This window comes from Pristis pectinata, chromosome 20, assembly GCF_009764475.1.
Source record: "Pristis pectinata isolate sPriPec2 chromosome 20, sPriPec2.1.pri, whole genome shotgun sequence".
NCBI classification, from domain to species: Eukaryota; Metazoa; Chordata; class Chondrichthyes; order Rhinopristiformes; family Pristidae; genus Pristis; species Pristis pectinata.
This window is the reverse complement of record NC_067424.1, coordinates 24,263,047-24,335,135: the sequence shown is the minus strand read 5'-3', so window position 1 is coordinate 24,335,135 and position 72,089 is coordinate 24,263,047. Positions and strand designations below refer to the sequence as shown.

The 72,089-nt window shown below is 39.1% G+C and overlaps 2 protein-coding genes across 3 annotated transcripts in view; one reads left to right on the top strand and one right to left on the bottom strand.

Annotated features, from left to right (window-relative positions):
- The window catches only part of ube2t (ubiquitin-conjugating enzyme E2T (putative)), a 10,572-nt gene extending 8,141 nt beyond the window's left edge, over positions 1-2,431 (bottom strand). The window contains exons 1-2 of one of the 2 annotated variants that reach the window (XM_052034697.1): positions 2,343-2,431; positions 745-868 (exon numbers count right to left, since the gene is read on the bottom strand). In XM_052034697.1, the coding sequence (XP_051890657.1) occupies positions 745-853 (109 nt within the window). In that variant the 5' untranslated portion in view covers positions 854-868; positions 2,343-2,431. Of the gene's footprint in view, positions 1-744; positions 869-2,275 lie in introns of both variants that reach the window. The other variant, XM_052034698.1, reaches the window with a different exon arrangement.
- A 10,013-nt stretch (positions 2,432-12,444) lies between these two features.
- On the top strand, positions 12,445-66,749 carry LOC127580860 (ADP-ribosylation factor-like protein 8A). The gene is made up of 7 exons (XM_052034815.1): positions 12,445-12,912; positions 26,676-26,756; positions 28,105-28,178; positions 29,159-29,252; positions 55,825-55,892; positions 59,993-60,063; positions 64,716-66,749. The coding sequence occupies exons 1-7, from the start codon at positions 12,790-12,792 to the stop codon at positions 64,763-64,765; spliced, it is 561 nt and encodes a 186-aa protein (XP_051890775.1). The 5' UTR covers positions 12,445-12,789; the 3' UTR covers positions 64,766-66,749.
- The last annotated feature ends 5,340 nt before the right edge of the window (positions 66,750-72,089 follow it).

Here is a 72,089-nt window from a genome sequence, read left to right as displayed (position 1 = left end):
GCAGGAACAGAACCCTCGTGTAACCCGAGGACTGCTTGTACACCAAATGCCTCCAACTTGAGCACTCCATTGCCCATATAACCACGTGCAGGTTTACAACACAGTCAATTGTAGGTGCACTTTAAATTACTATTTACATGAACACACAGGGAGAACACCCCCCATACTAAATGGTGACTGCATTACATCAGAAGCAGAATGATGGTACTAACATTTCTTGATTTTACCTGTTAAGTTCCAACCTTGAGCCAAAGCACACAGAATCATGTAGTTGAAACTTTCGGCCAAATTTAAAAGCATTGCTTTCTAACAAAAATAAATTGCCTCTCTCTGCACTGCAGTGCTAAAGAGGCTTGCGCTGAGGGCGTCTTTGTCCCTTATAAATCAGGTTGTTTTAGGGGTAGGCAGCAAGAACTTGTATTTACAATGCAAAAATTATCTGCAGGGGTATACAAGAAAAAGTTTTGCCATCAGTGTACAATGGATTCAAGGCAGTTGCAGAGATGGACATTTATTATTTAAGCCAATATCACATCAGGAAATTTGCTGCTCTATCTTCTATTTTTAATTTGAGTTTTGGGAAGACCACAGAATACAATTGACAGTCACTTTGCATTCAAATATAGTCCTAATACCATGTTAAGCAGAATATGTTTGAATTTCAAGACAAATTTAGTACAGCCAACTCCATTTTACACCAAGAATAAAAAAGCCTGCTATTCCTGCAAGTAATTAAAAACGTACGTGCTCGTAATTCATCCATTTGATCACATTTCTGCCAGCAAGAAATACCAGGTGGAGGCTGGTTCGCCAACAGCTGTAGTTCTTTTTTTAACCTTGAAACTCTTTGCATTGCCTTGCTGTTAATCTGAAGTGCACAAAAACATAGAAGCAGAAGAACTTGCATAATTTAACAACTTTAACAAGGAAAACACTCAAAGGCGCCCTGCAGAAACACCAAAATTTGGCACTGAAATATACAAGGAAATTATAGACATGAAATCAAGTGGGTCAAGTGAGTACTCACAAAAGAAAATATGTCACCTTACTGGAACACCATGGAGAGATTTATAACAGGGAACCACAGAGTTTGGGGCTAAGGCAGCTGAAATCACAGCTATGACTAGTGGAATAGTTAATTTAAAGGATGATTAAGGAACCAAAATTGGAGGTACTTGGATGCCTCAAAGAGTCATGGTGATGCAGGAGAGACATGCAAAGTGTGTAGTTCTTGTGTTGCTTCTTGCATAAGCGGCAGTCATACAGCATGGAAACAAGCCCTTCAGCCTAACTCACCCACACCAACCAATATGCCCATCTAAGCTAGTCCCATTGCCCAGATCCCTCCAAGTTTTTTCTATTCATGTACCTGTCCAAATGTCATTTAAATGATGTTGTACTTGCCTCAACTACCACCTCTGGCAGAGGTACATCTTAACACAACTTCCTGGCACAGCAGTATATCACAATACCCTCATAACTATATACACAAAATTGCTTCCCCATTCAAATAATCAACACAAAGTTAGACAGTGAGTTTACATTGTATGCAGTTATCAATTAACAAATTAGAAATTCAATCAATCAGCCTTCTTAACCCCAGACCTCAATTACAAGGACATCTGCTATCCATGCAACAAACAAATTACTGGACCAGGCAACATCTGTGGGGGGAATGGACAGACGACGTTTGTTATCCATGAACGGTCCATGACGAGCGCATTCAATTCCTATGGATCAGCTCCTCCTCTGGCTACACGTCAATGTCTCCCACCCAGTTTCAGGTCTCCTGCACCTCCCACCCCACGTCCAGCAATGGCTGCATCAAAGAACCCATCCTAGGACTGGGATCAGCCCCCTCCCCCTCCATGGGCTCCAGCTCGGAGGAGCCCCCTCCCCCTCCCCTCCATGGGCTCCAGCTCGGAGGAGCCCCCTCCCCCTCCCCTCCATGGGCTCCAGCTCGGAGGAGCCCCCTCCCCCTCCCCTCCATGGGCTCCAGCTCGGAGGAGCCCCCTCCCCCTCCCCTCCATGGGCTCCAGCTCGGAGGAGCCCCCTCCCCCTCCCCTCCATGGGCTCCAGCTCGGAGGAGCCCCCTCCCCCTCCCCTCCATGGGCTCCAGCTCGGAGGAGCCCCCTCCCCCTCCCCTCCATGGGCTCCAGCTCGGAGGAGGCCCCTCACCCTCCCCCTCCATGGGCTCCAACTCGGAGGAACACGCCCTCCTCCCCGCTCGTTTACGTTCCGCGGCTCTCTCCCTCTCTCCCGCCCGCTTACTTACCGCAGAGCGGTGCGCCCTCCTCCTAGCTCGTTCAATCACCGACCGATTGGAACACTCTCTCACTTACCGCGGAACGGCGCACCCGACCCCTCAACTGGCAGCCGCACCCCGCCCGCCGGCCGCTTTCAAACCGCCCGCGAGACCCGCCTCCTACAACGGCTGTTTCCGGTCCCGCCGCCGAGGAGGCAAAGCCCGGAGTGGATCGGACGCTGCGGGACTGGAGTAGGTCAGCATGTCGCTCTAATACCCACCCGTGACCAACCATAAAGTCAAGAGACTGTGCAGGGACTAGTCTAAATAAAATACTCCGAATTTTGTTGCGCGCACTAAACTAGTTGACCTTATCCCTTCCCAGATTGGATTCCAGCTGCCAGGTTTCGCTAACTCACGTTGCTTGTCTGTATCCCTTCACATCCTCTTCCCTACTAGTTTTTCATCTTTAGCAAACTTGGAAATGTGACATTTCGTCCCTTCAGCCAAATTGTAAATACTTGGGACCCAACTATCCACCCCTGTATTGACCCACTAGTCACACTGTGCGAATATAGGACCTTTTAATTCCTAAAACAAGAAATGAATCGCGGTACAGGCTCGAGAGGATGACTGGCTTATTCCTGCTTCTTAGGTTATGTCACTGTTTGTATGCATTTAGAGCAGCTGAAGAAAGCACTTGAGGAAGCAGCTGCAGTTTGTTGTGCAAATTGTGTGGTTGTGAGGTGAAAGCAAGAAGGGATAAAGAGCCTTAAATGATTCAGTAGCTGCTGACCTCTGGAGTGGAGAATCCCAGATTTACAATCCTTCCGAGCAGAAATTTCCCTTCATTTCAGCCTTAAGTAGGTTTGTCATTATCCTGAGACTGTCCCTTGTATGTTTCAATATAAACATCTCTCACTCTTCTAAATTACATGGGGCATGGATTCAACTCACTCAGTCATTCTTTAGAAGACAACCCCTTCATCTTAGGAATCAATTTTTTTTCTGTACTTCTGTACTTTCCCAAAATAAAGGGACTAAAAATTTACACAATACTCCAGGTTTGGTCTCACCAAAACCCTTTATTCTGTTTGCTTTCCTAATTACTTTCTGTACCTGCATGTTAAATTTCAGTATTTCTTGTATAAAAACACCTAGGTATTTCATACTATCAGGATTTAATGATGTCACTTTATTAAATAATATTCTGTATTTTTATTCTTCCTACCAAATGAGGTGATCTCACATTTCCCCACAGAATACTCCATTTACTACCATTCTTCCTAGTAACTTAATATATCTCTATCCCTTTTAAGTCTTTTGCATCCTCCTAACAACTTCAAAGTCAAAGTTGAGTTTATTGTCATATGCACATGTAGGCACAGGTGCAATGAAAAACTTGCAGAGCATCACAGGCACATAGCATCATATACATAATTTTTACAAGAAAGAACACAATTAGAATTTTAAAAAAACAAAGTCCATTTTAGTGCAAAGTGATCAAAGTGGTCATAGTGTTGCTAAACTGTAGTGTTTAGGGTTTTGCCAGATGGTTCAAGAACCAAATGGTTGAAAAGAAGTAGCTGATGATGATGATATCTTTAAGATGATATCTTTATTAGTCACATGTACATTGAAACACACAGTGAAATGCATCTTTTGTGTAGGTGTTCTGGGGGCAGCCCACAAGTGTCGCCACGCTTCCGGCGCCAACATAGCATGCTCACAACTTCCTAACCCGTACATCTTTGAAATGTGGGAGGAAACCGGAACACCCGGGGGAAACCCACGCAGACACGGGGAGAACATACAAACTCCTTACAGACAGCGGCCAGAATTGAACTTGGGTCACTGGCACTGTAAAGCGTTATGCTAACCGCTACACTACCGTGCCTGCTCATACACTACTGTGCTGATCTTGAACCTGGTGGTGTGGGACTTAAGGTTTCTGTACCTCTGCCTCATGGTAGCTGTGAATAGATGGTATGGCCCGGATGATGGAGATCTTTGATTTTTCTGCCAATGTTCTTACTGATAGCTAACTTGAACATGATACACTTGATTAGTGCATCTAAATCACTTATATAAAGTCATTAATTTAAACTATAAGTAGGTGAGATCCAACAAATCCAGCAGTCCTATCAAGAGATGAACTTACAGCCCTAAAATCCTGCAATTGATCCTGCTATTCATTGAACTATCAACTGTTCAGATATGATTATGTTAAATTTCGGTTTATATCACGTACAAAATGCTTTTGGGACCTTATGGTGCAGATTGCATAATGCAGCTTACGATCATCTTCTTTTGTGCATGCAACATGCAGATGTACACAGCATACTGAGATGATGTCTATGTTTAACATCTAGTTGACAGCTCACCAATGGGTCATACTTTGGAAATTAGACAAATCAACATGAAAAGCCACATACCTATAAGTGTATGAGGATCAATAATAGCTTGTATTTTTGCACAAGTGTCATTTGGAATTCATTTGAGTTAGGCATAAGCAAAAGATTAGAGCAGCTAAAATTTAAAATGTTCTGACCTTTGAAAAGCTGAAGCTAACTTAAAAACAATGAAGGATATAATTCTAGTTGTGTTGAGCCTGCAGCACCATCGAAGAGCCAAAATTATGTGTTCCCTCACAAGCAAGGCTGAAGGAGGAGGGTTGAAACAGCTTTGGCCAGTGCTGATTCTTGTAAATGAATGTCAATCATCTGAGGCAGCTGTAGTTGATTTATATCACATTTTCATGGTTTGTAAATCATGGCTGCATTCAGGTCATCATGGGTATTCTCTACTCAGTGGGATTCATCACTTTGAGTAAAAAGCAGCAACAGTCTTGAATACTCAATTATGCCCAGAGTGCTCCCTTTTCAAAAGTTCTTGGTGATAGATTGCATGATTCTGGAGCTCCTCATGAACTCCAAAGGGTGGTATACATGGAACTGCCACACAGTGTTAAACCATCACAAAATATCTTCATGGTCATTGTCTTGGGTGGTCTGAGGTAATCTGTTGTTCCCATTATGGTTCATCCACAATTGACAGACAAATGGTTCTTGGCAGGCAATGTTATCACCTCTATCCCCTTGCTTCCTCAATCAGTTCCTTGTTATGCTGGAGAGCTCAGTAACAATCACAGCAAGAGAACTGCATGGAGCTCAGAGGGATGATCTCATTGGGATCCTCAATATTCTATTTCATTGTCTGGATTGGGCAAGAAATATCCTGCAGTACTTTCCAGAAAAGAAATCTCACTTCATCATCATCTTCTAAATGCTATATACACTGCTCTTGTCCACTGCATAACAGCAGGAGGGAGATGAAGAGGACGGCAGGAGGTAGCGAGGCCCTCTTAGGTGCACTTTGACAGGGTAAATTAGTAAACTGGTTTATTATTGTCACATGTACCGAGGCACGGTGAAAAACTTATCTTGCATACTGTTCATACAGATCAATTCATTACAATAGTGCATTGAGGTAGTACAAGGTAAAGTAATAACAGAGTTCAGAATAAAGTGTTACAGTTACAGAGGAAGTGTAATTCAGCTCGACAATAAGGTGCAAGGTCATAACGAGATTAGTAGATTGTGAGGTCAAGAGTCCATTTTATTGTCCAAGGGAATCATTCAAAACAGCAGGATAGAAACCGTGAATGTCAGGCTTTTGTATCTTCTGTCTGATGGGAAGGGGGAGAAGAGAGAATGTCCGGGGTGGGTGGGGTCTTTGATTATGTTTCCTGTTTTACTGAGACAGCAGAGTCCATGGAGGGGAGGCTTGTTTCTGTGATGTGCTGAGCTGCATCCACAACTCTCTGCAGTTTTTTGCGGTCATGGGCAGAGCAGTTGCCATACCAAGCTGTGATGCATCCGGATAGGATGCTTTCTATGGTGCACTGATAAAAGTTAATGAGGGTCAAAGGGGACATGCAAATTTCTTTAGCCTCCTGAGGAAGAAGAGGCACAGGTGAGCTTTCTTGGCCATGGCATCTACGTGGTTGGGCCAGGGCAGGCTATTGGTAATGTTGACCTAGGAACTTGAAGCTCTCAATCCTCTCCAGCACAAAGCTCTGAGATTCACTTCAAAATCCTACTACACTAATTCAGGACATAAGCTAGGAAGCAGTCTTTACCTGAATGCAGCTGTAGCAAGATACTGCTATCCTTTGGGCTTGGAATACAAAGCAGTAGTTTACTATTAAGCCTGGCAATGTCTGCATCTAGTAGATGTTTTTTCCCCATGACAATCAATGGCATTACCATTGCTTATTCCCCTAACAGCAATACCCTTTGGATATTACCTGATCTAGGTGCTTCATTATGGTGTCTGCAAGCATCTGTGCTACAGTAAATGTCTCATCCCTTTATTTCACAAGCCCATGCACCATCTGCATGGCTCCAGTCATGATTGGGAGAAATGTTTTTACACCTCCAAGGATAGTAAAGAATATTTACATGGCTGAATATGCTTGTTTCACTCTTTGACTGGCAGGAGCCTGATTGGGTAACCTTATTGTACTGACGTAATTTTGTTGATATTGATGTTGCTAAGCAATGATACCAAACAGACTGAAGCTGCTTTGACAGCTGTTTATCTTTCCTGGGTTCATAGTTATACTAGAATCAGATCTTCCTTTGACATTGCCTTTTCTGTTGGCATATCATCTGAATTCATTCCCTATTTATAGGAAGTTTTAATGAAAATTTATATTTGTCATGTGATGGTCTGCAGCCTTTAACACAGTAAAACACACTGACTTTTTCCATGTCTCTCACCATCTAACAATCTGATTCTCGTCTTATATAAACAGTCCCAGCCAATCACTTGGATTTGCTCCTCTTCCATCTTCTTCACAGTTTTGTTTTGATATTCCCAAGGACCACTCATTGGCCCCTCCAATTTCTCATTAACATGTTGAGTTTCAGCAACATCATCTGAAAACACAACTTCCAATAATTTGCTGACACCCAGCCTCACCTCACCCCAGCCTCCCTTTGATCCCTCTACTGCTCTTATATTGTAAGATTACTTTTCTAACAACCAGTACAGGTAAGCAGATATTTCTTCCAACTAAATATTGAGAAATCCAAAGTCTTGATTCTGGTTCCACACTATCTCTACACACACTAACTCTGTTTTCCACCACTATCACTTTCATCTTCTTGGCGTGTGCCTGAGACTGACCAAGACATTTCTCAACATTGATGTCCTATTTGACTCCAAGGTGTTCAGTGGTCTGCATACTTGCATCTTCACAGAGCTACCTGTTTCAGCTTATCAATTGCTAAAAGCTCATGTGATATAACTGCATGCAAATATGTAAATACCTTGTCTCTTTGTGTGTGTGTGTGTGTGTGTGTGTGTGTGTGTGTGTGTGTGTGTGTGTGTGTGTGTGTGTGTGTGTGTGTGTGAGAGATGAAAACACATAGTGGTTGTTAGTCCTCAATATAGAGTGAACACATGTTCCGGAGCTTCTGGTGCGTCCTACAGTTTGCCTAATGCAATATTAATACGCTCTGCAGTAATGGTTCACGGACCTGACTACCTCCCAGTGCACTGTACCTCATCCATGCCTTTGTTACTTCCAGACTTCACTATTTTAACATGCTCCTTACTGAGTTCATCCAAAAATCTGATAACCATAACCTAATTTGTGCCAAGTCCTGCTTACCCATGACCTTTGTGCTCCCTCTCTTACACGGGCACCCAGGTAAGCAATATCTTAAATTTAAAATTATTATTCCCATTTTCAGTAATGTCTTCTAACGTTATGCCCTTTCATGATACTTGCTACCCTCCAAGTCCAGCCTCTTGAAAATCTTTGAATTTAATTGCATAACCATCACAGCAGTGGCTTAATTTGCCCTCACCACTGGAATTCCCTCCATAAATCTTTTTGCCTGTCTGGCTTTCTTCTCTTCCTTAAGATGCTCTTTAAAACCTATCCCTCTGAACAGGCTTATATGAATAAAAGTTATTTGTGACACCTACTTTGTCTTTACACCTTTTATTACCTGCACTTACAGTTTCAAGGAATTATACTTTGTCACGTTTACAATGAATATATATATAGTCCTATTTATTGCCCACCTTCTCCTTTCACTCCAAAAGAAAGTCTCAGAATTCTCAATATCAAACTAACTTTGTCATCTTTTTGTCCTTACTGCTAAATATGTTAATGCCCATCAAAAACCTTCTAACTCAGAGGCATGTCCTCTTGCAGAGCCAAATGATGGTCACAACTAAATTTTGCAGTCATTTTCGCTGTTTGCCAAGCTCCTTAGTTATATATAAATTTCACTATCTGGTGCTTCGAATGACCAAACTCAAATCATCTGTCTGAGTTGAATACAAAAATGCACCCAGCATTGATCCCCAGATTAGCCCGAGCTAATTTTCTCACTGCGGTTTTATCAACCTGTTTGTCAACCTTTATGCCTTTTACTTTGGACTAGACTTTTGGAAAAAAGCATAACATCCCAAAAGGAATTGATGTTGGCCTACCAGGAAATAAAGATGAAAAACAACAAAGCTTGTTGGAACCTATCCACTTTCAGTTTTAATGGGGTGAGTGATGGGAAGAAGAGTATGGATGGTCATTTTAGTCGTTGGAGATGGATTCCTCATTAAATATCTTAAGGAGGTTGCATGTCTCACATTTTGCCATACCAACTTTAACAGTGGTTGGTCAGGTTTGCCAGGCCTTGGAAATCTTATAACTAAAGAGGGATGAGTTCTGCTGCATGGAGAGATAAATGCCTTCCCAGAATTGTCTGGGGGCCAGGAAGAATGGTGGTACTTCCCCAGCCTACCAAGGAAATCTGTGATCTTCCACAGAAATCAGACAATCTGTAATCTTCCACAGTAATCCCATGTTGATGATCAGAAGCCCTCCCAAACTCATTAGCTCCCACAGTCTCCCATTCTCCAATCTCTCTGGGTCTCCCATTAATGTGCTAACGTCAAATATCTCTGGTAACCACTGGGTACCCAGTCTTATCCAAAACCCTCAATGATGTGTCCTTCATACCCCAACTCTCTCTCCTTTCTGTACTCTTCCGAGCTGCAGCCTACGGCTGCATAGGTCCAACAGCCTAAGAGTCCACTTCTCAGTCTGGTTGGCTATGATGTTAATTGGGTTCTACCATTAAATCTGGCATCATCCACTGAGAAAACTCCTGCTTCTAGCTTTCTAGCCACAAATTGTTCCCCAATCTTTCCTTGAAAATTTTGGGCCCTTATTTCCTTGAACCTTTTATTATTCTAACCAGAACTTTAACTCCTCATTATACTTTCCTGTTTCTATGTTGAACCCAGTTATGTTATATTCATTTTTTCCCAATTGTTATTCTGCTTGCCCTTCGATTATTTGTCCAGTTTAGTTTTCCACAATTGATTCAAATGAGGCTACTTTAATTTTGGATTGAAAGCATACAGCTAGACACATCAAAAAGGAGCTTTTCCAGCACAAATTGCAGATATTCTTTGTTGGAGTTTATAGTTGCATAGTTAAAATCACTCAAGGATAATGTCCTATTCTTGCCTCCACCAATTGGAATTTAGTACAGCTGGCCTAGAAAAACCTCTAACTGTAGGATTCAAACCATTCTAGAATGTGAGTATCCGGGCACTTCATTTATCTGTCTTTCTAGGAAAAGGTATTTTAAATAAACAATGAGAACACTTGAATTAACTAACTACATTTGTTTATAGAAAATGAACTAAACAATTAAAGAAGAACAATACTTATTTTGAATAATAGCAGAACAGTAAGATGATCATCTAATACATAAACAATTCAGTTCCAACCTTATAAGATAGGTAAATACTTGAAGTATTCAGAAGGATGGCAACATCTGTGGAGAGAGATTCAATTTTTCAGTTCAATGACTTTTCAGAATTGAAGTAAGTTAGAGATCCAAAATTGTTGAATTAAATGCTGAGACTGAAAGGCTTAACATTGTCTCTTCTGCGCATCCAGATGACACCTTCCTGGTCCAACAAAGATAATGGTTGGAAATAAAAGTTTCTAGATGGTACAATCTAGACATAGAACTGATACAGAAATGACTCTGTAGCCTTTTCTTAGTGTCAACTTTGACATTATCATAGGATACAAATATATTAATTCATTTATTCACAAAAAAAACAAAAAAAACTGCTGTCAGTAAGAGGGATAATAAAGATGTCAAATTGTCATACAACTACTTAAGGAAACCTGCTTTCTTTACCCAGTCTGTCTAAAACTTGACTCTAGTCCCATCTAATATGGTAGATAATTACCTTCCTTCTGAAATAGCCTTGCAAGCAACTCAGTTGAATCAAAGCACTATAAAGAATAACCAGCACTGTAGATTACCTTCACTACCTGGTGGAAATGGACAATAAATGCCAGTTTTTGTATCTCACATTTCCAACATTGACATTTTCTTTTTCCTTTTCTGATAGCTTCAGATTTCACTCATCTTCTTCTACTTACACCTACCCAGACATACTAGATAAAGACTAGTGGATTAAAAGCATACAAATTTGACACATCTAAAAGGAGCTTTTCCAGCACTGGAGGCATATATTCTTTGTGGAGTTTATTGTTGCAAAGTGGACTAAAATCAAATGAGCAATAAATGTCAATCTTGCCAACAATACCCTCATCCCAAAAATGAATTAAAAGATTCATTTGGAAGATGGTGAAAGGACAGATTTCCCATTTCCAAACTACATTTTATTTATGAGTGCACTGGCTGTTGTTTCTTGATGCTCCACCTTTTCAGAAAAGTTGGTATTTTTTCCTTACATACTGGTTAATCTGAGTTTGGATTGCAGATATTTTTCTCTATGCTATTGTTTCCCTCCCTTCTATCCCATCTCAGTTAATTTTTATTTCCTATCTAACTTTGTTTCCTTCTTTTTTTCTGCTTTGTCTACCACTCTGTATTCTTTTTACTTTTGGGGGGAAATGGTGAGTGATAAAGAAAGGCATGGCAGAGAAAAGAGCCACCAATAGCTGTAGGGTATACTTGAAGTGGATTCTTGAAGGAAGATGTGGCTCTCAGCATCTCCTTGTATATAGCTTCTCCAACCTGTTCAGTCCTTTTGTCAAGTTTGCATCTTTAATTTTCTGGTGCTCCTTCCTCAACAGGGATAATTGATATGCATCAGGCTCCCAAAAGATTGGAGCTTGATAATGACCATATAATTTGTTATAAAATATGAATTGAGGGATAATTATTGACTCAGAACATCCGCTTTACCTACCTTGCTCGTCTTCAAAATAATCCAATGGGATTTTTCACATCTCACTGTGAGATGAGTTGAGGTTTTGTTTTCATGCCTCACTTAAAACATTGAACTTTCCAGCTAATGGTAGAAGCTAAAGAAAAATATTTCAGTTGTTTAAAAAAAATGGTTGATATACTCTACTAATGATGTTGCAACTTGAGGCCGACTATTCAAAGAAAATGAAAATAACAATTTATTTTAATGCCCAGTTGACCTTTTTCGAGGTTGCTTATTGCAGTGTTCAGGAAATTAATCTTCAATTTCTGGAGAAATGACAACTGTAAGTGGTTGTCAGTCATTTTACATTACAAATCTTTACCTGTTTACATGCCTGCCATTCATTAAAGTAAACAGAGATTTACATGTTCATCATGGAATACAACCTGCTGGTTTTCTGATCATGATTGTAATTTTTAATAGTTCCTCAAAGTTGCAATAATACCTGAAAAATGACTGTGGCGAATCAATGAACAACTTCGTCCTTGGTTAGAAACCCTTGTTCGTTTAATTTCCATTGTTTTGCCCTGCAAATTACTGGAAGATTAAAAAAAGAGGAAGCAATGGTAAGTCTCTTTAACCATTAACCAAATCACAAGTTTTCATTATAAAGTACCTTTAATGAAATAGGGCTTTCCAAGGGGCTTTACATTATCAAACAAAATTGGCATCGACCCATTGGGTTGAAAGGTCCTCTGTACTTTGTTTAATTTCATACTGAGGTACACAAACAGATCTCAGGATAGTTTTCCAAAAGCTTGGTCGAAGGAAGGTTTTAAGCAGGTAGAGAGGTTTAGGAGGAGGATTACAGAGCTCATAGCATCTCAAATTTGTTAGCTTAATCACTTGCATTTTGAGAACTGATCTGAAAGAAATTGGTCCTAATAAGGCTTCAGTAGTTGCTTTGCTCTGGTGATCGATGGGCCGCTGTAACTCCTTCAGGTAGGGGGCGCGCCAGGGATTTGTCGGAGGAATTGGGGTGGTGTGCTGGTCGGATCCCGGGCCTACAGCTACGTTCGCTGTGTCTGCGGAGAAGGAGAAGGCATTCTTTTAAATTCCCCCCCCCCCCCCCCCCGCTTGACAGTCACGCTTCTCGTTAACGCCGGATTAAAGGAAGGATCCAGCGACGGCGAAAGTAGGGGGCGGGAAAAGCCCGTTCCTGAGAGGAGCCCAGACACACACCCAGCTTGGCAGCCGTCAGATAGCGGCTTCTGCTCTGCTCCCCTCCCAGTAACAACAACAACAACGCAGCCGGCGTGATGTTGGCCCTCTTCAATAAACTGCTGGACTGGTTCAAGTCTCTGTTCTGGAAGGAGGAGATGGAGCTGACACTGGTGGGGTTGCAGTACTCGGGGAAGACGACGTTTGTCAATGTGATAGCGGTAGAGTATCAGCAGTGATAATGCACAGGGGGCGAGGGAGGTGGTGGTGCACGCACAGAGCAGGGCCGTCGGCCGCTACACCAACTGTGTTCAAAGAATTTCTCATTAGACTGGTTGCGTCTTTTCAGGAGTTAAAAATGAGTGTCATTCTTTGGTGTTGGCTGTGCTTGTATTGTTTTATTCTCATTGAAAAATTGTGCGTCTTCATGTAGTTTTTTTTTAACATGGTGTTTTTAATAACCCAGACCCATTTGCGCATGATCCTCGCTTTCAGTTTGAACTTCCTGATCTAGTTTCTTAACCTGTTACTGCCCGTCAGTACAGTCAGTGTTGTATAGTTTCATTTGGTTTGTTCACTTTTTGTGGGTGGATGTAATGATGTTTGTGGGCTGGACACATTCAGTCGGTCCTTATTGTTTCTAAAATCGGTCAACACCGAAAACAGTATATTTTATTATTTTTAATGAAAATTTTGAGGGAGTTGGACTATTAACTGTGGTGTAACCTTCATGCATATAGACTGACTAAGACTGTGCTATCCTGACCAACTTTTATATCAAGCTTTTTCATAAAATGGTATGAGGTATTTCACAGGACTGTTATCAGTTAAAAATGAAGCTTAGTCCCGTGAAATACTAGCCTTGCCAAAACAGATTGGTCTATGAAATATAAACGTTGCAAAGGAAGAAAGAGTTTGAGGAGTTTGGAAAGCCGGTTGTCAGGGAATGTAAGAACAAAGATAGGCAATTTAGACCCTTGAGCATGCCTCCTTCTAGGTCAGCTGTGACCTAATTCCCTATTAATGCGTGTCTTTGCTCCACATGTCTTGGTTAACAGTAGATCGATCTCAGTTAAGATCAGGGTTTTAAATCTGACTGAAGCAAATCACAAAGTGGTGTGCGTTGATTATTGTAGATATTAAAGGAAAGGACTGTAAACAAACAATGACTACAATTTAAATAAGTTATACAAAGTTTAAAACTAATATTCCTTTTAAGGCCAAAAAATGGGTAAAGTGGTCCAGCCACAGCTATCAGGAGAAGTTAAAAGGAATATTTGTATTTAGATGCCAAAATATAATAAGCTTGAGGATTGGGAAAATATCAATATCTCAGTCCTCTTTGAATACCGATAAGAAAAGGATACAAGAGTAATTCAGTGAGAAACATGAGAACAGATTGTAAAAAAAAATTCTATTGATGTTTGTTTTAAGTACTACGTGCATTCAAAAGCAGAACTTTTGGTTTCTTCCTTTTTGGTTATTTTTGTAAATTCTGATTTTATCTGCTAATTTATTCTGAGATTTGTACTCTCTTCCTCTCACAATCTGTTCATCATTTCCCATATTAATACCTTTCTTGCAAGCCTTGTATCTACTTTTCCATTTATCACATCTTCCCAACCTTGATTCCTTTATTCCCACTTTAAAATTCTCTATACTCCCTAAATTACGCATCATGGTTCAATTGTAGACGGTCCCACCAATAGTGCCCACTTTCCCCAGGACTAGTGCTTGTGTCCCACATATCAGAAGCCACTTATTCCACACAAGTCTTCGAGCCACTCATTCATTTCTCTAATCTTATTTGCCCTATGTCAGTTTCCACATTGCCCAGGGAGTAACTTAGAGGTTATTTTCTGAGGTTCTGTTTAATTTGGTGCCTAGCCAAAGTATTGACTCTACAGAACCTCTCTCTCCTGCCTATGTTGTTGCTGCTTGCATGTACAGCAATGACAGCATCCTCTCCCTCTCACTATAAATTCATCTGCAGCCCTGAGGAGATGTCCTAAAACTTGGCAAGCAACACAAACTGGAAAGTAAGAGTATGGTGTGGGAATAGATGATTGGTGAGCTAGTAGGAAACAGAGGAAGCATAAATAGTTCTTTTTCTGGTTGGTAATATGTAAAAACTGATGTTGCAGCCTCGTTGTTTTGCAATTTATATAAATGGCTTGGATGAAGGGACCAAAGACATGGTTGCTAAATTTGCTGATGGTACAAAGATTAGTAGGAAACTGAGTTGTGAAAAACATGTAGGAAGGCAACAAAAGCATATGAATGAGTTAAGTAAATGCAAAGATCTGGCAAATGAAATGTAATAATGATAAAGTGCTTTTTAGAAAAGCATGTTAACTAAATGGTGAGAGGCTTCAAAGCTGTAAGATGCAGATGAATAGGGGTATCCAAAAGTATTATTTAAATTAGGCTAGTGTGTGGGTACAGTAGCTAATTAGAAAAATGAACAATGCTTTTATTTATTGCTGAGAGAATTGAATAGGAAAAGTAGGAAGGTTATACTTTAGTTCTGCAAAGCATTGGTGAGACCAGATCTGGAGAACTCTATATATTGTTGGTCTCCTTATTTAAGGAAGGATGTAAATGTGTTGGAAGCAGGATGGGAAAAGTTAACTAGACATAACTGGAGGGCTGGTATCTGCTGGAGATTAGAAGAGTGAGGTATTGGATGGTATAGCAAGCTACACTGATTTTATGAAGAAAATTCGAGCACATGGAAATGGGGAATATACTAGTTTGGCCTGACTATTAGTTATTGAACAGAAAATGGAGTAGGAACAAATGGGTCATTTCCAGTTTGGGAGGATGTGACTGCTCCCAAACTGTTGTGCCACAGAGACCAGTGCAGGGCGAGGTGTTGTTCACACTGTATATTTTTTGAATGAGGGGATCAAATGTATCCAAGTTTTGTGATATAAAGCTGGATGACAATGTGGGCTGTGAGAAGAATGCAGAAATTCCATCAGATCATAAGACATCGGAGCAGAATTAGGCCATTTGGCCCATTGAGTCTACTCCACCATTTGATCATGGCTGATTTATTTTCTCCTCTCAATGCCATTCTCCTGCCTTCTCCCCATAACCTTTGACACTCTTACTAATCAAGGACCTATCAACCACTTTAAATAAACCCAATGACTTGGCCTCCATAGCTGCCTGTGGCAATGAATTCCACAGATTCACCACGCTCTGGCTCAAGAAATTCCTCTTCATCTCTGTTCTAAAGGGACATCCTTCTATTCTGAGGCTGTGCCCTCTTGTCTGAGACTCTCCCATTACTGGAAACATCCTCTCCACATCCACTCTATTCAAGCCTTTCAATATTTGGTAGGAAATTCAGAGGGTTATAGACAGGTTAATTGAGTAGATGAATAGAATATGTGTGGTCTTTCACTTCAGTAAAGGTAGAAATATGGAGTGTTTTTTAAATGATGGAAGGTTGAAAGACCTATCTGGGTGTCCTTGTTCATGAATTACAGGAAGTTAGCATGCAGGTACTGTGGTGAAGTGCTTTGAGAGGTTGGTCATTGCTAGAATTAACTCCTGCCTAAGGACCTGGACCCACTGCAATTTGCCTACCGCCACAACAGGTCTACAGCGGACACAATCTCACTGGCTCCCCACTCTGCACCTAGACAACAGCAAAGCATACATCAGGCCGCTGTTTATTGATTACAGCTCAGTGTTCAACACCATCATCCCCTCAGTACTAATCAACAAGCTTCAAAACCTGGGCCTCCATACCTCCCTCTGCAACTGGATCCTTGACTTCCTTATCGGGAGACCACAGTCAGTGCAGATCGGTAGTAACATCTCCTCCTCGCTGACAGTCAAGACAGGCGCACCTCAAGGATGCGTGCTTAGACCACTGCTCTACTCTCTCTACACTCATGACTGTGTGGCTAGGAACAGCTCAAATGCCATCTATAAATTCGCCGATTACACCACTGTTGTTGGCAGAATCTCAGATGGCGATGAGAAGGTGTACAGCAGTTAGGTAGATCGGCTGGCTGAGTGGTGTCACAACAACAACCTTGGACTCAATGTCAGCAAGACCAAGGAATTGATGGACTTCAGGAAGGGAAGTTGGGAGAACATACACCAGTCTTCATTGAGGGATCAGCTGTGGAAAGGGCGAACAGCTTCAAGTTCCTGGGCGTCAACATCTCAGAGGATCTATCTTGGGCCCAACATATTGATGCAATCACGAAGAGAGCACACCAGCGGCTCTACTTCATTAGGAGTCTGTGGAGATTTGGTATGTCACCAAAGACTCTTGCAAATTTCTACAGATGTACAGTGGAGAGCATTCTGACTGGTGGCTTCACCACCTGGTATGGAGTCTCCAATATGAAGATCAAGAGGCTGCAGAGGGTTGTAGACTCAGCCAGCTCCATCATGGACACAACCCTCCCCTCCATCAAAGACATCTTCAACAGGTGGTGCCTCAAGTGGTATCCATCATTAAGGACCTCACCACCCAGGACATGCCCTCTTCACGTTACTGCCATCGGGGAGAAGGTACAGGAGCTTGAAGACCCACACTCAAAGTTTCAGGAACAGCTTCTTTCCCTCTGCCATCAGACTTCTGAACCCCTGAACGCTACCTCATTATTTCTCTTTTGCTAATACATGGGATAAGTCCAGTTCTGTGGAGTGCTCCTTTGTCAGAGTGCTAAGTGTGAAATGTATTGAATGGGAGAATTAGATGAAGCAGAAGTGTTGTGGGGGGGGGGGGGGGGTGGGTGGGTACTGCCTTTGGGCTTCAAAGCAAAATTAGCGTTGAGTTTTTGAGCAAGGACAACCAACTCAAATCTGATAAAACAGAAATGATGGAAGTATGACGCCATAGGAAAGCAATTGATGGTGATTATTGTGTTTTTCCCTTTCAAATGGTGTCACTCTGTTATGATGCAGTGGAAAAAGGTGTAATTAAAATATCAATAATTAGACTAAGTTATAATAAAAATTTTGAAAGAGCGATTTGAAAAATATAATTAAGTTATGGCAGGGCAGATGGTGTGTTGTGATTGAAGCTGGTGGAGACTTCTGTAATCTCAAGTGGAGTAGTGCAGTAGAATTTGGTAAGAGTTGATGAACTGGGATCTGATTTTTGGATACAGAGATGCATCAGGGAGGGAGGATGTTACCTCAACTGTTATGGACTCAGTGAAGGTCCCTTTAAGATAGAGAGTGTGTGTGTATGTGTGTGTGGGGCGTGCTTACGTCAATAGAAGATAAAGGACGTAGTGACGTTGTTGAAGAAGTCAGAAGAAGAAGAAGAGAGAGAGAGAAGGGAGAGAGACACCAGCCTGCTTGTTTTCTCTATCGATGGATGAGAAACAATAACTGTGTTTGCCACTGAAATCCATGTATGGAAGTTGGAAGTAATCCGGTGGAGTTCACTTTGTTGCTGACCTGTAGAAGGAAACAGGTATTTGTGTGTGGACGACCACGGTTCGGATGCTTTTCGGGGTGAGGAAGTCACTACCGAGTAAACACTGAAGTGTCGTTTGGGTTCCATCGTGGAACATTTGGATTTCGTATGTACTCTCTCTATGTTTTTCTACATCTACATCTTATCTTCAGACAACGGTGGTTGTTGAAGAAGCCCTTGCTCATGTTTCACCTTATGGCTTGCGGAACTGAACTTTAAGAACCATTCAGGAACTGGGAGTTTTGGACTTTGTCACACACACACACGACGAGTTTAGTTTTGGGGTTAACGTTCGAGGTTTAACATTCTTGAATTCTAACATACTAACATTTTTTTTTTTAACTTTTATTTTACGTATTATCATAAGTAGTGATTAATAAAATAGTTTTTAACACTGAATCATGCTCAGTGTGTTTCTTTGGTTGCTGGTTTGTGACACAACACATTCCAGGAGGAAGTCAAACCCTTTAGATTTTGTCAGTGGACAAGAGGGTGTGAATATGAGCATTCGAGGAGTGTCAGTCCTGGAGCTTACCTAATGGGCACAAGATTCTTGCAGGCTTTTTGGGCAAGCACAGAAACAGCAGGGAGGATGAACAAACTAACCAGTGTTCTGTAGTGTAGCAGTTGTTCAAGTCTGGGAAGTGGAAAACAATGCTGTAATGTTAGAGGACAGTACAATTAGCCTAACGTGTTGGAAAAATGCTGGAATTCATTATTAAAGTAGTAGTAGGGCTTTTAGAAATCCATAATTCAATAGAACAGAGTCATCATTGTCGTATGAAAAGGAAATCTTGTTTGACAAGTTTATTAGGGTTCTTTGCAGATGTAACTAGCAGGATGGATAAAGGCAAATCAGTAGATGAAGCATATTTAGATTTCCAAAAGTCATTTGGTAAGATGCCACGTAAAAGGTAAAAAGTTGTGGCATTGGGGTTTATATATAAACATAAGAGCTTGGGATAAGTGAAATTAGGAATTAGTATTGGACCCAAGGAATAAGTGCATTATTGCCAGATATGCCGAGAATAAAATAAATGACAGGAGAGCAAATTGTGGGGACTTGCAAAAAGTCTGCAAAGTGACATAGATAAGCTAAATGAGTGCGAAAAATTTTGGAAGATGAAGTATAATATGTCAAATGTGAGGTGTCTACCTTGGAGGATGGGGGAATTGAAACGTGTAATATTTTTTAAGTAAATGAGATTGCAGTGTGCTGCCTTAGAGGGATTTGGGTGGCCTTGTACATGCACTACAGAGTTACCATTCAAGTACTGCAATTAATTAGCAAGGAAAATGAAATGTTGGCATTTCTTGCAAAGGAAACAATGTGAAAGTAGGGAAGTCTCACCGCAGGTATACAGGGAGAAGGTGAAACCTCACTTTGTGTTCTGCATACAATTTCAGTTTACATATTTAAGGAGGGATCTACTCGCATTGGATGCAGTTCAGAGAAGCTTTACTAAGCAGATTTCAGGGTTGAACAGGTTATCTTTTAAGGAAGGTTGAGCAGGTTAGCCTGATGCTTATTGGATTTTGGTGATCTTAATGAATCATAAGATTCTGAGGAGCTTGTCAGGGTGGATGCCAAGGAGATATTTCTTTGTGATTGAATTTGGAAGATCTAATGGAAATAATTTCAGTATAAGGTGATAGGCCATTTAAGATAGAAATGAGGATGAATTTCTTCTCTGGGGATTGTGAATATTTGGAATTCTCAACCTTGGAGGCCAGCAGAGGTTATGCTTATTAATTGTATTCAGATCTGAGTCAGATCTTTGGTCTGCAGGGAAGTCAAAGGTTACGGCAAACAGCAGGGTAGTGAACCTGTGACAAAGATCAGGTTGGCCTTAATCTTATTGAATAGTGGAACAAGCCAAAGGCACCATGTGGCCTGATCTTGCTCCTTTTTATTTTGTTTTTTATGTTGAATTATGCAATAATTGTACAATGGAAGTATTAGACGTATTCTAGTGTAGGCTTGGTTTAATATTGTGGAATGGATTACAATTTAGTTGCAGTTAATTATTTCTTTCTTTACCCTGGGACAACCATCTCAGAAGTGTTTTATGGTTACAGACCATTTGTCTGTATTTTATGCTGACATAACGTGCAGCCAAATTATTATTAAAACAACAACAATCTTTGATCTGTTTTAGGTTTGCTCTTGCAGTAATACAATTTAATGTAATGTTCATTCCTAGTATTTGAATTTCCTGTGAAATTGATCATATTGAGCCAGATAAAGCATTACATGAATTGTGTTTGCTCTATCCTGACACTGTCTCACTACTTGAAGAATCATTGATGGTCCTATTTCACGGGCATACCCCTCCATTTGTTTTACCTCATAATTGAGTTTGCCACCTTTCTAACATTCTCCCTTCCCCCCCCCCCCCCCCCCCCAACCTATCCACTTCCCTCCATTGAATGTCTATCACTCCCCTTTACGCCCATGTTCATTGTCTTTCTTATTTCTATTCTCAATCTGTAATACATTTGAAATACTATATCTTGAGAATGCTTGTAGTCAATCGATTAAAGCTACAAAAAGTTTTTAAAAAAAAGCTTGAGAATTGAGTTAATTTTAAACTGTATGATATAGCTGTCTTTTGCTTTCTGTATCTCATATGATAAATCAGTTTTCTTTTCAAATTAATTTTGATTTTAATTCTGATTTTCATTTGCTATGTTAAGAACTGTGCAGACTGAAATTAAAAACATAAAATAGTGAAAACATTCAGCAGGTTAGGCAGCATCCATGGAAAAGCAGAGTTAATGTTTCAGATTGAAGACCCTTTTATCATGTTCTAAATGACTAACTATTTCTTCCTTGGTTATAGACTTGTGCATTATCCCAACAATACATATTAAATTAACTGGCCTAGTTCTGCTTTCTGCCCTCCTCCTTGTGGTTTTCCAATATGCTGGTTCCTTCCTAGAACCTTGGTGAGTTTTGAAAAACTTCAACAAATAGCTTTACTACCTCCTGCATTTGATTTTAAACTATTGGATGTCAGCCCTCCGGGTCATGGTGATTTGATTATAATTAGTCCCATCGTTTTTTTTTTCCCCCAATACTTTGTTCATCTTGGTATGAATACTTAGAAGTTTTTTTGCCTCCTGTTAACCTTAGGATATTTGCAGTGCCCTCCACCATCCGGTCCGATGCATGGTATCGATTTGATCTGTCTACCATTTTTTAATTTCCTATTAATTCCACAGTCTCACACTCCAGGGGACTTACACTTGCTTTGGTTACCATTTCTTACTCTTATATGTCAATAGAAGCTCTTCCTGTTTGTTTTGATGTTACTTGCCAGTTTACTATCATAAACAATTTTCTCCACCTTATTAGCTTTTTGATTTCCCTTTGCAGATTCCTGAACAATTTCTATTCCTCCCATCTACCACTAACTTTTGCTCTAGTCTTGACTTAATATTTTGCTGGACCTCTTTTGTTTGCTGTGGAAGGTTTATCTTATTGGAATAAATTTCTGCTGAGCATTATGAAATACCTGCTTAAGTATCTGCCACTGCTCATCGATTAACCTATCCTTTTGTATATTTTCCCAGTTTACTCCAGACAACCCTTCCTTCGTACTTTTGTAATTGTTCTAATTTAAGTTGACAACACCAGTTTTGGACCTGAGATGTTTGCCCTCAAACTTATTTGGAAGGTCACTGCTCCCTTAAGGATCTTTAACTACAAGATCTTTTATTAATCCTACATCTGTCATTATAATGTATATAGGGAATTTTGGAAAATGAATACCAATACATGAATTATTCCACTAGCTGCTGCTTTTAAGACTAGGGTGAGTTCTGTCAGGATTCAGAGACTTGAAAGCCTGCATTGTCAATAATTTGATCAGTGCCATTGCCCTGCTGATTGTAACGTTCCTGAGTTTCTCCCTCCTTCCAGCTCCTGATACATAATACACATTATTGAATATAGTTAGTGTATATCTGATATATTCTGAGGGAACTAAAAGAAAGCTTGGGCACGAGAGACTGCAAATGCTGGAAATCTGGAGCAACTGGCAACCCACTGAGTTCCTCCAGCATTTTGTGTGCTGCTCAGAAATAACTCTAAGTCTATGGCGTGTCGCTTTCCAGATTGCTTTTTTTTTGTCCACTGATGAACCTATGTCTCCTGTATTTATCCTTGCCCATCTGCTTATTTCTTACAACACAGGAGGCCTTTTGGGTTCATGCAGATCCAACGGTCCCATTTCCCCTCTTTTATTTCCCTGTAGTCCTGCAGCTTGTGCTGTCATGTACACATAACTCCTCTTTAATTCTTTTGCCACTTAACTACACCAAGGAATAATGACATGAAAAGTGATTATGATATTGACTGGAGAGAGTTCTAAAATGTTGGGTTGCACTTGAGTTTGTCCTTTGGTTGAGAACCATTTTGTTTTAATTTAATGTAAATTGAGGAGTGAATAGAAAATGTGCTTTTTTATTTTTAATTATCAGGAACCCTGAGTTGGCAACAAGGAATTGCAAGTTAAATAGAACACAACTAGGTTATAAGTAGATACATTCCTTTTTCTCTATCTGTGTGTAAAGAAAAAAAAGTTATGCCAATATGATATTATTTTCTATTTGCCAAAGCAGCTTTTTTTCTTAAATGCAGTTGCCAATTAAAGCACTTTGGTATTTTTTATATATGCTAAGGGTCCATTATCCTCTAGGAACTAGATAGAAACTACAGAGGACTCTTGCAGCTTGTAAACAGAAGATATTCAATCAGATCTTAAAAACTTAAACAGTTTCCTGAGTTCAAAGGCATCTTCCCCTTTGTACAACCTGGATCCCTGTTTTACTTTCTAGGTTGTGTAATATGTCAATAATGTGACTCTGATTTCAGTAAAGAAGGATTAGAAACTGCTGAGTTCAATAGGTTCCTTGAACCCAGTATGTTTATGTTAATATTAAATATTAACATAGTCTAGATAAGTGTGATATTTTCAGTTCTTTACTAAAATTGGTAGAGTATAATCTGATTTGTTTTCTTCATAGTATTATCAAATAGTTCAGCTTATGACATTAAAACAAAGATATTAATGCATTAAAGATTTGAATTTAACAGTTGTAAGAAATTCTCATGAATTTGTGTGACCATTTGCACCACATGTTTGTATGTAGTTCCCTTTGAATTAGAAACCTCTAGTATGCACCCTTTCTTCCAGACCTTCAGAGATTAGACAATTGGGTTAATTGCCACCCCTTCCACCATTCCTACTAGTCAGTTGAATGTTTACCCATCCAAGGAAAGTACACAGTTCCTTTTTCTCTTCACACCCACCACAATTTTTGTACCCCCATCTCCATCAATGTTAAGTATCAGATGGATAAAATTATTTAAACTTATGCTTTTGAGAGATGGGAAGTAGAGTCTCAATGATGGAAAATTTAAGGCATCAAATGTGCAAGAAACATATAATTCCTCTTGTGCATGCAGAGAGACTGGCTCATTCAAACATGACAAACTGGACTTTTTTTTAAAAAAAATGTATGAAACCCAATTCATTTGTACTTTGAATCTGACCTTTCCGATAATCATGATCAACTTTGAATTAAGGACTGTATGCAATAATTTATTTTTAATTCTGCAGTGAATAGTGAAAGTGGATGATAATGGCAAGAAATAAGCATTGCATTCGTCCATTTGGTGGCTTTTTTTCTCCCTCAGCAAACTGTAATTAAATAGCATTTTTTTTAATGTTGGTGTTTTGTGACATAAGGAAAAAAATAGAGGAATTGACAAATCACAACATAAGGTAAAGAATTGTTTTTCTCTTCCTAGCTTTTGTTTGAGAAAGCATTTACAGGATATCAGAGGAATATTATTGATCTTAAGTTATGAGTACCAATCATTGAGTATATAAGGAGTTAAATAGATTTTGGATACCAAGGAAATTAGAAGATATGAGGATTGGGTGACATCGTATTTGAGGCAATGTCACTTTGATCTTAGTGAACAGTGTCTATTAAATTGTAAATTTGTTTATTATTGTCGCATGTACCGAGGTACAGCAGAAACATGGGAACACTGCCACCTGGAAGTTGCCCTCTAAGCCAAGCACCTTCCTGACTTGGAAATATATCATGGTTTCTTCACCATCGCTGGGTCAAAATCCTCTTTGACAGCATTGTTGATGTACCCACACCTCAAGAACTGCAGCGGTTCATGAAGGCAGTTCACTACCACCTTCTCGAGCAATTAGGAATGGGCCATTAAATGCTGGTTCAACCTGCAAAGTCAACATCCCTTGAATGAACAAAACAAAAATGGAGAATAAGTGGCCTGCTTCTCTTTAAGGGCTAATCCCATACTACACTTCACTAATTATGTGAACAGCAGTATTGTGGAGTTGAAGTATCAGTACCACTAGCATAATTTCAGTGCAATTTTTTTGTTTTGGTTAGTGAAAAGAAAACTATCTTTGTATCCTGAACAGAGAGTGCATTGCATACAAATGTATTTAATCAGCAAAATATGTTATTTTAGAAGTTAATTTTCTATGATACTGATTTCCTAGTCTTGTGGTCATTGTCTATTTACATAGCACTCTTGTCTACATTGCTTTGGCCTTTGAGTATTTATTGTTCAACTAACGGTGGAATCTAAAAATCTTCAAGTGGCGATGATTGTTCAGGACCTTTTGACCTTCGTTATCTCAGTATATTTCCAGTATGGATAGCCACTAAATTGACTCAGTTCCTGCTACAGTAGTGATATCAGTTGACACAAGCATTCTGATTTGATTTTTGATCACCTTCATTTCCTCCCTGATCTGATTACTTTTAAAATTCCATATAACATGAGTGTTCTTGTGACGAACTGATATGTAAAATCTGTAATATAATGTTGCTATGATCCTTGTAGACTGTTAATGAAATAAAATGAAGAGGGCATGTGAAATGAAGAAAACTTTGTTGGATTTGAAATATCAATTAGTAAGTCAAGAGTTGAGCAGATATATTGCTCAGCGTACCTCAGGGTGTGTCCAGTGTCGTTGGGTTCATGGAATGGTGCAGCCTATTGAACTGAATCTGCCCAGTCAGCCCATCAGGTTTGCCATCTTGCTTTCCTACGTAAGGCAATTTCCTAAAATATCTTTATTCTTTTCACTTGTGATTGTGGCAAGACAAGTTTATATATTTTTCACTGTAACGTGAGGGGAAAAAAATGTACTTTTACCCTCCCTTTCTTTTAAATTATCTTCGTTGCCCCATGTATCTGTATAACTTTGCTGTGTTGTGAAATAAGGTGACTGTTGATTTTCTCATAGTATTGTTGAATGTTATCTTAGTATTGTTGTTAATTTCTAATCTGAGTCATTTGTTTCTACTGCACAAATCATCAAAACAATCTTAAAATTAGAAGCTCTTCATGACCTTGAAACGTCTTTGGTGTCCTCTTAAGTAGCTCATCTTGTGGGGATGGGAGGGAGGTATATAGGGAGGAACCTTCAACTGTTAATTCATTTAAAAGTGACTCTTAAGCTGTTAATTTTTTAATAGTATTCTTACAGGGAAATGTCCAGAAGTTTGCTCAGTACTTAATTAAAAAATATCGATTAGTGTATTTCCTTCCCTGTACATTAATTATCTCCATTGTTCATTTTCTACATTTGTTTCCTGGCTGTCTATCGTGCCATCCTATCCACACCCTCTTTTAGTCATTAAGGATCCTTATTGTGAGAAGTCTGTGCTGTTCCATTTCTCCTGGGGGGGGAAAAAACACATAATTTATGAGCAGAGGAGCTAGGTGTGACCACCTCACCCCCACCTCTCCCAGCATAATAGAACCGTCAGCAAAAGGGAAAAATGAAAACCTTTGAATTGCAAACAGTTAATGCTTTGCTCTTCATGTCCATATTAACTTGTCAGAATTCTGATGTATACTGGTATTGCATAATTTATGTAGTGAATATAAGATATGTGGAAAGATTCCTTCCCTCATATCCCTGCATGATTTTTATTTTGAGGGGGTGGGGAAAACAAAATCAAGCAATCTAATTGAAATTTTTGACACACAACCAGTTGTTTCCCTTGCTGATAACTCTTGATGCCTATGACTCAGCAAATCCAATGACAATCCACAATCTTATTCTGCACATTAATTCTTAGAAGTAAAATTGTGTTAAAGCATCAGGAATTTCTTCTGAAGAAAAAAGGCCCTTGATACCTTTGTCTCATTTGGAAGATTTTTATATGGCAATCCTATATGACTTTTTAATTTCTAATGTTTGTATTTTGGCTGAAAATATACAGATATTTTCCACACACTTCAATAAAGTTTCTTGGGAGTAATAGAATTCTTTGTGAAAAACAATTTCTCTTTATATTACTTTTGAAAAGTGCTATTCACCATGTTTGTAAATTATACAAGAACTAAAAATAAAGCAGTGTCTTAACTGAACACCAACATAACACAGTTGACTGATTTCTTAGAAGATATTTCTTCTATGCTGAACTGTCTTATGTTTTCATATATCTTTGTATCAACAGTCTGGACAGTTCAGTGAGGATATGATACCAACTGTTGGCTTCAACATGAGAAAAATCACCAAAGGAAATGTCACCATCAAGGTATTTGTGATTTTCCAGTGATCTGTTCTTTTAAACAGATAAAGTAACATAAGAATAAACAATATGAATTCTAGCTGATCATTACTTCAATTTACAGGTCCTTCCCAGGTTGCGACAGGGTTCTGTTCCTGTGAACTCTTTGTAACCTGAATGGTTTGCGTGTCGGCAATGCAGCCACAAACAGTTCCCACATGTGCAGCCCTGCAGCAGCTGGCAAATTCATCATGCCGGTCTTCCAAACGCTTGATCTTATGTATGGGCTGTATGTAAGATGAATGTTTGTAAGCTGGGGAGGAGCTGTATATCTGTGTTATCTTCCAGGCTGTTTAATTTGTTTTAGATTTTCAGTAGTACATCTTAATAGTTTGAGTACTGCTTTCACATTTCTCAGGTTACAGCTTTCATTTTTTCCTTTAATTTTAACAGAAAAACAAGATAAAATGTTAAGATTCTTACTGTAGGCCCTTAAGTTTAAAATTATGTAGAAAATCAGTCTGGTTGACTTGGCCAAAATTGTGTGCGTGTACTCTGTTCAAATGTTGAGTGTGGGAAAGGCAAAAACTGGTTAAAGGTTGCGACCTGCTATTCTTTTGTTTCAGGTGAATAGAGTAAGCTTCCAGTCCCCAGCTGCTTGTTTCCATGGGCATGATCTTGTTAATACTTTGAGAATTTATTTTTGTTTCCATTATCGCTACTCGTTTAAGTTAATAATGCTGTGGTATAAATATATCCCACCTGTGAAAACTGTGAAATTGTAATAGTAGCTTCTGATTTGATCTGGAAGTGTTGACAAAAAAATTATTCCTGTTAATTCATGCAACAGGTAATTTTTGACAGTTATTAGTTTTTAAAATTAACAATTTTTATTTCTGAAATTGGAGAACACCATGAATAGCAGGCTGTTGTTTTTGGATAGTTTAATTTGGCTCGGTAGCTGTGGCAGATGTTGGTATGCACTTGGTTAATTGGTGCTTTCGTTCTACATTTCCAAATGGACTTGGTAATGGTAGATATTTCACCACCTCACTGCAAAATTCACTGTACTATTTTGAATTTGAAGCTGTAGGAGCTCAATATCCTGGTTATTGAGCTTAATTGGTAGGAGTCTGTACCTTTTGTCTTAATTCTTTCACAAAATGGCTCATTAGATTTTTTGTTTATATTTGAATGTTCATCTGCCCATAAACCATTAATTTTACTAAGTTTTAATGTTTGGAATGTTACAAGATGAACATTTCCTTGGTAGTAAATTCTTCATAAAAAGTATCTGCAACCAATTTATTATACGGTACTTAGTAATTTGTAAGTTATTATGAATGCAGTGTTACACTTGTAATTTTAATTTTAGCTTTGGGACATTGGCGGGCAGCCTCGATTTAGAAGCATGTGGGAACGATACTGCAGAGGAGTCAGTGCAATTGTGTAAGTATTTTGAATTGTTTTATCAATGGGGAAAACCAATTACTGTTTAAATTTCATTTGGTTGCTGATTCTATACCTTAAGAAATTATATTCTTGGTGATATCAGAATGTAATTGTACCTAATTAAGTATTCTTTCAATTTGTGCCTCTTTCAAGAGAAGTTTGCCTTGTTATAATTTGTGAAAAAACATGTCTGCTTCAAATTTGGCCTTTTCAAACTATTTGTTTTTCTTGTGTCACTTCTCCCAAAGCATTGGGCTGGATCTTATTGGCCTGGCTCCCCATACCTGGAATAATCCTCGGCATCTTCTGATAGCCTGAATTGTGTGCCCCAGATGCAAGGGGTCACATTGTTGCCTTGAAGCATCCCAAACACATGGAGTTCAGTGGTGGAACAGATCAGTTAGTAAATCTGGACCTTTTGGTTTTGTTCACATACGTATGGAAATTCCACACACACTGCCATTTAAAATGCTAAACACCAGCAGTTTCAAACAGGGCTATTTGCATCAGAGAGATTCTGCCTGATTTCTAATTTGTGACCTTGTAGGCAGCATTGTTAAAACAGAGTTTCATTCAACCATTTAATTGCAGAATTAAAAGCAGTCAAATGTACTCTGATGATGACGGCAACATTGACCTGAAAACTTTAGTCTGTTTCACTCTTCACGAACACTGCCTGACATGCTATTTCCAGCATTTGCTGTATTGTTTCAGATTTCCAGTATCTGCAGTTTTTTTTTTACTTGAAGTGCTCCTGTACTTATCTTTATGCTTGGATCCAACGATTATACTGATGGCAATCAGAACAGAAACTTGGGCCACTTTTTCTTTTGCATGGCACCTATGTCGATTTCTGAGTGAAATTGGCTAAACCAGATATAAACTTGGCTTGTTCCTGATCAGCAGCTAATTGAAGTCATTGTGTAATGCCATTCGAACCAAATTTATAATGAGCCTTGTGCTTTTGCATTCTTCAGGTACATGGTAGATGCTGCAGACCATGAGAAGACAGAAGCTTCAAAGAATGAATTGCATAATTTATTAGATAAACCACAGTTGCAGGGCATCCCAGTAAGTCTGCTCCTTTCAATTTATCGTGAACTAAACTGAATTTTTTAAAAAAATAACTAATGGGAAATAATCTTCCATCTTATCGGAAGTTAATGTTTCTGACTTAGTGATCTAACATTGTATTCTGTAACAGTTGTATTGTTGAATTCTTAATGGAAAGAAATTGAAAACAAGTTCACACATAGTTTGAAAACATTATGTAATCTAAGTATGGATGATGCAGTTTAAAAAGCACTTTAGTGAACACATTGAATAAATAGGGAAAAAAACACTTATTAGGTGTGCAGCCAATTGGTACTCAGCCATTAAAACTGTGCCATCCTGACCTTGAGTCCATTTTGACCTCTAGACCTTAGCAATACCTTGTGCATGAGACAAAGATTCTGGTATATTTCTCAGGTGTTATTTCTGTGCATATATTGAAATTACATCAATCAGTGAACTGGAATAGATGGTTAACAACAAGGTCCTGACAAACCAGCATTAAAAGTGCAAAATCTGGCCAACTTTGAAGTATTCAGAACAGTAGCATTTACTTCTTTAGATTCTCTATGATTACATGCAAAACTAAAGTGTAATATTCCCATTTCAGTGATTACAATTCCACCAAAAACATTCCAAGTGGATAGTTGGCATTTTTTTATTTTGGGGATGTTACGGACTCAGTGAATGTCCCTTTAAGATAGAGAGTGTGTGTGTGTGTGTGTGGGGCGTGCTTACGTCAATAGAAGATAAAGGATGTAATGATGTTGTTGAAGAAGGCAGAAGAAGAAGAGAGAGAAGGGAGAGAGACACCAGCCTGCTAGTTTTCTGTATCGATGGATGAGAAACAATAACTGTCTGCCATTAGAAATCCATGTATGGAAATTGGAAGTAATTCGGTGGAGTTCATTTTGTTGCTGACCTGTAGAAGGAAACAGGTTTTTGTGTGTGGACGACCACGATTTGGATGCTTTTCGGGGTGAGGAAGTCACTACCGAGTAAACATTGAAGTGTCGCTTGGGTTCCATCGTGGAACATTTGGATTTCGTATTTACTCTCTCTATGTTTCTCTACATCTACGTCTTATCTTCAGACAACGGTGGCTGTTGAAGAAGCCCTTACTCATGTTTCACCTTATGGCTTGCGGAACTGAACTTTAAGAACCATTCCTGAACTTGGAGTTTGGGACTTTGCCACACACACACACACACACACACACACACACACACGAAGAGTTTAGTTTTGGGGTTAACGTTCAAGGTTTAACATTTTTGAATTCTAACATACTAACATTTTTACTTTTATTTTACGTATTATCATAAGTAGTGATTAATAAAATAGGTTTTAACACTGAATCATGCTCAGTGTGTTTCTTTTGTTGCTGGTTCATGACAAAATTGGGGGCTCGTCCGGGATAGTTCCCAAGGTTAACGAGATTCATCCAGGATCCAACCAAAAGATTAACGAGTGTCGTCTGGGATCGTTCCCCAGATTGACGAGATTTGTTCGAGATTCAATCCAAAGATTGTTGAGGGAGGTCTGATAAATTCTTTTTAGTTGGCTTGTGTGTGTGGAAACCAGCAGCAATGGATATTAAGGCATTTTTGGAGTCACCAACCCTAAAGGGATTGGAGGTGGCGAAAAAGGATGATTTGATAAAGATTGCTACAAAGCTAAACCTTACAGAAGTAAAGCAGTCTATGAGAAAAGCAGTTATTCATAGAATGATAGTTGACTATTATTTGGAGAAGGAAGTGTTTGAGTTGAGTGAGGTGGTTGAGTTTCCTGAGATTAAACCAGTGATTTCTGATGTGACTTTTCAATCAGTGGAGTTGGAGGATCTGGAGGAGGAAGAATTAGAACAGTTAGAGGAGTTTTCTGGGAGTGAGTCAGAGATTCCTGTTAGACAGGTGCAGATAGCAAAGATGGAGTTAGAGCAAACACGACTGAAGTTCGAGTTGGGACAAAAAAAGTTAGAGGCTGAATGAGAGCAAACCCAGTTAAAGTTAGAGGCTGAACGAGAGCAAAGGAAATTAGAGGCCGAACAAAAGAAACTAGAGGCTGAACGAGAGCTAACTCGGATGAAGATAGAGGCTGATCTAGCAATGAAGCAGATGGAATTGAAGAGGATGGAGCTGGATAGAGAGGAGAAGGAAAAACAGAGGCAGCATGAGTTAAAAATGAAGCGAATGAGTTTGGAATCTGATTCTGATGATGGTTTTTTAGCCAGCAGGGAGGTTCGATTAGTCCCTCCTTGATCAATATTTCCAACATTTTGAAAAGGTTCTGTGAGTTCAAACTGGCCAAAGGAAGGATGGGCTCTTATGTTACGGAGTGTGATTAAAGGTAAAGCTCAAAAAGCTTATTCTGCTTTGTCTGTTGAGGATGCAGCTGATTATACCAAGGTAAAACAAGCTGTGTTAAAGGCCTATGAATTGGTACCTGAAGCTTATAGACAAAAATTTAGAGACTTGAATAAATCTGCAGATCAGACTTTTATGGAATTTGCCAATGGAAAGAGAATATGTTTTGAACGATGGTGCATGGCTAAAAATGTAGATGGGGATTTTGATAAATTGAAAGAATTGATATTAGTGGAAGACTTTAAAAGATGTATTCCAGCTGAATTAACAACATATTTAAATGAAAAGGGAGTGGAAACATTATAAGAAACTGCTAGGTTGGCAGATGATTATGCTTTAACCCATAAATCCAAATGGGGACAACCTAAAACCTTTCAAAAGAGTTATAAGGACAATCCAGGTAAACCGGAGATTAAATTGGGAGGTAATCAAAAAGGGAAGGATGAAAAGACGCCAGTGCTGGAGAAACCTGTTGAGCGTACTTGTTATTACTGTAAGAAACCTGGCCATGTGATATCTAATTGTGCCCTTTTGGAAAAAAAGGAAGGAAGCTGTGCCCAATGCTTGCTTTCAGGCAATTATAAATCAAAAAGGTTTAGGAGATGCTGTTAAAGATGAGTCCTTGCAAGAGGTAAAAGCGGAAAAGTTGGAGGAGGTGAGAAAGGAATTCCGTTCTTATGTATCAGAGGGTTTTGTTTCACTGAATGATGAGTCACCCCAGGTGCCAGTGAAAATTCTTAGAGATACTGGGGCTTGTCAATCTCTCTTGCTGGACAGTGTTTTACATTTTGGTGAAGAAACTGACACTGGTGAGGTCAGTGTGAGGCATTACAGGTGACACCATATCTGTCCCTTTGCACAAGGTGATTTTAAAGTCAAAGTTCGTAGAAGGACCTGTCGAGATAGGAATAAGACCTAGGTTACCAGTGGAAGGAGTTTCTTTGTTATTGGGAAATGACCTTGCAGATGGAGAAATTGTTCCTGTGGTACGGTTAACGACCAAACCAAGGATTGATGAGTCTGAGAATGATCCAGATGTTTACCCATCATGTGCGGTGACTCGAGCTAGAGCTAAAGAATTAGCCAAGGCCGACAGTCCTATGCAGCCTGATGCGGTTCCTTGTGACAGTCCTAAACAGGAAGAAAATTTTGATGCCTTATCTGAGACTTTTCTGTCTTCACTGGAGGATCAGCATCCTTATAGTGAGCCTGAATTTAAAGATTTGTCTTTGTCGAGGAAGGAGTTTATGGTGGAACAGACAAAGGACCCTGAGTTGACAGAATTGAAAGAAAAAGCACTCTCATGTGAGGAGATTGAAAAAGTGCCAATTGGATATTATGTCAAAAATGGAGTGTTAATGAGGAAATGGAGACCTCCTCATGTTCCTGTTAATGAGGAATGGGAAGTTATTCATCAGGTTGTTGTTCCAAAAGTTTATAGGAATGAGATTTTAAATTTGGCCCATTGTATGCCTTTAGGTGGCCATTTTGGTGTGAATAAAACTGTAGGGAAGATCTTGAAACAATTCTATTGGCCTGGTTTGAGAAAAGATGTGGTGATGTTTTGTCGAACCTGTCACACATGTCTGATGGTAGGTAAAGCAAATCAAAAACCCCCTGTGGCTCCGTTGAAACCAATTCCTGCTTTTGGTGAACCCTTTTCGAAGGTGATTGTGGACTGTGTTGGTCCATTGCCAAAGTCTAAGACTGGAAATCAGTATTTGTTAACCATCATGTGTGCCACTTCTAGATTTCCAGAGGCAATACCCCTTAGAAATATTAAGGCCAAGATGGTGTCAAAGGCTCTTTTAAAATTTTTTACCTTGTTTGGTTTGCCAAAAGAAATCCAATCTGATCAAGGCAGTAATTTTATGTCAATTTTTTTTCAACAACTAGTCTATGAGCTGGGAGCAAAGCAGATTGTATCATCTGCATATCACCCAGAATCTCAAGGAGCTCTGGAGAGATTTCATTCTACTCTCAAAAATATGCTGAAGACTTATTGCTTTGAAAACACAAAGGATTGGGACGAAGGCGTTCATTTACTTTTGTTTGCAATTAGAGATTCAATCCAAGAGTCATTAGGATTTAGTCCGTTTGAGCTCGTATTTGGACATAGGGTGAGAGGACCTTTGGAGTTGTTAAGAGAGCAATGGGTTAATGAGGAAGTGCATTTGAGTCTGTTGGACTATGTCCAAAAATTTAAAACTCGTTTGGAGAGAGTCTGCCAGCTAGCGAGAGAGAATTTGAAAACCAGTCAGATAAGAATGAAGACATATATTTTGATAGACGTGCTCGGCCTAGGACATTTGCAGTGAGGCAAAAGGTGTTGGTACTTTTCCCTAGCCAAAATAATCCATTGCAATCTCGTTTTTCTGGACCCTATGTTATTGAATCTCAAGTGACTGATTTAACATATATAATCAAAACACCAGATAGACACAAGAAAACACAACTCTGTCATGTAAACATGCTAAAACCTTATTATGAGAGGGATTCAGTTGTGGCCTTGGTGGGTGACGTGAAGGTTGTTTCTAGAATGCCTGATGTTGATGTTGAGGAAGGCCAATTTAGACCAAATATTGTTCCATCGAAACTTAAAAAACCAAAATATTCTGGAGAACCTTGAAACGAAGTTGGACCATTTACAAGTTTTGCAAAAACAACAGATGAGAGAATTAATTTTAAAATTTAAAAATCTGTTCCCAGATGTTCCAAAGAGAACATCGATAATTACCCGTGATGTTGATGTTGGGGATGCAAAACCAATCAAACAACACCCATGTCGAATGAATGTGGAAAGAAGTAAACTTGTTGATCAGGAGATCAAATACATGTTGGAAAATGATATTATTAGACATTCTACTTCAAACTGGAGTTCGCCCTGTGTTATTGTACCTAAACCTGATGGAACTGTTAGATTTTGCACAGATTACAGGAAAGTGAATGCTGTAACAAAGTCAGATGCTTACCCTATTCCTAGGGTGGATGATTGCATAGACAGAGTGGGAAAGGCAAAATTTCTTACAAAGATTGACCTATTAAAAGGGTACTGGTGTGTTCCATTAACAGATAGAGGAAGGGAGATTTCAGCCTTTGTAACCCCTTCTGGATTGTATGAATACAATGTTTTACCATTTGGAATGAAAAATGCTCCGGCAACATTTCAAAGAATGATTAATTCAGTGATTCATGGGTTAAAACATACAGATGCCTACATTGACGACTTAGTGACTGGGAATGATACACAGGAGGATCACATATCTGCGTTAGAAAGGTTGTTTGAAAGACTTTCTGAGGCTAACCTTACAGTTAACTTGGCTAAAAGTGAATTTGGCCATGCCACTGTGACGTATCTTGGTTATGTTGTAGGTCAAGGCAAGCAAGCTGCTGTTCAGGCAAAAGTTCAAGCAATATCTGAGTTCCCTATTCCCACAGGTACGAGGACTGTTAGAAGATTTTTGGGAATGGTTGGATATTATCGAAAATTTTGTAAAAATTTTGCTGATATTGCTCTTCCCCTAACTAATCTTCTGAAGAAGGGAGTAAAGTTTGTTTGGACAGATTCTTGTCAAGAAGCATTTGAGAAGCTGAAAGCCATTTTATGCTACCATCCTGTGCTCAAAACACCTGACTTTGAAAAGCCATTTTCATTAGCAGTAGATGCTAGTGATGAAGCTGCAGGAGCTGTGGTGTTGCAGAAGGGTGACTTTGATGATATTGACCATCCTGTAGCTTACTTTTCAAAGAAATTTAATGAGCATCAAAAGAATTATTCCACCATAGAGAATTACTGTCGCTTGTTTTAGCCTTGCAACATTTCAGTGTATATGTTTGCACTGCTCAGAAACCATTGACTGTATATACAGATCATAACCCATTGGTGTTTCTGAGCCGAGTCAAAAACAAGAACAGAAGGCTGTTAAACTGGAGTTTAATTTTGCAAGAGTTTGATCTCATGATAACTCACATTAGAGGTAAAGATAATGTGATTGCTGATTGTCTTTCCCGATGTTAAATGGGAAACATGTATCTGTACTAATCTGATATTCTGTAGTTGTGTAGCATGATAATTATTAACATTACTAACTGTATGCGCGGTTAAATTTTTCTTGGGAAAAATTCTTTTTAGGTGGGAGGTGTTACAGACTCAGTGAATGTCCCTTTAAGATAGAGTGTGTGTGTGTGGGGCGTGCTTACGTCAATAGAAGATAAGGGACGTAATGATGTTGTTGAAGAAGGCAGAAGAAGAAGAGAGAGAGAGAAGGGAGAGAGACACTAGCCTGCTAGTTTTCTCTATCGATGGATGAGAAACAATAACTGTGTCTGCCATTAGAAATCCATGTATGGAAATTGGAAGTAATCCGGTGGAGTTCACTTTGTTGCTGACCTGTAGAAGGAAACAGGTTTTTGTGTGTGGACGACCACGATTCGGATGCTTTTCGGGGTGAGGAAGTCACTACCGAGTAAACACTGAAGTGTCGCTTGGGTTCCATCGTGGAACATTTGGATTTCGTATTTACTCTCTCTATGTTTCTCTACGTCTACGTCTTATCTTCAGACAACGGTGGTTGTTGAAGAAGCCCTTACTCATGTTTCACCTTATGGCTTGCGGAACTGAACTTTAAGAACCATTCCTGAACTTGGAGTTTGGGACTTTGCCACACACACACACACACACACACACACACACACACACACACACACACACACACACACACACACACGAAGAGTTTAGTTTTGGGGTTAACGTTCAAGGTTTAACATTTTTGAATTCTAACATACTAACATTTTTACTTTTATTTTACGTATTATCATAAGTAGTGATTAATAAAATAGGTTTTAACACTGAATCATGCTCAGTGTGTTTCTTTTGTTGCTGGTTTGTGACAGGGAAGAAAATTTTCCCATTTTAAATTTGGGATGATTTATATTCAATACAGAAATATTTTAAAGTTTCTATGCAATTTATTGTGCTTAAATTTAATTATCTTGCCAAAGAGAAGCATTTGAAATACTCAACTTAACTGTGGAAAAATTGCTAAAAAACCCCATGCATGATATAAAATTGATGCAAAAACTGTCCTCTGATTGCATGGGTTTCCTCCTGCATCCCAAAGATGTGCATGTTAGTAGGTTAATTGGCTACTGTATTGCCCCTTGTATGTAGAGTGGTAAAATCTGTGGGGAGTTGATGGGAAAGTGGGGAGAATAAAATGGAATTAGTGCAGAATTGGTGCCTGATGGTCAGCATGGATTAGGTGCCAAAGGGCCTGTTTCTGTGCTGTATATCTGTGAATTTAACGTGATTATGATTTTTAAAAAAATTTTCTGATGTCTTTCCTTGTCAAAACAAAAAGACATTTCAAGAGTGAAATACTACTGTCTGACCCTTTTTACATAATTACTGAGGTTTATTAACATAGCCTTTCATAAATTACTTTATTTCCACTACTTGCACAACACTTTAATGCCATTAGAGTAAATGCAAATCTTACAACTTTTACTCAAGAAGTTGGTTAATAGGACTATAATTGGATAGATATATCTCTAGATGTAGCTAATATTAAACTATAGAAAATTGTATTATGGTTTTTAAAGCTGTACATAGAAAGGATGCATTTCCAAATGAGAAATCTCAGTTAATCTAGATCCTTGCTGAGGAAAGTGATGAGCCAGAATTTCCTGGCTCTATCTATCCTGGGTTGAATCTAAATTCACATAACACCTGCAATCAGTTTTTCTGGATATGGAAGGCTATTCTTACTGGACATCTGCAAACTGGAGTCCAACAGTCTGGTCTGGATAATGACAGATCTGTGGCTAACACAGGGAGGAAGTCCTGTCCTTGAAGTAATCTTAACATGTTAAAGTGAGGGCTGGGTATCAAAGCATGTCATTAATTCCTGATATTCAAGAATGTTTAGAAACTATGGAAATTTAAGTAAATATAATTTGAAAAGTACTTGAGTAGGTGCAGGTTTTTGTATGTTTTTAATTAATAGTAAAGGAACTAACCTTTTCCCCCTTTTACCCTCCAATCTCCATCAGAAAAAAAGTAGTCTTGGATCGTGTGTTGGGACTGATTTATTTTTTTTGCTTCCCCAAATCCCACAAGCGTTCAGCTCTGTGTGAATTCCCCTGGTGGAGTGCTGACAGATTTTTGCCTTGAATCTGTCATTAAGTCCCAGATTGTGTGGCATAGATCATGTATGGATTTCTGGGACTTAATTCATTTTCAATGGTTAAATGTTCCTTTGGGAATTGACATCAGAATCTGTTGTATTTTTTTAATTCATTTTTCAGGAAGAGGGCATTTCTGGTAGTGGCTAGCATTTTTTTTTTTGCTGAAGAATCCAGCATCTGCAGTCTCTTGTGTCTAGCATATATTACTCTTGTTGTCTTCGGTGGGAGAGGTTTCGGGTTTAGAAGGTTCTGTTGGAGTAGCTTGGATAAGTAACTACAGTGCATTTAATAGTGCACTTGTGTTGGGGGGAATTATTCTTTGGGTTGATGGATGTGGTATTAATCAAATAGGTTGCTCTATCTTGAATTTAAGTTTAGGATGCTGATTTTGGGCACAAGCTTCTCACTCTTCAAATGAATTTTAAGTTCTATTATGTTATGTTCACTGTTACCAAGGATATCCTTGACCACGAGATCATTATTTAATCCTTCCTCACTACTCAGTACCAGATCTAAAGTAGCTGCTTCCCTGTTTTTTTAAATGTATCCTGTGAGAAACCATTGCAGATATGTGGTATGAACTCATCCTTGAGGCTACCCTTAATTTTTTCTAATTTTTATGATTAAGATTATCCATGATTATTGCAGTACCTTTCTTAGCCCCCATTATTTCCTGAGTTGTACTCTGTCCTGCAGTATAGCTACAGTTAGGGAGCCCTTGTGCTATACTTACCAGTGACTTCCTACTCTTAATGTTTCTTATTTCCACCCAATGTGATTCTGTGCATTAAGCTTCTGAGCCTGTTTTGTTCCTCACCATGGCAGTAATTTCATCCTTGTAAAGGAGGTAGGGGAGCTTTCAGCCTATCCCTGACTACCTTGCCAAAGGTATCCCTTTCCATGTCTCCGAATTGGCTGACAGAGCAAACCCATGCTGTCAAATTGTCTGTTAGGAATGCTGTATGCATTCAGATAAAGACCCAATAATTTTTATCTTATTTTTTTCTCACTCTGATCTCTCTGCTGGTGTGCTGTGTATGCTCTGCCCCCATCCTAATTTACTCTGGTTATAAAAAGCAAAAAAACTGCAGATGCTGGAAAATGGAAGCAAAAATGAGAAATGCTAGAAAATCTCAGCTAGTCGAGCCTGCCTGATGGGAAAAACTGCCTGCTAAGTTTTTACAGCACTTTCTGATTTTATTTCACACTGGTTATTGTTGCTTCTGCTTTCACTTTGCCTTCATAAACACCTCTCACTTGTCTTTTCTCTCCAATTTATCATCCCCCAGTCCCCCACCCCCACTCTACACTGAAATTCTCATATCCCTTGAAAAGTTTAAATATTCCCAATAGCAAAAGTAGAACTTAATAGGTAAACCAAAGAGAACTTAAATTTAAAAGGGGTCTTTTTAAAACAAAAAAGTTGCCCATTAAAATCAGAGGTGATGAAGACCTTTTCTGAAGGTCATGAGTCTTGGAAATCTCGTCATCAAAGGCTACTGGAAGCAGTCTTTGAAGGTTTTTAAGGCAGAAGAAGAGTTGGCTAAAGTGGACTGGGAAATATGTTAAAGGTTGAAATGGTGGAGTTTTAGCTCTAGACAGAGGGCCATGTTTAATATTTACTAGAAGCAGGATAAATGTAACAATGTAGTATACTCGGCAGGTTCAGCCTACGTTATGCGCTCCATTTCTCCAGTGCCCTGAACTCAAATTTCCATCTGAAAAACAGAATTGCTATCACCAAGTCATTCTAAGAATATTATACAACAACAACAGATGCGTCAGTCTGAATTATAGATTATGTGCATAAAAAAACATTGCATACTTTTCAGCTCCTGTTTCACCTCATGATGTCCTAGCATTTTCAGTTTTTTTATTTTGTATATTTATTCTAGGTTTCAAGCAGCTGCAATAATTTTATTCAGTAGCCTAAGTAGTGTAATTATTTGCACATTGGATTTGAGTCTAGTGAAGAGCTGACCCAAGGAGTCAAAAGGTTTATTCCCCTCCCTGAGTCAGCTGATCTCAGTCAAAACAACAATAGCATTTCAACATTTGGCTGTATTCTTATGTCCACTAGGTAAAAATCAATTAAGGATGTCAATCCTGATTGCTGCCTCTGACAGTTAATTGAATGGGTACATATAGTGTGCCTATACTTTGGCGAAAAAAAGTGTTATTGTGGTTGCCTGCATTGTCTATTGCAGCTTTCATATTGAGCAAAGTATCTTCAAACTTTAGCTTAACAAGTTAACGTTTTTGGCAGGGAGAGGAGTCTATGGAAGAAAAGCAGGTCAACAGTACTCTCCTTGCAGTTTTAATAGAAAACTGTCAGTAGCTTTAGGGAATGATTTATGTCCTTGCTACATTTTGCCAGTTAACAATTTGGGGCATGTAGCATTACACTTAAGTTTGTTTAATACATTGATGATTTGGGCTGGTTAGTAAAAATCAAGGTAAATAGAATTAAATGTTTAACATAGATAACAAATTAGTTTAAAGGCAGAAAGATGGAGTTGTAAGTAGTTATTTTACAGAGTGGAGGATGGCAGCCAGTGATGTTTCCCAGAGGTCATTTGCTGGGACCAATTTTTATTGATATATTAATAGTTTAGTCATGGGTTTGGAGGGTAAAATCTCAAATTTCTGGATGACACAGTTCAGAATTGTGATAGGCAGTGAGGAGGATTGCAATGGATTGCAGAAAGGCAGGCTGGCTAAATGAGCAAACAAGTGGTAGATAACATTTAATACAGAAATGTGAAATGTAAAATTTTGGCAGACAGAATGAGAGACGGTATAGACTACATGGCATGAATCTAAGGGGTGCTCTGGAACAGGTTGTATTTGTGCAAAATCCTTGAAACCAGTTGCATAGAGACCATAGAACAGTACAGCACAGTACGGGTCCTTAGTCCTACGATGTTGTACCGGCCTATACAAACCTACTCCACGATCAATCTAACCCTCCTCTCCCACACAGCCCATAACCCTCCATTTTTCCTACATCCATGTGCCTATCTAAGAGTCTCTTACATGTCCCTAGTGTATGAGCCTCTACCACCACCCCTGGCAGTGCGTTCCAGGCACCCAGCACTCTGTGTAGACAAAAAAAACCTACCTCTGACATCTCCCCTAACCTTTCCTCCACTCACCTTAGATGGATGTCCTCTGGTATTGGCCATTGCCACCCTGGGGAAAAAGGTGCTGGCTGTCCACTATATCTTTGCCTCTCATAGTCTTCTACACCTCTATCAAGTCGCCTCCCATCCTCCTATGCTTCAAAGAGAAAAGCCCTAGCTCACACAGCCTTTCCTCTTAAGGCATGTTCTCTAATCCAGGCAACACCCTGGTAAATCTCCACTGCACCTTCTCTAAAGCTTCCACTTCCTTCCTATAATGAGGCGACCAGAATTGAACACCATTCTCTAAGTGTGGTCTAACCAGAGTTTTACAGAGCTGCAACATTACCTCGTGGCTCTTGAACTCAACCTCCCGACTAATGAAGGCCAGCACACCATGCGCCACCTTAACCACCCTATCAATTTGCGTGGCAACTTTAAGGGATCTGTGAACCTGGGGCCCCAAGATCCCTCTGTTCCTCTGTACTGTTAAGAATCCTACCATTAACTTTGTATTCTGCCTTCAAGTTCAATCTTCCAAAGTGTATCACTTCACACTTCTCCAGATTGAACTCCATCTGCCACTTCTCCACCCAACTCTGCATCCTGTCTATATCCTGTTGTAACTTACGGCGACCTTCTACACTATCCACAACACCACCAACCTTTGTCATCTGCAAATTTACTAACCCACTCTTCCACTTCTTCAAACAAATCATTAATAAAAATCACAAAGAGTAGAGGTTCCAGAACAGATCTTTGTGGAACACCACTAGTCACTGACCTCCAGGCAGAATACCCTCCATCTACTATCACCCTCTGCCTTCTGTGGGCAAGCCAATTCCGAATCCACACAGCCAAGTTTCCATAGATCCCATGCCTCATGACTTTCTGGATGAGCCTACCATGGGGAACCTCATCAAACTCCTTGCTAAAACCCATATACACGACATCCACTGCTCTATCTTCATCTATTTGTTTTGTCACTTCCTCGAAAAGCTCAATTAGGCTGTGAGGCACATCCTGCCCCTCATTGTGTTGAGAGAATGATTAATAAAGCACGTGGGATTCTGGGATATGCATTTAGAGGCATGGACTACCAAACAAAGAAAATCTGAGCCTGTTTAAAACACTGGCTAGACCACAACTGGAGTATTGCATTCAGTTTTAGTCACCTAACATTAGGAAGGATGTGAAAGTCCTGGAAAGATAGAGAAAAAAATTACTAGAGTGGCTCCTGGGATGAGTATTTATAACATTGTGGAGAAGATGGTGTCGTTCTCAGAACAAAGAAGGTTAGAGGAGATTTGATGAAAGTGCAGAGTATTGTGACTGATTTAGCTTGAAAGAAATTTTGTCTATCAATGGTTCAAGGATCAGGGAGCAAATTTAAAATATTGGCTGGAAGTGGAGATGTGATGAATGTTTCAAGAAGTCATGATCTGGAATTCACTGTCTGTAGGGATAGGGAAAACAATAGGTCAGTACCTTCAAATGGAAATGGGATGGATAGTTAAGAGAGAATTTGCAGGGGATTGTAACAGACATTATTGCTGAACTAGGAGCTGACTTTTCTGGAAGGTTCATTTATTCATTGTTGGCATTGAGTTGTCAGATTCCTCAGTGAAGTGCAATTACTTCCCTTCTGAAATTTTGAACACGGTATGGCAATAGGATGAAATGCTGGAAACAGAATAAAAGATCAAAAATCAATCGTTATAGTCATTCCCTAGACTGACCCCAGAAATGTATTTTGCATCACTTTGAAGAGGGGAATAGCAGTACTTTTGCTTTCTCATGTCTTAGAAGAGCCTTTTAGATTTCAGTGGTCTTCACTACAGTGATAAATAAACTCAGCACTTTCAAGTAATATTTTAATTTGGGGCCTGTATTTTGGATCTTTTGAATTTATTGTTTTGAGCTGTCAGCTTTTTGATTATGTTTTATGTGGATGTGTCAGTAGCTAGTTTACTGGAAAGGGGTCATGGTTATGTTTTATGTGGATTTATCAGCAGCCATTTTATCTGAATAGCAAGTAATTTTGCTCTTTGGCACCTTTGGACTCCACTGAAAAAGAAAGCAAAAATTGAAATAGAATTGCCTCTGTGTACTATTTATAACAACATTTCAGCATAATTTTTCATAAAGCTGTGTAAAATCTCCTAAATCTGTGTTTTAAGTTTTTTCTGACATTCAATGTTTCGCTTTTTCTTGCCCTTCTCAGGCTGCTTGCCAGGTTATATCTGTGTGGGTGTATTTTGGAACAAACTAATTAGATAACTAGCTAAGGCACAGAAGGAGACCAGTTAGCCCATTGGGTCCATGCCAGTTTCTAACAGAAACCTATCAGACCCATTCCTCCACCCCCCCCCCCCCTTCATTTTCCTGTAGCCTTGCAACTTGTTCTCACTCACAAACCCATCAAGTTCCCCTTGAATTTTTTTTTAATATTGTCACTGGCCTTGCACTAAGGGATATTTTACAGCCAATTAACCTGTGATGTATTTGGGATGTGGGAAGGAAACCAGAACACCTGGTAGAAAGCCAATATTCACAGGGGAAACATGCAAAATCCCCCATCCCCACCAAACTGTCTTAGTCTTTTTCAGCTGTTGAATACCTAGGTACTGTAGTTCACTTCCAAAACTCTACATTCCACCTTTTTCACTTACTTAAACCACTATGCGGCAAAAGATCTTGGTTACATCTAAATTCTTTTCTTTTGATGACGTCTGTGTGACCACCTTAATTTTTTTCCCCTAGCTTTAGAACTTCAAGTTATTTTTGTGATATGTACATTGTTTCTGTAAAAGGGAAAAGCTCCTACATGTGGGTCCATAAATCATTGATTCTAATTAGTAATTACATTTTTAATTGGGTGATATACAACTTAGTGTATCTTGATTTCTTGGTATTTGTCAGTAATCCATCTGTAATATTCGCTCAGCTTTTTTTTCTCTCAAGTGGAAGACATTCCCAGCCTGATTGCTGGACTGGTCCTCCTGCATTTTCCAATTCCTGCATTTTTATCTGGGTTCTTTTGTCTACATTGCCACACTCTAACTGCTCCCATTCGATCATTGACGAGACAGAACATAGAACAGTACAGCACAGGAACAGGCCCTTCAACCCACAATGTCTGTGCTGACCATGATACCAAATTAAACTAATCTCATCTGCCTATATCCCTCCATTCCCTGTCTGTTCATGTCCTTGTCTAAATACATTTTGAATGCTGCTGTTGCATAAGCTTTTACCTCCCTTGGCAGTGTGTTCCAGGCACCTACCACTCTCTGTGCAAAAAAAAATTAACCTGCCTTGTAAATCTCTTTTAAACTTCTCCCCCTCACCTTAAGCTGTATACTTAACATTTCCAGCTGGGGAAAGACAGACTCTGACTACCCTATCTATGCCTCTCCTAATTTTATATACTTCGATCAGATAACATTGTTTACAGTTTACTCCTATGTCACTCTGGTTTTATCTGACCAGAGATAGCTCCTCCATTATCCCTGCAGCTTTATACGCTGCTTTTGTCTCCTTTTCAGTTCTGATGAAGCGTCTCTAACCAGAAAGGTTGATTCTGTTTCTCTTCCCAGAGATGCGGCCTGATCTGCTGGGTACTTCCAGCTTTCTGTTTTTGCTTTCGATTTTCTGCATGTGGATTTTTTTCTTTGTCACTTAAGTGAAAATCACATCAGGCTGTTCTTTCTGGTCGTTTTATTGCTGGAACTAGTTTCAAACCGGAATTGCTGAGGATGCTTTACAGTAATGGCAACTTTGGCATTATTGTAAACCATCCTGTAAAACACTCTAATCAATGGAAAAGGTAAGAAAAATGATCTAATAAACCTGTATTTTTTTTATTATTGTCTGAGCATTCCTGTAGGGATAGGTTTGGTCTGGAAATGTCCTAGAAAGGTAAAGTCTCCAATAATAATTATGTTGGTGTCTAATAAGCAAATTTTATTGAACCACAATGCCCCACAAATTTGATATCATTACAATTAGCTCTTATTGCAAATGCATTGAAGACTATTCCAGATATTCTTTCTTGCACCCAACTGTTTCATACCTCTCTTACCACACAATTCTGCCTATTATTGAGGAGTTCTAATCTTGGCCTTCAGAGTAATCAATTACCTTAAAGATTTTCCTAGATATAGAGTGACAGAGGAAATTTACCTTTTTCCCAGAGGTAGAAATTTAAACCATTTATTAAAAATGGTGCAATATATTAGCTGCACTCTGCAGAAGAATTTCCCCCCAGTTGGAATGTTCACGTGTATGCAGCTGATTTTAACCACCGACAAATCCAGGAAGCTGTTACAGTTGAGATATTTAAAAAAAACACACACTTTCGCTTGACATGTTATTTGGTCCACAAACATCCTGTGCAATGTCATTGCCAGTTTGTAGCAATCAAATCACTTAATATTTTCTGCACTGATCTTTTTACCTTATTCATTTGCTGCACATTTTTTGCTGAAATTTCTTCTGCATCTAAGTTGATCCCACTGCTTGCCTCTGGAACAATTTTGCGCTATGATCTATTCAGGATGTTTACTTTCACTCTCATCCATACTCTGGCCACTTCATAAATTGCATCCAAAACAGTCAATTTCTTCCAAGAAGATTTTAAATGCTCTCACTCTGTAATATGCTTTACTAATAGTCCAGATCAATAATTCCTTTCAATAAATGTAATTGCTCCCTAGTCCATAAGGTGAGTTAGAAAAGTCACATTTTTGTTAAATTGACAACAAATGTTTGTATTGATGTCAGCCAATTGCATTTGCACAGTAAATGAGTGCAAGTCTCCCTTTATAACACAAGTGGCACAGAACACACAATTTAATCTTGATTTGCTTAGTTTTTGTTAGAAAGCATTTCCAACGAACTTAGGCTTTTACTACGTTGTAAATTTTTGTTGAAACCCTTCTCTCAATGAATGACATAACTACACTTATCCCTTTGAATGTATATCTTGCAGAGGCTATGTCACCATTTTTAAACCTGAATCGGAAATCCAGGCAAAGTGCTGAGATTTACTTCTGTTCACAGAGCACCATAAAGAAACACCTGAAGTACGTTCACCTCTTTGATTGAACTATTCCAGGATTGCTTTATCCCAATCTTAATATCTTGCCATCTTCGTTGATTTTCTATTAAACACATCATTCAAAGAATAAATCCCGTAAGAATTCAGTTCTGTGTTGTTTTATAAATCAAGGTCCTTGTGTTTCTGATTCTATATTGCTTCTGTAGGATTCTTTTTCAGTTGTCAAAACCACCTGCTTCCATTTGCAAATGCATTTACTATACTGTGAATATAGTACTGTGTAAATAAGTTAAAAATTAAGCACCAATGTTATTGCAGTTATGCACTTACTGTATTCTCTGGAAGTTAGAAGCACAGAATTTTTGAACAGATCATGCAGGCCTCTGAAAACTCCCATGGTTAACCTACAATCCAGTACCTCAATCTGGAGTGGGCTCCTGCAGCAGTAGTGATTTGAACACACTTCCATAGGAGATGTATTTGTGTGTGTATATGAGTGTGCCTCAGTATGTCTTTTTATCTAATAATCAATCCATTTCGGCCCAGTCCATCACAGGAACCAGCATCCCCTCTGTTGACTCAGTCTACACTTCCTGCTGCCTTGGGAAAGCAGCCAAAGTAATCAAGGACCCCTCCAACCCCTGTCATTCTCTCTTCTCCCCTCTCCCATTGGACAGAAGATACAAAAGCTATAAAAGCACAAACCACCAAACTCAAGGACAGCTTCCATCCCACCATTATGGAACACTTGAACAGACCTCTCATACACTAAATAAATATGCATTCTTGATCTCCCAGTGTACCTCGTTGCGGCCCTTGCACTTTATTTGTTTAGCTGCACTGCACTTCCTCTGTAGCTGTTACACTATATTCTGCATTCTGTTTCCTTTTTACCATCTCTGTGTACTCCAGTATGGCATGATCTGCCTGGATGGCATGCAGACAAAAGGTTTTGATTGTATCTTGGTACAGGGCAATAATAAACCAATAATAATGATGTCAAAGTCAAGTTTATTGTCATTTGCACAAGTACATATATGCACAGGTACAATGAAAAACTTGCTTGCAGCAGCATTATAGGCACATAGCATCATACAAGCACAAGAAAAATGTAAATTAAACATGGATTATACACAGTTTTTACAAGAAAGAACACAATTAGAACAAAAAAAAGTCCATTTTAGTGCAAAGTGATTAAAGTGATCATAGTATTGCTAAACTGTAGTGATTAGGGTTGTGCCGATTGGTTCAAGAACCAAATGGTTGAAGGGAAGTAGCTATTCTTGAACCTGGTAGTGTGGGACTTCAGGCTTCTGTACCTGATGGTAACTGCAAGAAGATGGCATAGCCCAGATGGTGGGGGTCTTTGATGATAGATGTTACTGCCTTGAGGCAGCAGCTTATGTAGATACCACCGATGACAGGGAGAGATGTGCCCATGATATATTGGGCTGAATCCACTACTCTCTGCAGCTTCTTGCATTCCCGTGCATTCGAATTGCTGTACCAGACCATGATGCAACCAGTCAGGATACTTTCAACAGTAGATCTGTATAAGTTTGTTAGTGTTAGGTGACATGCCAAGCCTCCTTATCCTTTTAAAGGCGCGCCTTCCTTATGATTACATCTATGTGCTCAGCCAAGGACAGGTCATTCTGATATGTTAACACCCAGGAACATAAAGGTGCTGACCCTCTCCACTGCCAAACCACCAATGTAGACTGGTGTATGTTTGCCTTCCTGCCCCTTCCTGAAGTCAACAATCAGTTCTTTAGTTTCACTGACATTGAGTGAGAGGTTGTTGCTGCAGCACCACTCAACCCAGTGTCTTATCTCACTCCTGTATGCTGACTCATCACCAGTGCAGCTGATGGCGCCAGAGAGAGGTGCTATTTTGCTGGCAGCTAACAGCAACATAGTTACATACTTAAGATCTGATATCATATATAGAAAACCAAGAACTCCCATGTTCCACTGTCATATTAAAAGGCAACAGTGGAAAATGATTTTTCAAATCTGACCAGTGACCAAAGTGTGTAAAGTTTAGGTATTCCGAGGAAAAAGTTGACTTTTCTCAAAGGTTTTTGAAATTGTAGAATGGAGTAGGCTTCGTGCCAGAAGATGGAAATTTATTCTGTGATGGCAATGTAAATGTAGTAGGGCAGAGGTTACCATAATCAAGATGCATTGCATCTTTCCCATTAGCTTTATGTTAGCACATATAACACAGCATCTGAATGAGGTTTCCAACTTTCCTTGAAAAGGAAGTGGTTTGCTTCCATTTTACTTGAGTTAATCTTAATGCTTTTAATTATCACAAATGTTTTTGTGTGGATTTTTCTTGTAATTTTTTAAAATTTATGATTTAAATCCTTTTGAACTGTTTTAAATTGCCTTCGAATTTCACTTGAATGCCTTTTAATCAATGGCCTTTGACAGCAGTGGACTTTCAAAAGGCTATCAGAGCAGTTTAAGCAATCAGTGGATCCGAAGACCTAATTGCTGCTTGCAGACTGCTCTGCCTCACAGGAGATCTGGAGGACATTTTGACCCACAGGGTCACAAAATGTAGGTGAGATAGGAGGAATGGTGTGGATGGCAATAGAGGTCCAGCACATTTATTTAGGAGTGGTTGCACTCCTAAAGTCCAGACAACATGGATGCACTGTTATATTATTCCCTACACTGAAGAAATGTTTTGTATTTAGATTGAATTGAATGTGTGAAATTTACTTCCTTGCATTTTTTTTTGAGGTACCAGGAATTTAACAGCACAAGGATGGAAAGGATCATCTTGTTGATGTAACTTTGGGCTCTGTGCCCCTCCTAATTGCATCTTGAGTGGCAGAAATTAGCTGAGGTTTTGAGTTGCCAATTTCAAAAACTAATTTTTATTTTATCTCAATTGAGCATGCAAGCAGGTAGATATTGAAACTTCAGAATCACGTTTATTATCACTGATATATGTCATGAAATTTGTTGTTTTGCAACACTGGTGCAGTGCAAGACATTAAAAATTACTATAAGTTACAAATAAAAATAAACAGTGCACAAGGGGAATAACGAGGTAGTGTTCATGAACCATTCAGAAGTCTGGCAGAGGGAAGAAGCTGTTCCTAAAACATTGAGTCTGGGTCTTCAGGCTCCTGTATCACCTCCCTGATGGTAGTAATGAGAAGAGGGCATGTCCCGGATGGTGAGCATCCCTAATGATGGATGCTGTTGCCTTGAGGCACCGCCTCTTGAAGATGTCCTCGATGGCGGGGAGGGTTGTGCCTGCGAAGGAGCTGGCTGAATCTACAACCCTCTGCAGCCTCTTTCAATCCTGCACATTGGAGCCTCCATATCAGGTGGTGAGGCAACCATTCAGAATGCTCTCCACTGTACATCTGGAGAAATTTGCAAGAGTCTTTGGTGACTTACCAAATCTCCTCAAACTCTTAATGAAGTAGAGCCGCTGGCATGCTGCCTCCATGATTGCATCAATGTGTTGGGCCCAGGATAGATCCTCTGAGATGTTGATGCCCAGGAACTTGAAGCTGCTCACTCTTTCCACTACTGACCCCCTCAATGAGGACTGGTATATGTTCTCCCGACTTCCCCTTCCTCAAGTCCACAATCAATCCTTTGGTCTTGCTGATGTTTAGTGTGAGGTTATAGTTGCAACACCACTCAACCAGCTGATCTATCTCACTCCTGTACGCTTCCTCATTGCCATCTGAGATTCTGCCAACAACAGTGGTGTCATCAGCGAATTTATAGTCTCTACACTTATGACTGCCTAGCCACACAGTCATAAGTGTAGAGAGAGTAGAGCAGTGGGCTAAGCACGCTTCCTTGAGGTGCGCCTGTGTTGATTGTCAGTGAGGAGAAGATGTTACTACCGATCCGTACTGACGATGGTCTCTCGATAAGGAAGTAGAGGATCCAGTTGCAGAGAGGGATATGGAAGCCTAGGTTTTTGAAGCTTGTTGATTAGTACTAAGGGGATGATGGTGTTGAATGCCGAGCTGTAATTGATAAACAGTAGCCTGATGTATGTATTGCTGTTGTCTGGGTGCTCCAGACCCAAGTGAAGAGCCAGTGAGATTGCATCCACTGTAGGCCTGTTGTGGCGGTAGGCAAGTTGCACTTGGTCCATATCGTTGCTTGGGCAGGAGTTAATTCTAGCCATGACCAACCTCTCAAAGCATTTCATCACAGTAGGTATGAGTGTTACGGGCGATAGTCGTTGAGGCCGCTCACCCTGCTTTTCTTGGGCACCGATATAATTGATGACCTTTTGAAGCAGGTGGGAACCTCTGACTGCAGCAGAGCTTGAAGATGTCCTTGAACACTCCAGCCAGTTGGTTGGCACAGATTTTCAGTACCCTACCAGGTACACTGTCGGGGCCTGACACCTTGCGAGGGTTCACCCTCTCGAAGGATGTTCTGACGTCGGCCTCCGAGACACAGATCACGGTTGCCAGATGCTAAAGGGATTCACACAGGCATAGTATTATTCTCTTCTTCAAAGCGTACATAGAAGGCATCAAGCTCATCGGGGAGTGAAGCATCACTGCCATCTTATGCTGTTAGCTTTCGCTCTATAGAAATAATGGCATGCAAATCCTGCCACAGCTGTCATTAATCCAATTGTGTCTCTAACTTCACACGGAATTGCTTTTTTGCTCTCACAATGGCCTTCTGTGGGTCATACCTGGACTTCTTGTAGGGGTCTGGATTGCCAATCTTGAATGCCACAGATCTAGCCCTCAGCAGACTGTGAATCTCCTGGTTTATCCAGGGCTTCTGGTTTGGGAAGACTCGGTATGTTCTCGACGACACACACTCATCTACCCAGGTCTTAATGAAGTAGGTGACGGCTGTGGCATATTCATTTAAATCTGAAGATGAATTCCTGAATATGGTCCATTCCACCGATTCAAAGCAGTCCTGTAAACGCTCTTTTGCCTCACTTGACCATGGTGCTGAGGTCCTCAGTCTCTCTGTCACGTGTAGTGTGGCCTGAATGTGGATGGAAGTTACATTAGTTTGATCTGTTGATTTTCAAGACATGAAATTACATGGAATACCACACTCTAAAATTGTACAATTTAAATAAACTGTAATACTGACTTTTATTTTTTTTTATCTTCAAATCTTTGCATTCATTGACGAGATACTGAATTTTCTTTCTGCTTAGTCTTTAACAAAGCGTCAAAGTAATCCTGGCAGTGAAAACTAGCTTCTGAATTCTATGCTTTTAAAAAAAAATCTCATTGTACAGGTCAAAAAGAAGCATCATTGTAGCGTTTCATGGATCATTAGGATTCGTATCTGGATCAAGTTGAAACAGGGTGCAGGTTTGAATGTTTTGGGACTCAGCATGCCAGTTGATGCAAGATTACAATCATCATATGTGAAATCATAACTCTCAGATTTACTAATGTCATAAGGTATGCTAGGGATGTTCATGGCATGATAAAGAGGCATGAACAAATTACTGGGAAGTACCCCTACAAATCTCAATTTGCCAGTTTAAATTAAGTATATAAGAACACAAGGAACTCGTGCAAACGAAGACCAATCAGTCCCTCGAGTCTGCTTTGTCATTCAAACTCTCACCCCATTATCCTTTGACTCCCTTGAATAAATTCAATGATTCTGCCTCTGTTCTCTTGGGTAGAGAATTCCGAAAGTTCACAACTGTTTGAGAGAAAAGTTCCTCCTTGTGTGTCTGAAACTGGCAATCCCTTATTCTGAAACCATGCCTCCAGTTCTAGATTATCCACTCTCCCAAATCCTCTGTTTCAATATTTAATCTCATTCTTCTGTATTTCAAGTCCAATCTGCTCAATTTTTCTTCATGCATAAATCCCTTCAAACCAGAAATCGACTCTCTCCACTCTGCCTGGAATGCAGGCATCTCCTTCCTTTTAATATGGAGACCAACATTGTATGCTATACTTCAGGTGCAGTCTTTCTTGCATATGAAGAACCTGCATCAGGACTGAGAGTATAAAGGGGAACTGGCCACTATAGAGGAGTGTGAGGCAAGAGCTGGCAAGCAATAGGTGGATCCAGGTGAGGATGGGTAGATGGAGCATGGTGGAGAAGGGAGGGTTGGAGATGGCGACAGAGGCTGGGAGGTGATCGGTGGAGACAACAAAGGGCTGCATACTATGGAATCTGCTAAGAAAGAAAGGTGATGAGTGAAACCAAATGGGGGAAGGATGCTGGGAACAGTTGGGAGGGGATTGAATGAATAGAGTATGTGGGTGACTCTGTTTTATGATTTTCTAAATGTCCTGCAATAATGGATTCCAGCATTTTTCCCAATGAGCATAATTATTAAAACTCGCGTGTAGTTTCCTATATTCTGTCTCTATGCTTTCTCCAACCTTTACCCCCCCCCCCCCCCACCCCCCCACCATTTTTTTTTGAATAGTGACATAATTGGTTTTCCAGTCATCTGGGATCTTACCAGAATTCTGGTAGCATACAACCAATATATCCATTATTTCTGCAGCCACTTCCTTTAAGACCCTAGTTTGCAGGCCCTCTGGTTCAGGGGACTTGTGGGCCTTTAGCATCATTAACTTATTGAGAGTATTTTAAATATATTTCTGCTTAAAGTCTCTTGATTATTTATTATTAAGTTTTTAGTATCTTCTTTCATGATGATGGCTCCAAAATAACTTAGGATCTGTTATTTTTCCATTTTCTGTTATTAATTCCTATGTCTCATCCTCCAAGAGACCAATGCTTGCTTTTTTTTCCCTTTTATATACCTGTAAAAACTCTTCCTGTTTTCATTTGCTAGTTTATTCTACCTTCTCTCTCTTCATAATTTCTGCAATCCTTCACTGCTTTCTTAAAATTCCCAAATCTTCTGGCCTACCATTAATCTTCACAAGACTGCATGTGATGCAGCTAGTAGACCTGCTGCCTCGCAGTGCCAGAGACCTGGGTTCAGTCCTGACCTCTGATGCAATCCTTGTGGTGTTTGCATGTTCTCCCTGTGACCATGTGTGTTTTCCTCTGGCTGCTTGAATTTCCTCCCACATCCCAAAGGTATGCAGGTCGGTAGATTAAGTGGCTACTGTTAATTGTTTAGGTGAGTGTTAGAATATGGGGGGAATTGAGAGTTTGGGAGAATAAAAAATAAAATGGCATTCATTAATATGGGGGAAAAAAGTTGGTTGATGGTAAGTATGGGTTACTATCCAATGGTTTATCTCTTCATGCCACTTTCAATTTAATTCCTTATTTTACTACTTTAGTTAGCCACAGATAGTGTATTCTCCTCGTACAGCATTTTTTCCTTCCCAGAATATATTTTTACTGAAGATTTGTGAATAATGGAGGATAGTGAAATCAGTGTGGCATATGATAATATGCTAGGGCATTTTGAGATGAAGAAAGGGGTGGTGTTGGGTCTGTTAAAGACGTTAAGGTGGATAAGTCCCCAGGGACTGATGTGATATTACCCAGGTTATTGAGAGAGGCAAGAAATGCGATTGCTGGGGCCTTGACCAAGATCTTTTGTCTCCCCTCTAGCCACAGGTGAGGACCTGCAGCAAATGTTCCTTTGTTCAAGAGGGGAAATGGGGATAATCCTGGAAATGATAGGCCTATGAGTCTTATCACAGTGGTAGAGAAGCTATTGAAGAGGATTCTTAGGGATAATATAAGCATTTAGAAAAGCTTGGCTTAATTAAGGCTATTCAGCATAGCTTTGTGTGGGGCAGGTTACATCTTATTGACTTGCTTGAGTTTTTTTTTGAGGAGGTGACCGCTGTGATTCATGAAGGTAGAGCAGTGGATGTTGTCTATCTACATGGATTTTAGTAAGGTATTTGACAAGGTCCCTCATGGTAGGCTCATCCAGAAGATTAAGATGCTTTGAATGCATGTTGGCTTGGCCGTTTCGATTCAGAGTTAGCTTGCCCATTAGAAGACAGAGGGTAGTGGTCAATGGGACTTATTCAAGCCTGAGGTCTGTGACAAGTGGTGTTCTGCAGGAATCCGCACTGGGACCTCTGCTGTTTGTGATGTATATAAATGACTTGGATGAAAATGTGTTTGGGTGGGTTAGTAAGTTTGCTGATGAAATAAAGATTGGTGGTATTGTGGATAATGTAGAAGATTGCCAAAGGATACAGCAGGGTATAGATCAGTTGTAGATATGGGTGAGAAATGGCAGTTGGAGTTTAATCCAGGCAAGTGTGAGGTGTTGCACTTTGGAAGATCAAATGTAAAGGGAAACTACACAGTTCCTGGCAGGACTCTCAGCACCATTGATGTACAGAGGGATTTTGTGGTTTCGAGTTCACAGCTCCCTGAAAGTGGCCTCTCGTGTCGATAGGGTAGTAAAGAAGGTGTGTGACATGCTTGCCTTTATTAGCTGAGGAACTGAGTTCAAGAGTCAGGAAGTTGTGTTGCAGCTTTATAAAACTCTGGTTAGGCTGCATCTGGAGTGTTACATTCAGTTCTGATTGCCCCATTATAGGAAGGTTATGGAGGCTATGAAGAGGGTTCAAAAGAACTTTACCAGGATGTTGCCTGGATTGAACGGCATGTACTATAAGGAGTGGTTGGACAAACTAGGGTTGTTTTCTCTGGAGTACTGGAGGCTGAGGGGAGACCTAATAGAAGTTTATAAAATTTATGAGAGGCACAGATGGAGTAGCTAGCCAGTATCTTTTCCCAGGGTTGAAATGTCTAATAATAGAGGGCATGCATTTAAGATGAGAGGGGGAAAGTTCAAAGGAGATGTGTGGAGCAAGTTTTTTTTTATAGAGAGAGTGGTGGGTGCCTGGAATGCCCTGCCAGGGGTTGTGGTGCAGGCAGATACAATGAAGGCATTTAAAAGGCTTTTAGACAGACATGAGAATAGGCAGAAAATGGAGGGATATGGACCATGTGCAGGCAGAAGGGATTAGGTGTCATGAGGGTAATTAGTTTGGCACAACATTGTGGGCTGAAGGGCCCGTTCCTGTGCTGTACTGTTCTATGTCATTAAAGCTGCTTTGGCCAGTTCTGTCATCGTGCCACTGTAATTGCCTTTATCTAAATTTAGGGCACTAATTTCAGAACCAAGTTTCTCATTGTTGAACCAAATTTGAACTTGCCTTGTGTATAAGAGCAGAATTTGCAAGACCACATTGATGATGATACTGATTGCATCATTTCTGACATGCAGTAATCTAATTCTTTCTTGGAAGTCCTCTTGCATGGTTTGGCCTTGATCATTAAATTTTTTTGAAACTTTTCAAGTTGTATTTGATCACCCAAACCACCAGGAAATGACTAGGTTGATGCCAGGATGCAGCACAAAAATGGTAATATGCCTTGGCATCCAATTTTTATGTTCTGGGCACCAAATTGGGAGTTGTGCAAGTTGCAAATATTGTTGAGATTGGAAGAGTCAAGTGCCTTTTAATCACCATTTAGAATGAAACGGGAATGCAGTTTATGCTTTCTGTCTTAGATATTGATTAGGCTATTCTTGTCTGCACATATAGATCTAAAATGTTGGATAATTGAGGAAATAGCTAAAGTTAATAGTGTACATAATTTATTACTATTCTTATAATTGTGCAGTTGGAATAGGTGGACATCTATAGATTGACTGAAAACACTACTGCTTTAACTCGCTGACTTCAAATGATCGATAATATCAATGCTGATGGCCAGCTGTTTGGAGGATGTTTGATGACTTTAGTAATATTTTAACTATCCATCCATATGAAGAAAGTTGAATTTGAAGTCATAATGTCTGATACAAGATCTGGTATTATAAGATTTCGCTTTTTTGAGTTGTTATATATTTAACTTTGTGAATAGTCTGGTGAGTTTCTTGTTTCTGTTAGGTGCTAGTCCTTGGGAACAAACGAGACCTGCCCGACGCACTGGAAGAGAAAGACCTTATTGAAAAAATGTGAGTAGATTACTTTTATGTTTGTAGAAGATGACAGAAGTCTTAGAGGTTATTGCTCCTCCATGACATGATATTAATTTGATAAGTAAAATTGAGTATTGTGCCTGGTATGGAGTGACATAACTAGATACTTCCTTTGGAAACTGGTGATAATGCCATCAAGATGCAGCATGCAGATCAGAAGGCGCTGATCAAATGGTAATCAGTTCCTGACTAGATTAACAGGGTGCTTTATCGGAACATAGGTTCTGGTTTTTAACTTGTTCTCATTCCTCAAGGAGTAGGTAAGTTCTTGAAGGAGTTGGTAAACTTTTCCTCAGAATTATCAAGTCACATCTAACGACAGATGCATGGTGTTCACAACTCTACAGTCTAGAGGTCTGAGACTCTGGAGTTGGTAATTATTCCAAGGAAATGTCAGGATAGGAGATTACGTGTTTAGTGGTATGATTGATGACCACAAAGAGAGAAAAAAATAAATCATTGAGGTCAATAAAGTCAGTAAATGGAAAGCTAAAGGAGAATTGTTGAGGGAGGTGGGAGGATTTTGGTTGTGAGATGTTGAGTAATATCAATAGATCTTTGATAGGGTGAAATAATCCAAGGTGGTCTTTTTGGTGTCTGAAGCTTTGGAGGTGTCATGCCTAAAGATGCCAAAGCTAAAGACTTTGGTTGTATCTCGTGGAACTGATTGTACATTATGCATTGTGCGAGAACAAGAGGCAAAGATAGGCAATGGCAAAGCAAAGGACTTTGAGTAATCAAGTTATTGGCATCATTAGAGAATTGACTAGGTGACAGAAGCAAATGGCTGTGATGAATAGATCTATTTCAGAATTTAGGGAAGTATATGATGAAGTCTCTTGGAATATTGAAACCACTTCTCTCTTTAACGTATGACCTGGTTTGGGTATATATGAACGTCAAAAGTAAAAATAGTGGTTCAGTCCCAACTGCTGTATTTTAACCATTTCTGAACTTCATACATCAGGAAGGCATCGGAGAGATTTAATGAAAAGCAACTAGAGATGTAATATTTCAGGGACTAGTGAAGCTGGGCTTATTATTACTCCTTGGAGAAATGAACAAAAGAAAATAGGAGCATGGGTAGGCCACCTGATCCCTCAGGCCAGGCCTGCCCTGCCATTTGATGTGATCATGGCAGATTTGTCCCAGACCTCAACTCCTCTGTGCCAGTTTCCCATAGCCTTGCACTCCCAACCATTCAAAAATGTATGTACCTCCTCCTTAAATGCCTCCAATGATCTAGTGTCTACAACCCTCTGGAGTAGAGAATTCCAGAGATTCACCACCCTCTGTGAGAAGATTGAGATTTGAAAGGTGTTCAAAAGTTCAAATATCTTTGACAGAGAAAGTAAAAACTGCATCCATTGGCAGAAAAAAATCAGTAATTGAAGGTCACAGATTTAACTGGGAAAAATAAAATTTTTCTGAAGTCAATTTTATAGTTTTATTTTAACTGAATATCAGCCAATTTCTATGTTGTCTTAAGCATTTGGAAAGATTGCATTTGGGTGGTTTGGTCAAATTGACTTGTCTGCACTTATCCTCGCTTTCTGTCTTTCGGGACCACTCTCTTGACTCCCTGATCTGCCCAGTCCTTCCCATCCTCCCCTTCCCCTGCAATCATAGCAGGTGTAACACCTGTCCCCACACCTCTTCCCTCACCACCAACCAGGAACTTAAACAGCCATTCCACGTGAGGCAGAGGTTCACGCTGCACCTCTTTCCAAACCTGATCTTCTGCATTCGGGTGCTCGCTATTGTTGTGAAATAGATTCGAGGTCTCGAAGGACAAGGACTCTGAACACAGTCCTTAGAGATAATGATTTATTTACAAAGGTAACGGGAGCAACACACATGTGCACCGGTGATAGCGAGTGTGAGAAAAATCACAACAAGCGTAAAATACATGCACACACAACGAACTGGGTACAGACAATCAAGGAAAAGCAATATGATACCGCCACCCCTTGACTCAGTGCAGGCACAGCTCTACGCTACCGGGAGTACTAACTAGGATGCTCCTAACCCTATTGAAGTGCACACCTTACCAACGAGCTCCCCAGCGCCGTTCCATGGTTCCTTAGCCTGGGACGAAGCAGGGCGAATCCCTCGGAGCAATCAGAGAGAATGAACCAGGCACATGTGGCACTCTTTATAGTGCTGGAGGGCTGGGGGGTCCAGCCCAGGTAGTTCAAAAAGGCCAATGGCCCGGTGCCAGCGAGGACTAATCGATCACAAAAGGCCAATGGCCCGAGGCCAAGTACAAAGGTGCTTAAAGGGACCAATAGTCAGGTGTGCACTGATGGGTGGGGTGGAGCCAAACCTTGATTGACAGTGGTGTGTCTTTTGACCAGGTAATGGGCAGTGCTGTCATGTGACAGCCACGACCCTCCACAATACAACTATGTGGCCTCTTCTACACGGACAAAACCAAGCATTGACTGGATGATTGTTTTGCAGAACACCTGTGCTCTGTCTGTAACAGCAATCTCCAGTTTCTGGTTGCATGTCGTTTTAACTCTCCCTCCCATTCCCATACTGACCAGCCTTCTCCATTGCGGTGGAGAGGCCAAACGTAACTTGGAAGAACATCTCATGTTCCACTTGGGTTAGCTTACAACCAATGGCATGAACATGGAATTTTCCAATTTCAGCTAACCCACGTTCTTCCAAACACACTCACCTTTTCACCTGGGTTTCTCCTCCCTTTGTTCGTTTCTCCCATCTGCCCCTTATCCAACCCCCTCAACTGTTTCCACTCATCACCTACCAGCCTCTGTCCCACCTCTCCCTCTTACTGCTATATACTAGCAATCTTTCCTCTTTCCCCCATGGTTCTGATGCAGGGTCTCAACCTGAAACATTGAAATACATCTTTTACCTCCACAGATGCTGCTTGACTTGCTGAGTGCCTCCAGTGTTCTTTTTTTTTGTTCCAGATTTGAGCATATGCAGTCTCCTTGTCTTCATTTCTGCACTGATACAGTGATCTTCCTGTACATACACTGACCCTGTTCCATGAATAAGCATTACCATGATGAATATAATTATCCAAATCCAGTTGTTCTTTTAGTTTTTGAAGTGTTTTGTCTGATGTTTCAAAACTTGAGTTTCTGCAGTTGTGTGACTTTTTAAAACTGATAACTTTTGGAATATTGACTTTCAAGACCTGGATCTATTCCAGTAGTTCTGGCATGTTGGGTGCCTTATAGCAGAGGCTGACCCAATATGCACTGAGTGCCTCCTGGTGGCATCCCAGAAACTTTATCATTTAAAATTTACTGTGATATTGTGAAAGTCAACTGCCTAATTCAGAGTGCTTTTTTCAATCACCTCCTTGCCTATTGAAACCTGTAACTCTTCATATCCATAACAGGTGATCACTTTTTAACTTGGTTTTCCAAAAGAAGATCAAACATCTTTTATAAGATTGACATAATTTTCTCCTTTTTGGAATCTGTTTTCCCCAGAACAAAAAAAATTGAATTCTTCTATCCATTTCTATTTTTGCCAGAACTACAAAAGCCAAATTGCACTAATTAATGTTGCCGAGCTGCAAAGTTTTCTTCGATTCAAGATTTGCACTAAAACAAATACCTGTACATTTCCACCCCCCTTCAAAGATTATTACAATAACAAGTTTTCTTGACGTTCATGTTGTGTTGTGCACATAAAATGATGTATTTGACTGAAACCATTTAAAATATGCAGTTGATGGTATGCTGTGTTGTTCCTCCTGCCTGATTAATTATGAAAATATGTGACTACATATGGAAGGAAAATCTTTACAAACTTCAAAATGTGCTTATCTCTGGATAATTTTTTAAACTGTATCAATATTTTACTAGGAGGATTATTAGTTCAAAGCAAATCATTTCTCCTGTATTAAATGGTAATAGAGTTTGAAAAATGAATTTCATCCATTTCACTATTTAATTCTATTTAAATTCTATTAGTATATAATTACATTCTATTCATATATAATTGTTCATATTGAATTGTGGACACTTCAAAGCATTCACGGCACAGATAACATTTCACAATTAAAATTTCCCTTTGTTTCATTTTGATAGGAACCTGTCTGCTATTCAAGACCGAGAAATCTGTTGCTATTCCATCTCCTGCAAGGAAAAGGATAACATAGGTAATTACTTGTGAGCAAATTAGAGAATTTATAGATGGTCATCTCTTGTGCATCAGAGAACTTGGGATAGGCAGGTCATGTGAAAAATAAAGATTTGGGTCGAATCCTTTGATCTGCCTCCCTATTCTCTATTCAGTGGTACAGGACAGCTGGAGTCTAGATTTGCAATTCAATCAGGCTGTGGCTGCATTTTGTAAAAGGATTTTTTTTCCTTTCTGTTTTCATTTGCCAATGGTTTTGGACCTGTGCCCTCAGAGCAAATTTGCTAAAAAATAAGGCATGATAATGTCAGATGAAATGTGAGAGGAAGAAAAATATCATGTACACCATTTTACAAGCTGTAGTTTTCTTCACAGGATAAAAATTGAAAATCCATAAAAGTTGTTTGTAAAGTTTTAAAAGAAAATCTCAGAGTAAGCCTCTTGTATCAATTGTATTTCTATCTCAAACAGCTTTAGTACAGTTACTGAATCTGTGAGGTGCCTCTTTTTTTAATAATCTGCTACTACAAGATGCATGACATAAGTAATCAACAATTACCTATGCATAATTAAATTGAATATACCCTTTTTGTCCTGTTCTGTGAACATAATTCATATATTTCATTTTTAATGGAGATTTAGAGTATCAAATAGGTAAATTGCTGGAGATACTCAGCAGGTCAGGCAACACTTGTGAAGAAAGAAACACAGTTAACTGAAGGTTCATGACTTTTTAATCAGAAGTCAATGTTAAATCTGTTTCTGACATTACAGATTCTGCCTGACCTGCCGAGTTTTTCCAGAATTTTCTGATCTCATTTTTCCAGCACTTGCATATTTTGCTTTCACGAAATACTAATACGGTTCTGCACAACAACTGTAAACATTTTGTAACAGATTTTGTAAATTCAAGGGGTGTAATTGGTTTACAAAGTCTGTAGTTTTGCTTGTTTCTAGCTTTTGTTCAATTGTGGCATCAAATAGTTGGAAGCCAGTCAAATTGCAAATCTCATTGGAGCCATTCTGGCAAATAATAGGGCTAAAAGTGAACTGGGAAACAACAGGATGCAAGTACATGAAGAGCAGAGACTGAGAAATGATGGACAAGTGAGATGTAAACCTGGAAAAAATACAAGAAATGGGTTCAATTTGATTTAAAGTGCAATAGAACAATCGGATGGAGTTAGACTACAGATTGGGATGCGGAATGAGCAGTAGTAGTGTGTCAGTCCATTTGGAAAGACCACAGTCATGAAGTAATAAAATGAAACAAAAGATATCAGTGGATTTTGACCAATCTTGCTGCAATGGGCAAGGACATCGAGGAGATTTCAATTCTGAATTAGGATGCTGATGCATAATACATTGCAAGGTAGCAACTTGTTTCAGGACCATAGAGGATGCATGGGTCACAGATGGACCTTTGTTAGGCAGGATTGATAATTTTTAAATGGGGGGGTGGGGTGGGCAGGGAGGCAAGGGCTTATAGATTGCAGATGCTGGAGACCAAGGGTACCAGTAAATTTAGGAAATGGGTCTTGCTGCATGAGAGTCCAGCAAAACTTGAGAGAGAAGGAAATAAGAAGATGCTACCTCCAATATTTGTCATTATCCTTTGAGTGTAGTAGAAAGAAACATTTTCTCTGTGAGATCAGTGATGGTCTCTTTTGGATTCTTATAGATGCATCCATGGGGAAACTATGTAGTTATTTCTGTTTTGATACACTAGTCTCTTTGTCAAAACTTTGCTCAGTTTAGATGTGTTGCAACCCATTAGTTTGTTCATGATTGTTTAAGGAACTTTCTGCTATTTACATCAATATATAGTTTGTTGTCTGTATTATGGCTCTAATGTTGGAAAAAATTATAGGAACTGCTGAATTTTTACCATTTGAATAGTGGATATAAAATTGGAACATCTACTTGTTTTGGAGGTTTAGTTTAAGCACAAACAGATTTGTAATGTTGTAGAAGACTGATGCCCAGCAATTTCTTTCTGACACAGAGCGTGGACTTTGGTGCTGGGAGAGTCTAGTATTTCTAACATCTTCATAAAGATCCCCTAAAGTGTTTCAGTGCTGTTATGAAGTGCAAGTACTGTTTACTATGGAAATGTTGCTGCATTTTGCACAAAGCAAGATCCTTCGAACAGGAATGAGATGATGACTGGCTGTTTATTTGGTTTGGTGGTTGACTGAATAATATTGGCCAGAATAATGAAGTTGCTGCTCTTCCAAGTAATACCACAGGATCCTTTATGTCATCTAAATTGATGAACAAAACATATTAGCCATTTTAATATTTCATCCAAGGCCTTGACAATGCAGAACTCCTGTGTGTCACATTAAAATTCACCCTAAGTTATTTGTTTTGTTCTTGGGATGGGAGTTGATCTTGCTGTCTTCTACCTCCTGGTGGAAGTGCACTCGACTAACGTGTACTGATAGGACGGCACACACTGTCATTTATCGTCCATTCCTCAGTATAGATCACCTTTAGCTACAGACTGATTTCTGAGTTTGGCATCACTACTATATCTCATCATATAGACAACATGAGGTTCTATGAACATGTAAGTGGGGTGATGATAAAGGAAGTTTTAGCTTTCACATTTCTGGCAGTTTTTCCAGTTTTTAATAAGATTCCCAGGATAAGTCCAATATGATTAATGAAATTAAGTCCAGAATCTTGTAAATCAAGCATTTGCCATCTTAATGGTACAGTGAAGGATGACACCATTATTGTTAGTTTTTCTTGAATGTGACCATAATGATCATTGCTGAAAATAATGAACCATTTATTTTCCCATTACGCATTCTCTTGATCTCTTTTCAGCTTTGTTTGTCTTGCAGACAAATTAAGTTCTGTTTAGGGAACGTTCTGGTCAACGGTGAGAGACACAAAGGTTGCTAATGAATATGAAAAACAGTATCAAGATCATTATTACATTGCTGCTAGTGGGGTAGATGCATAGCCCTAAGCTTCATTTTTAAAAGAGGTTATGCTGGGCAGAATTGCATTTTCCCCTTTCCATCGGTTTTATTACTTGTACAGTGTTCTTTAAAGGCTGGATGCTGAAGAGGTGCAGGAGTGGGCTACCCAGACCCTCGAATCTGCTCTGCCATTCAATAAGATCATTGGTTGCTCTGTCTGTAACCTCACCTTCACATTCCCGTCTGCCCCTGGTAACATTTCATTCTCTTATCAAGAATCCAGCCGCCACCACCTTAATACTGTTCAAAAACTGTGCAATTTGTTCACATGATCAAGGATATTAGATACAAGCACCTTTTATGTTATCATAGCACTAAATGTTTTTGACAATTACATTTTTTTTTATTTCGCTTGAAACTTTTTTGCCTCTGATTTTTGTTTCCATTTTGGCTCTTCATGGCTGTAATTTTATGGTGTACTAAAATATAGGGATTCTATGAAACTCCTCTTTGTTGCAATGTTAAGGATATGCAATGCAAAGTAGCGAATCCACTAATTGGGAGCTAGAGTTCAATTATTCAATGACGCCTGAAAGCACATACCACCAGGCCTCAAAGGCAGCTTCTATCCCACACTTACAAGGCTCTTAAATGGTCCCCTAGTATGATAAGATAGCTTCTTGACCTCACAATCTACCTCGTTGTGGCCTTATATCTTATTGTCTGCCTGCACTGCACTTTCTCTGTAACTGTAGCACTTCATTCTACAGTCTGTTATTGTTTTCCCTTGTATTACCTCAATGCAGTATTGTAATGAAATGATCTGCATGGATGGCATGCAAAGCAAAGTTTTTCACTGTACCTTGGTACATGTGATAATAATTTACCATTCCAATTATTCTCCTACTTTTTCTGTAAGTCTAACTACTTGTGAAGATGAAAGGTGTTTTTTATGCTCTAATGTAGTTTTGCTCTCTGGGCTCGTAACTTCTTTATTTCACTTTGATCAACAAACTATGAATTTCAAGCTTCCAGATATTGATGACTTTTTTAAAGCTAGCCTGATGCACAATAAAAGGCATATTTCACTGTAATGCTACTAAACTGGTAGAATAAAGTAGTCCAAGAAGCGATGCTTGAGCAAAATATAAAGCCCCTTTTATCTTGCTGAACTGTAATCTAAACTGAACTTGCTGAATTTTAATACAGTATTTAAGTTGGAAGGCTGTAGTGATGTATTCATTAACTGATGGTTCTTTTCAGACTTACTTTATCATTTCAACTCTGGATGTAGTGTATTGGGGTTAAGTTTACTTTCGTGAAGCTTATTGGCCACTTGATTATTATTTTTTTTATAAAAAAGAAAAAGTAATGAGAGTGATAAGTATTTGAATATTATTATACCCCAGAGGATATTGTTCCTAAATGTATGTTTATACATCTGGCTATATTATACGCACTGATTAATAGATTGAATTCTAGTTCATCTTTTGAGAATTGGGAATGTGGCAATGTCTGTTGGAAGATGCTGCACAGAGTTAGTAAAATCATAATTTGCAAATGATCTTTAAATGCAGGAAACAGTTCATGCCCAAGATCAAGTTTAATTAATGCACCTTAACCATAATTAGTCTGGAATGCGATTAGTGATAAATAAAAGTAGTGATGCTTTATTCAAATATCCATGGTGTGGAATTTTATGCTGCTTGCACTTCTAATTTTTTCAAATTAATTTCAGATATAACACTACAGTGGCTCATCCAACACTCAAAGACCAAACGCAGCTGAGGACAAGGATGTTGATTTCTTACTTGTACCCAAGACCTGCCCATATTTAACATCGACCTCCTTCCCTAAGAAATGGTTTAGAAAGGTGTCCAACAACAGAGGTCAAATTAATGTTTTTATCATGACAGAGTGTACAATATTATTTTGCACTTTTTTTATGTTTTTATATAATTAAGCTGAGTTACTAAATTTGACCTTGTGAACTTAATACTTTACCCACTGTCAATATGAATGGGGTTTTGTTATATATAAATGGGACTTCTTTATTTTTAATATGCATGCTTACAAAGTCCCAATGTAGATGAAATTCCTTCTCCCAGAATGCCATAATTGAAACATATTTACATTTCATTGCATCAACTAAGCATGCTCAGGGGATTTGTGCAGTGGCCCAGTTATAACATTCGAGTAAACCTCTTTTTCATTACTCCACCTAATGAACTTAGTCTTTGTTTGTACCTCAAAAATAATTTGGGGTAGGTGGAGCTGCTTGTTACAGTGGATAAAATTTATATAGAATATAAAATCAGTGCAGGTCATCTATAGTGAAGCCATATCTTTAATTATAAAACAATATAAAAGGAACCTATTCATTGAATGTCTGTTACCGGCAAATGATGGAGTGTGATGTGGTCATTGTTGTAATCTGGCATACAAATTACGAAGGTGAAAGCTTTACTGATTCACTCCAACAAATTGTTCAACACTTCTCCAATAATCTAGTTATTAGAATTGGAGAAACCATATATCAGTCAGTGGTATTTAGTATGCACTCAACAAAGAGTTGATGTAAATCAGCCGTTTACAAGATCAACATATCTAATGAGAAGATACTTTATAAAAAAAAATAACATAACCTTAAATTCAGGTATGCATGATTGATTTAATCCTTCAATTGTATCTTAAGCCTTGAGGTTGCAGGTCATTTTTTGGTTACTAGCAGTAGGCTAAGTACTAAGTATTTCTGCCACTGGTTGTTTTCACCTCCCCACATTGGGTTCTACTGACTCTATCAGAATTGAATATTTGGAGGAGAGTACCACAGGTAGCCATGTTCTGACATTCGTTCACCTCTTGCAACCAAAAAAATTTTCTTCACAATTTACTTTCTGTTACACTAGCCTGCTATGCAGTTGTTTAAGCCTATTCCAGCAATGACACAGATTGACCACACTGAAAAGTTATAGAATTTGGGATCTTTGTTATTAGTCTCATAAAATGGGCATCATTGCCACATACACACTATCACTAATTCAGCGAAGAGGTTTAATTTGGCTTTTATGGATACATACAATAAATAGTGGTCATGCTTAATAGCTTAAATCTGAGATGAAAATTTGATTCTTTTATGCACATTTTTTTAAAGAAACTCCATTAAAGCGTAGAAAACTACTCAGGATGAGGAATGAGACAAGCTACTACCATTCACATTTAATTTTTCATTTTTGCCTGCGAATGTCCTTAAGTATTTAAACTGCTGCTCTTTTAATAGCACATCCCTGTTGTTGCACATTGAAGTATTTTTACTTTTGACAGGTAACGTAACAAGTGATCAGCTTTTGTTTTTGTTGTCACTTGCCTTTTAATAAGTTTACAATCTGTTTTCAATTGCAGTTTTGTACATATAAATTTAAGCCAAATTGTTGGAATTTTTAAAACATACAAATTTGTGATAAATATCGTACAAGATAGTAATTTGCTTAAATACAGGTACTCGGGCATAAAAGCTAATAATTAGCAGTGTTTGCTATTGTGTAAGGAGAATGAAGGACTAATAGCTTGTGTGTTTTTCTTCAACTATAACTGGTTTTAAGTGAATCCTTTATCCTCCAATTCTAAGAAACAAATAAAGTTAATGCATACTGTGTGATAACAGCTTGTTGACTTGTACAGTCAGCTTGTCAGATATTTGTCCTGCGGGTGATTAATGTACTGTTGCTTTGTCATTTGATGAAGCTAGCGCCGTAATAAATACATCCACACATTCTGTTGTCTTTTTGTCATTTTGAACAAATAATTATTTTTTTATTTCTTTGGGGTTTTGGGTCAGAGTGACTTTAGTTTTATTAAAAGATGCTAATCCAAATTTAGGCACTTCAGATGCATTAAGTTTGACTCAAGATTGATCTCAAACTTTCTCCATTTATTTTTTGCTGATTGTAACCTTTTTCCATCCTACATAATGCAACTGGATGTTCTTACCTTTGACAATAATAGAACCCATGTCATCAGTGGACTATATCAGGAATCAGTTCATATTACCTTTTTATCCCAGTTGTAGATTTCATTTCATGGGATAGCTATTTAAATGTTTAATTTGAAGTCTCTCTTAAATTTGAAAAGAAATGGTGGTTTTAATTTGGATGCTGATATTGGATATGGGAGGAGGGGATTTAAAATATTTAAAGGTTTCTGTATATATTTCAGATGGTTAAGAAATTCACCTTGTAAGATGAGATAATGCCAGAGTACAGTAAAACTCCAATAAACTGGCACCCTTGGTGGTGGTACCAGATTAGCAAACTTTTCAGACGATTGGAGATTACTCCTATTAATACCCCAACACACTTTAAATTAACCTTTTTTATATAATGTTACACTGCAGTGCAACAAATTTTCCTGTGAACTAGGGTGAGTTTAAAGAGAGATGGAAAATATGACCTTAGTTTGTTTAAAGTGAGTGTTGGAAACAAGGACCTGATGAGGCAGATGCAGAACAGCTGGGCTTTCCGAAGAATCAGGAACTGAATCGTTGGAGCTTTGCAGTACATACTAAAAAACCAACTTCTGAATAGATCAGGAATTTGGAAGTTATTGTATTATGGGGTTGCATCTTAATAGAAAATAAAATGTCTTGAAGGTCAGTGTTGGGGGGGGGGGGTGGGGTGGGGTGGGTGGCTTTATTGTTTGAAATTTGTGAAAAAACTGTCAGTTGTCAATACAAAACAAATGGAGATGGAATGGAATAATATCAAATGCATTAGCCTGGAAATGGCACCATAAAACTATGAGAACCAGAACAGCAATTGATCAAAGTGTAAAGCAGAAGAAAACATGGGATAAAACTGCAGTGCAGGAAATGCTCAGTAGGTCAGGCAGAGAGACATGAAGGCTGATTCATTTGTGGTTTTCTAAAGGGAATTAGATCAATGTTTTAAAGAAGAAGATACGGAATAACAGAAATAATTTTCATTCAGAGAGCTGGCATGAAATTGAAGGGCTGAATTGCAGGCTGTGCTGTACCATTTTGTTTTAATTTGATGTTTTTATTTTCAGATTTTCTAGTAATGCAAACAAATGGTCTTGCAGTATATATAGTACATGTAAAACAGCAAGGCATTTGGGGTACTGTAGGAATGACTGGCGCTGAGTGGAAATTAAGAGAATGTTGGAAAGGTGACCAAAATGGTGGTGAATAACTGGTTTTGAGGAGGCTTTTAGATTTGGGAGTAGTTGGGGGAGGCAGGGAGGGTTGCTGGGGATTGGAAGAAGTACAGCGAGACAGTAAAATAAAGGAGTTCAGGGCTACAATTTTTCAAGGTTCTGCCACAGGTGAAGTGCACAGCTAAGCAGAATCAGATGAACCACCTGGGAATTGAGGCTGGAAAATATTGTAAAGAAAGAATGAACAGAAGATGCGGGGGATTTGTATTGATGAAGATGCCTGAACTGGTGCTTTAAGGTTTTTTCTCCCCCTCCAACTTAGCCACGGAACTAAGAAATAATTAGTTGGTTTGAAATTAATAGTTGCAGTTATATGTGGTATAGTAGCAAGGAGTCAACTAATATGGAGTGTTAAAATTGAATGAAATCTTAACGTTCAATCTTCTTTGTAATAAAGTTTGATCATGTTAGATGAAATGCAATGAAGTTTGATCACGCCATAAGAGGTGAATAATATGGCACAGTCATAGGCATACAGCACGGAAACAGGCCCTTTGGCTCAACTGGTCCACGCTGACCAAGATGCCTATCCAAGCTAGAATTCATGTTGACTTGTGTCTCAAGAACCCCCAAAGACATTTTCAGCAGCCACATCATGCCTAGTCTCATAGCATAGCTTAGGCCAATGCAACCTTTTGGGCAAATTGAATTGAACAAAGTGAAATAATACAGAAGAGAACATGGGATATCAGGTCAGGCAACATTTGTGGAGAGATGTGATAGAAGCCAATTAATTTATAGTTTTCAAAAGGAAATTAGCTCCAATTTTTAAAAAAAAAATTCTCATTGATAGTGGAAAGGACAGTGAAAAGCCACATGTTGCCTACTCTTGCAAAAAGCTGGCATGGACTCAGTGGACTAACAAAACCAATGGTTATTATCAATATTTAGAAATGTTTTAACATCAAGCATTTAGTAAAGTTCATTTTATTTTAGTTTCAAATGATGCAAAAAGAAAAATGAAGGAAAGTGAAAGATTAAGTTAATGACTCAAAACATACAATTTGTGCATAGACAGTTTTACTGACCTTGTTTATCCAGTCGATTTAGGGGTGCCAAGGGGAAGAAGGGAGAGAGGGGTGCAGAAAGGCAAAATTCTGATCTGTGGCCACAGCTGAGGGGTCAGGAACTTGGATACATGCATGGCTGAAGTCTGGGGTGGGAATAGGGCTGGATTTGTGGATATGCCGGGAAACTCATGTAATTGTGACCATTTTGCAAGCAAGGAGACAACTACAGATGGCTCCTCCTGCTGTCCGTCACAGTGAAAGTCATCTCCAGAGTCCTCAGCTGTGATCTCCCAGCAGTAAAAGAGCTGCTTCCTACATTCCAGTGTGGATTCTGACCATCTGGAGCCCCAAGCAACATAAATTTCAGTGCACAACAATTACAAGAGAAATGCAAAAGCAGAACCAATCACTGTACACAATCTATTTCACTAAAACCTTTGAATCTATCATTCAGAAGGGACGGTGGATCATGTTCCAACTTGGCTACTTACGGAAAATTCATCTCCATCTTTCGTTTGATTTGTGATGGCACGTAAGCCATGATCCTATCCAATTGGTTGTCCACAACTCGCCTCAATGAGGATAAGGTTGCATTATTGCTCCACACTTCTTTCAATCTTTCTCGCCATTTTGCTGCACCTTGCCTCCAACAAACTTCCCGTGGAAGTAGAGCTAATATTAAAGACAAATGGGAAGCTATTCACCCTGTGGTGACTACATTTCTCGAACCAAGGTCATTGGAAAGCGATAGTTGAGCTGTAGAATACAGATAACATTTGTGGGCTTGAAAGCTGAGCATGAGAGGATGGGTGTTAGACTAAAAATCTGCAAAACAAAAGTTGTTAATCTGCCCCAGCTGTGTAATGTTGCCCTCTGTCAATAAAGGTTCATGAAGACATCCTGCAAAATATGAAATATTTCGCATGTCTCAGGAACCACTTCTCAGTGAAAATTCATACAAAATAGCAGTTTGTTTCTGAGGTCAATATCGATAGGATTGTTCGATGCAAACTGAATTATGGTTATATCAAGTCTGTTGCAGCTAAGCTTACAAAATGCTAAGCATAATCATTTAAGGATGTCTCCCCATATAAAAAATGATACTGAAAGATTTGAGTGTATGCATAAATTAACAAAAACTAGAAATTTTAAACATTCAGGAAAAAGTTAAAAAAAACTGCTACAATGACTTTAAGACAAGCTGTGGCAATCTTGTTTTATGTCAAGTGCTAAAAATGCTACTGACAAGTATGTAAGTTTCTTTTAGACTTCAATGTTGCATAGCACTTGCACTGAAAGACACCAATGATTATTTTCTTCTTTTTATTTCATTTTCTTTGTTATTTGGCTCACTGTTTTCCGCAGGAACTTGCTGCATGTCCATGTTCAGATAGTACTCAACAGATTTCTAAAAATTACAAAATAAGCCATTTTAAGCTGCTCACGGATTGCTCTTGACCTTGTCACTAACAAATGTTTTCAAGCATGTTGGCCAGTAGATTCATTAATTTGGACTGCTGCTTTCATTTTTTTTTTCTTTTTTATGTCCTTGAACATTGTGTCTATTGTTCCCTTTTGGTACCCAGAACAAAGGAGTCTTATGCTGCTTTGATGTAGGTAACCATTGATTGCCGGCAAATAAGTCTGCACTCTGAGAAAATTATATTTTTAATTCAAAGAATTAGCAAATGTGGAATATATTTATTTAGCTATTTTGTAACACATTAAGCCCCACTCCTGAGATTGTCAATTCAAAATTACATACCTTGAATTTTAAGAAATAATTCATTGGAAATACATAATCCTGATTTTTTTTTAATGGAAATGAGATGGTGACAGGTCGGGAATTATTCGGGCCTTCCTAACCAACCTGTCTATCATAGCTTTTGATAGGAAACATGGTAGCAGCACTGCACCTGAAACAGGGGAGATCCTACCTTTGTTAATAGGGCCAAGTCGCTGAAGCCATTTTGGGATTAATTTCAGGTGGAATCTGTGCCCATGGCAACTATTAAGTGCTGAGCCAGTGAATTTTAAAATGACTGTTGCAGTCTGATCCAAAAAATCTCCAACTTCTCTGGACCAAAAGGAGTATAGATTTTCCACAGAGTGTTACAAAATTCTTCACAGCCCACTGCCAGTCCCTTCCTTTTCATTTATGGGCCCACTTTTGCTTTTGTTTCTGCAGAGAGCTATCAGCATTCCTGTCCCCCCTTGAGCAGTGAACTGCCTGTCAGCATTCATTAAATGCTGGCAAATGGCCTTAAGAATCTTTGTGAAGCTCAAATATGAAAAAGAAAGTTCAGACCTCATTAATGCCATTGGGTTGGCATGGTGATCGTTCCACCCACCTCTTCTCACAGTCTACTCAAAATACCAAAACGTCCTTTTTCATTTATGTTGTTAGAAAAGCAGATTTGCCAGTTTTGAATGTTCTTAAATTAGTTCTTTAATCTTTCTGATTCCTTCCATTCAGTGGCAGGTACACGGTGCAGTGGAGGGAGAATGATCCCCCCCTCCCATAAATAATTAAACATGAAACAGATATGTGCACTCTGTGTGTGGGTGTGCTTGTGTGCGTTGTATCTGCTTAAACTGCTCCCTCCAAAAGTTGCCAAATGTAAATTCCAGTTTACATTAAGTAGCAATGATTAGAAGCTAATTAGCACTCGGAACAGTCAAAGGTCAGTTGTTATCACGTGGAATTGTGATAGGTTCCTTTCAAAAGAGCCAGCTCTGACTCAGTGGGCTGTGTGGCCTCCTGGGCTGTACTAGTCTACAACTATCTGAAATATAATTGGTTCCTTGGTTACATCATTTTAATGATTTTATCCTACATAAAAGGCAATTATTTTTGATTACTTTTTAAA

Coding starts and splice junctions, on each gene's coding strand:
- LOC127580860 (XM_052034815.1), top strand. CDS start 12,790: ATGTTGGCCCTCTTCAATAAACTGCTGGACTGGTTCAAGTCTCTGTTC. Junction 55,893..59,992: donor AAAGACCTTATTGAAAAAAT/GTGAGTAGATTA, acceptor TCATTTTGATAG/GAACCTGTCTGCTATTCAAG. Junction 60,064..64,715: donor CAAGGAAAAGGATAACATAG/GTAATTACTTGT, acceptor AATTAATTTCAG/ATATAACACTACAGTGGCTC.